We start from the raw sequence: 72,089 nt of genomic DNA, 5'->3' as shown, positions 1-72,089 counted from the left end.
TAAAATGTGGTAGTTCCAAATTATGATGGTCGCTAAAAATATAGCTTTTTTCAAATCTCTTGAAAATCTGAGAACTGGCTACTAAAAATATAAACCTTGTAACATGAAAAAAATGACCAAACATGAAAAAATTCTGGAAATAGAAAGAAGACAAATCGCCAAAGTTTTCTACAAAAAAAAATTGTGGTATGACTTTTTGTCTAAAAAGTAAAAAAAATTAAACTTTGTACATTTTTAAAAAATGTTTTCCTAAATTGTTGAATTTTTACCCCCCCAAAACCAAACCGGTCAACAAAATTATACTACTAACTGAAAACAGTTTCAAAATCAGTTAGATATGCCAAAAACTTATTACTACAGGAAGAGACACTGGTCAGATTTAAAAAAAAAAACAACTTGGAGCCTTAGCGTAAAAACTGGCTGGGTCCTAAAAGGGTTAAAGAAGTTTTTTATATTGTTGTATGGTCTTTAGACCAAATGGTCCTGATCCCTAAGAAAGTTGTATGTTTCCAACAGTTCCATCAGTTTAAATAGTTAGATGATGGAGACGGGGCTTGCTAATGGCCGTCTGAGGCAATATTGCAGCGCAGGCCGTATCTGCATCAAAGATGGCGCCGACGCACGAGGAGCCAGGAAGCGCAGACAGGAGGGAGCTCCGTAGATGCACAGCGACTCCCTCCATCGCAACCAGCAGTGGACACAGGCAGCAATCCCCCGCAGCAGGGGGACTCCAGCCACCATCCTTGGAGCTTGAAGGTGAGGGGGAGGATGATTTCCCACCACTGCAGGCCCCGGCATCACACATGAGGGTGCCAGCAGAGTCCCCGCCGGAAGGCTTAGTTAGCCTGGAAGGCCCACACTCACTAGCGTGGCCTAAGATAGCTCATATGCTGGGGACCCACAACGTTCGCCATCCAGACTCACCCCACCTAAGCTGCTCCCCCCAGCTTGCTTTTAGCCCTGAGGCACCCCAGGGGCCTTCCCCTGCTTGGTCTACAAACTCTCCATCGCCTGACAGCCCACCTGTGACCCCAGTCCTTACATCCCAGGACACAACATGGGACTGGCAATCCCATCTCCGCTCCATACCAACTACAGGAGATCTAGAGACTTTACTGGCTAAACTTGAAGCTTCACATAAACGAAATATGGATACTTTACGGCAAGATATACATCATATAGGCTTCAGAGTCGTGGAGATTGAAGAGTCCGAAGAACATACTCTAAAATTACTAGCTGAACACCATCAAGTACTACAAGCCCACTCTGCTCAAATTTCTGATATTCTAACACATGTTGACGATATTGAAAACCATCACAGGCGGAATAACATTCGCATTAGAGGCCTGAGCGAAGACGTCGTACCTAATCATTTTGAAAAATGGGCACGAGGATTCTTTGCTTCTATTCTCCCGGATACCAAAGAACATCCAATCGAAATTGATCGCATCCATAGGGCACTGGGCTCTAAACCTACAGATGGCTCCAGGCACCACAACATCATCTGCCGTATACATTTCTACAAAGATAAAGAGGCCATATTGCGAGCAGCAAGAAACGCAGAACCATTATCATTTAAAGGCCGCCCGCTGGCGGTACTGCCTGACTTAGCCAGACACACTCTACAATTATGAAAAGCACTCAAGCCACTACTAACTCGAAAAGGAGGGAAATCTGCAACTTTCCGTACACTTGGAGATCTCCCACAATTTTTGGGAGCACTAGAATTGCCTAAGCCTAACCTTCCATTTTGGCCCACCATTCCCAATCTCCCTCCTACACCACCGAAAATGGCTTGGCAGAAAATCGAGCCAAAACCAAGGAGGGTTCCAAAGAAACCAAGACAACTATCATCAGGACACTCACATGGGTAACATGCAGAACTTGTGCCCCACAACTGTCCTCTTTGTTGCCACATTGTGAGTTATATCTTACTTTCGTGCTGCCTGTTTATTGCCATTCCCTTTAAGAATATTTCATTAGGTGTGGAATACCCCGGATGACTCCACGAGCCACAGCTTCCTTTTCCTCCACATAGGGTTAGTAGTCCTCGAGACTACCTTTAGATAGATTTAGAAACTAGAATTAGGTCTGCCTAGACCTCGGGGCGACACTAGGTCGCTACCACTGTAAAATTTAGAGACCTTTTGTTACTAAAGTTAGGTTAGATTATAACCTTTTTGCCTACACTGCACATACTTTGTTAACCCCTGTCTAGTTTTCAACCTTTAGTTGTTAATACACGTATTCTAGAAACCCCTGTTTGTTGTGTCTTACCCCTGCCTTCTCCTTATTGTATTAATCCTAGCGTTCCAGCCCCACCGTAATTCCCACATTTCTATCACATATAACATTTCAATTCACCATGTCTCATATCTCCTTTTGCACATTTAATGTAAGAGGCCTAAACGCTCCGAACAAAAGAGGCCAAATCCTTTACCGCCTACACCGCAAACGCATAATGATAGCTATGCTACAAGAGACCCACTTCTGTGCTTTGCACATGCTCAAATGTCCCACCAACTACTACTCTATTAGGTTCCATAGCCCCCATCCGGACCGCAAGGCTGGAGGGGTTTCAATAGGTATACATAAATCCCTACAACATACAATTCTAGCATCAAACTCGGACCCGAACGGCAGATATCTCTTTCTAACAAAGCGTATACCTTTGCTAATATTTATTTCCCTAACCAGGGATAAGTCCACTTTGGCATCTCCACGCTACAGAGAGTGGCGGAGTTCGCTGATGGTTCACAGATCATCCTGGGCGGTGACTTCAAACTCTCCTTTGACCCCACACTAGACTCAACAAATACCAAGTCCGCCACTTCACTGGGCTAGTTGAATAGGCTAGGGAGATCGCTAAAAGACATGCACCTGATTCATGTCTGGAGAATCCTGCAACCACACGATAGTTACCACAGGATAGATCATATATCCCTCTCCCATCACCTCCTTGACCTATCACCTAAGTGCTCCATAGACAGTTTCTTGTGGTCGGACCATGCGCCAGTAATGGGCTCCATAACGATATTGACACCTACACAACGCATCAACACATGGAAACTTAATGAAAATCTATTAAATGATGCCCTATGCATTGCAGACATCAAAAATACTATACACACGTTTCTTTCAGATAACGATATCCAAAATTCCAATGTCCCTCTGATGTGGGAGACATTAAAAGGTAACATAAGGTGTGTTCTGATGTCGCACGGCTCACGCCTCAAAAAAACCTGCACACACAAACTCTAATCGGCTTTAACTGAATTAGAGCAACTTGAAACCAACAACAAATTCTCCCCGTCACATCGAATTAAGGCACAATTATTGGCCATAAGACAAAAAATATTAGCGATCATAGATCAGAAAACCCTATGCGAGTGCAATCGCCTACAGAAGAGTTGCTATGAGTATGGGGACAAATGTGGCTCATGGTTCGCCAGGGCTCTACACCCGAAACGGCCACCAGGCCCCCACGCAAACACGTCCTTTCTATCACCTCCGCAGACAAAGACATAATTCACTCACCGCAAGGCATAATTGATGAATTCCGACACTTTTACAATCTCCTATACAATTTAGATCAAAATAAACAACAACTACCACAACCCAAAAACACGAACATCGAGGAATATCTGTCAATGCACGGACTGAAACCCATATCACAAGAGAGCTCTGAGTCTCTGGATCGGGACTTTACGGAACATGAGATAAAAAGGGTCATAAAGGATCTGAAATCTGGAAAGAGTCCCGGCCCAGATGGCTTCATGGCACGGTTTTTTAAAATGTTCGGAGAAGAGATCACACCAATACTCCTGCAGGTATTCAATGCAGTAGCAAATGGCACCCCCTTTCTGGCTCAATCCCTACAAGCAATTATCAAAGTCTTATCCAAACCGGGAAAAACACTGTCCAGGTGTGGGGACTTTAGACCCATATCCTTACTAAATGTGGACATAAAACTGCTCGCAAAAATGATGGCCTTCCGCCTTCAGACCCACATCCCAAAACTCATACATCAAGACCAAGTGGGCTTTGTACCAGGAAGGGAGGGCAAAGACAATACTGTGAAAACCATTTCCTTAATGGCGAGAGCGCGTGCGAACGGTAACAAACTATGTCTTCTTAAGATAGACGTGAACAAGGCGTTTGACAGGGTGAGGTGGGAGTTCTTCGTAGCGGTGCTCAGACAAATTGGCTTAGGCCCTAAATTTTTATAAGCCATATTAGCTCTTTACCGAAACCCAACAGCTCTTGTCCAAGTCAATGGCACGCTATCATACCCTCTTAATATCATGAACGGGACGCCGCGGGGTTGACCCGTGTCCCCTTTTCTCTATTTACTAGCAATGGAACCCCTGGAAAATGCCTTAAGATCTAATCCGGACATCTGCGGTCTCATAATGGGTGAGAAACACTGCAAACTGTCCTTATTTGCAGATGATCTATTGTTATTGCGTATTATTGAAGGAGACCTGGAGAAATGGGCACAACTTCCCCTGTCATGGTTTGGGAGGATTAATGTTCTCAAAATGGATGTGCTTCCTCGCCTCCTATATCTCTTCCAAACCATCCCTATCCCTCTCCCCAGGTCATACTTCAATAAACTCCGACGCATGACGCGTGGCTCCAGACCTCGCATCAGACATGCGACACTAACGCTACACAAACTTGATGGAGGTGCAGGGCTCCCAGATTTCTTCGGCTTTTATAAGGCGACCATAGCCACATGTCCTAAATATCATCCATAAGTGATCCTCTGGGTGGAGATGGAACTGGACTATAACCCCGCACAGGCACTCGGAGCATTCTGGTGGCCTGCAGGACATCCTCACAAAGGTCTCTCACCGTTACTAACACTCTTTCGAACCTCATGGCGCAAATTCGCACACACTTCAGGATTAATAAAGTCTCTGGGCCCACTCACCCCGCTACTTGGCAATTCTGCCATTGCAGGACTCATTGCCATACACTGGCTCCTCACATTTTCCCAGACTAAAGGACATCATAACGGAAACGGGAATTAGACCTCAGATTGAGGTGACGGCCCTACTTGGCGCTCCATCGAACAGATGGTTCCTTTACTTTCAAATCCGTAATTATGTCTCTTCACTGGGAGAGTTGGGAAGTCTGCTGACTAACTCTCCATTCGAAGACCTCTGTCTCTCCTCCTCTGCACCTCCTCATACGATCTCCTTGGTCTATTCTACGCTGACCCGTGTGTACCTGACGGACTCCTGTCTGGAATGTGCAGGTGCCTGGGAACTGGCACTTAACACCTCATTTACCCCTGCACAGTGGCAGAAGGCACTAACCTTGACACACAAGTCATCAGTCTCTTGTCGCATGCAGGAACTAAATTATAAAGTTCTGAACCAGTGGTATGGGACTCCAGTAAGGTAACATAAAATATCCCCAACTGTCCCGACACCTGCTGGCGCTGTGGCACTAGGGTGGGTTCAATTAGGCACTTGGAGGAATTTAAGGCTAGCAACGAGGGCAGATATGAACACTTCAATAATATCTGGTCCATCTGGATTGACTACAGATCCACCCCTGCTCTACATGATTGGTTGACCGCAGGCGGAAACCCTCATGGATCTCCTCTCGTATTCTGTCTTGTCCTTTATCTGTAAACTACCTACAAGTTTTTGTCTCCCTTAGGTAGGTTGCACTACCATTTTGCTATGTTTCATGTGAAAATGCGTTTATTTGTGGATTTTGGTGCCATGTGCACTTTCCTCTTAAATACAAATGATCTGTTGATTTGAATGTAAGCACACAGTCTAAAGCTCACAAAATACGCAAGATTCTATTGTATGTTATAACATGACAATATAATCAATAAAGTTTGTTGTTGAACCATAAATAGTTAGATGATTTTCCAAGATGCCTCATGTGGATCCATAGTTATAGGGTTAACCTGCCTCTCTGAAAAAAAATTAATTTTGTCCCTGCAGACTAGAAGTATGAAACTAATGCAATAGAATTATAAGGTTCCCATTTGAACTTTATTTTTTATGTGTCTTTTACATTTCCTGTTGTCAGGCAGAGACTCCATGTAGGATGGCAAGCAAGACAGGAATATGATTTTATTATAATGGAAGCAATAATTCAAAAGTTACATTAAAAGTTACTTCATGACGCAGGATTCCTGAAGTTATGTGTTCAGAAGCCAAAGTAAACAGACGATTTTATTTCCTGATGAGAAAACTAAAGTCAAGTATTTTGGAGTTAAAAGTATTTATTTGTGAAAAACAAAACACATAAATCATCTGTGATATTTTTCACACTTACAGAATGTTGTAATGAAAAAGGAAAGGATAACCAAAAAGGCTGAAGATTTGTGGTAAGACAGGACATTGCCTCTGCATCTTGCATGGGAAAAGCCCATTTTAGATGTTCTGAGTCAGCAAGTTACTAAAGTGACTGGAAGAATCTGAAATCCAAGGGAGGGATGTTCCAGTGTGCAGTCTTTCAAACCCACATTGTGCACCCAAAAATCTTGAACTCAATCCAAGTCTCTATCTGCTGTCTGTGTCTCCTTGCGTAATTGGATAACATTAGAATGTATAAAGAGATTTAAATTTTGTGGAGCAATTAACTCTCTCTCAGCAATAGAATATTAAAGCACAAACTACACAAATAAAATGTTTAGATGCCTGGCGAATCAAGCTGCTATTTTATTCGTATTCACTAGTTTGTATGGAGCATTGCAAGAAAATTTTAAATATTACATAAATCTGATATGGATAATAAAGTAACAACCAGGGCAGTTTCTAGGTAAATTGCCCAAAAGGGCTAATCTTAAAAGAGTGTCTCCCATAAGTCATTATAATACATGCAATACCCCCAAACATAAACAGTGCCCTTCAAATTAATTGTATTAAATAGAGTGGTTTCAGATAATTCCTAGTAAATGCAGCTCAATCCCCCTGAATTAATATATACAGCACTTCCACCAAACACATTTTAGCAGATACAGTGGCCGCCCTTTTAATTAACCACTTTTTTTCGCTCATCTCTCGCTCTCCACCTTCAAAAATCCATACATTTTTCATTTTTATGTGTACAGACCTGTGTAAGGGCTTATTTTGTGTGTAACAAATATTACTTTCACATGATGTTATTTATTTTAACATGCCGTGTTCTGCGAAGCTGGAAAAAAAATCCAAATGTGGAAAAGTTGAAAAAAAAAAACGCATTCTTTGGTTTAAAACCTGTATAAATTTGGTATCGCCACCATCGCACCGATGGTGGTAATACCAAATTTATACAGGTTTTAAGGCGTTTTAATACATTTTCAAAAATTAAACGTGTTAAATGTGTAAAAAAAGAAAAAAAAAATTTGTCATCTTCTGATGCTAATAACTTTTTAATATGTTGTGGTACAGAGCTGTGTTAGGTGAAATTAACCAACGTTTTCATTACTGTCATTTTGAGGTCTGTGCGACATTTTGATCACTTTTTATTCCATTTTTATATGTGATGTAAAAGGTGTAAAGTCGCATTTCCGACATTTGGGCGCCATTTCCCGCCTTGGAGGTCACCGCCTGTTATAACCGCTAAAATTTTTTTTTTTTATTAACTTAACCACGAAGAACAATGAAAAACAATTTACAATCTTTTGTATGAGTCAACAATTAATCTATACAAAAATACAATTGTTATCTATACAGATGCAGATGTTATAATCTTCCTTTATTATGTTATGCCCTTATCCCTCCTGTCTCCCGTCCTCCCCCTAGTTTTTGTTCCTACATTCTGTTTCTTTATATGTACGGTATCAATTCTGACTTTGACTCACTGTATTCATATCCATATATCCCAACCCGAAAAAAAATGTTTTTTGCTTGTGACCCCCCGTCGTACATAAATAATTCATAATTTCTTAGCTTGTTCATCCCCAAAACTACTCTATCTCTGGTGAACGATTTGTTTTCCAGTTATTTTGAATCTCTAGCCTGGCTATAGAGCATAGCCTAAAAAGGATACCCTTAACATCACTAGCCAAAGACACGTTTTTCTCTATTATATTTTCTCTATTATTATATCTCAGGGGAGGCAGGAATTTTAATCTTACACCGTCTCTGAAACAGCCTAATCACCTGTGCCCAAAAATCTGTAACAAATGGGCAATGCCACCAGAGATGGAGAAGATTTGCTTGCTCCCCACAACCTCTCCAGCATTCGTTTGATGTGTTATTGTAAATATTTGCTAATCTGTTGGGTGCTAGATGCCATCTTAAAAAATTTTTGAGATAGCATTCACTGTGATTTAAGCACATCAAACTATTTTGGACTCTTTTTAATGATGAGAGCCAGTCACTCAATAAAAACGTTTTCCCCAATTCTGTTTCCCATTTTTGCATGTATGTTAGTTTAGTATTTGAAAGGCTGGGGGAGTTCAAATCCCCATTTGCGATTGAGATGCCACCTTTCCATTTATTTTTACCCTCCAGAAATTTTATGAAGGGTGTCCTACCTACATTGTTAGTGTACAATTTCCTTTGTATTCGTTGCAGAAACGACATCATTTTCTTATAGTTGAGGAATTCACCCTTGGGGATGCTATGTGTGTTACAGACATCCTCAAAAGACATGATTGTATCTCCTTTGAAAAGATCGGCCAAGGAAAAAACGCCTGCAACTTTCCATTTTTCTGCTGGGAAGTCTGTAAGGCACAGGCTGAGAGCATCCATATCAACTTCATGCCTAGCCAGATATATATCCGACCTACTGGAGTGATAATCGTGCCATGCTGTTATCATTGCCTTAGTGCTGTCAAGCATCAGCCCAGCCATATTATAACCAAGCCAGTCGGCTACAATTACATTTTTCAGTGATGTCTGTTTTGCAAATGCTTCCTCTATGGTCGTCTATTTTTCCCTCTCTACATTTTGCCATAGGCTTTTTATTGTTTCCATCAAGGTGGCTTCTTGGAATTTTGATGTATTTGGATGTCCCACCCCACCTAGGCTTTTCGGAGCGTTTAGAGTTTTTTTAGGCAACCGTGGGGGTTTACTTTTCCAAATGTATCTATCGATATATTTTTGAATCTTATTTATCTCTTCTTTTCTCTTCATGTATCATAATACAGTTGGTAAAATATTCCTTTTTACAGCGGCGATTTTATTTAACCAAGTTAGGTGGCATTTTGTCAGATATTTAATTATATTAATTATCTTATTGTTTAATTCCGTCAAATTTTTCCCAATAATTTCTTTAAGGGAGCCAGCCAGCTGTATCCCCAGGTACTGAAAACCTTCTGGGGACCATAGATATGGAAAATTTTCTTTAATTTTTTTTTCTGATGCCGTAGTTCTGTTGATTAATAGCAATTTGCTTTTGCTTTCATTGATTTTATAATATGATACAAGGGAATATAAATTGACTACCTTTTTAAAAGCGGCCAGGGAAGCGGCTGGTTCCTCGCATGAAATAATTATATCGTCGGCCCATTGTGTACTTATCTCCTTTGATATTTACTCCCATGATGTCTTTATTTGTTTTAACCCTTATTATATTTTGATAGATCGGGCATTTTAGGACTCGGCTATGCCTAATGTGTCTGTGAAATTTCCTTTCTTTTCTTTTATCTAACACTGCAGTAGGTGCATATCAAATTCAAACTGCCAAATAGCACAGTAACTGGATTAAAAATTGAAATTGTCAAATTCCACAGTAGCTGCATTTCCAATTCAAACCTGTCAAATACCACAGTATCTGCATTTCAAATTGAAAACCATCAAATAATGAAGTAACTGTATTTTAATCATAGTGTGAGGAAGGGTACATAGTTTGTACATTGCTTCTTTTATGCTGCAGAGAGTATAACTGGGTCTGAACACCCATAGCATGCAGTGAGAGGAAGGGTATGTGGCTTCCCCATTGGTTCTTTTATCGCACAAAGAAAAACTGCGTCTGGCTATCCATACCACCTTATTCAGTATTTTTAGGGGTTTTAAATTATACATTTTTACCCCCATTTTGCGGCCCTCTAGCCCTTACTACCCCCATTTTACAGACTTTTTGGGTATTAAAATTAACTTCAATGGAGTTAATGTTCATGGTCAAGTTTGGGATGAAGTCCAGGTACTGAACTAACTTTTATTCAACATTAAGCCAAACTCATCAAACCCAATTTTCTACAAACCTGCTCACTAATCAAAACATTCAGAACATAGGAAGTGACATGAGTTTGAACCATAGATCTAACTAGGAATCATAAGTGAAAATAAATCAAAGAAGAAAGATGAAAAAATTAATCAGGGAGCAAAGCTATCCAAAGGCGAAAAGCACAGTTCAGGAAAATTGAAATATTTTGCTTTTCAGAGATATTTCTGTGCTTGCATCCAGAGCCTGATCCATCAAAGGATCATTTACTATGTTCAGTTCATTTTCTATGCAATACAAAGTCTTCATCGTCTATGCCATGCTTACTTCATGAACCTTTTTTCAGGTTAATCTGTTGCAAAACAAAAACATGCTACAAATAAACACACTCTTATAAATGTATTATTTTATTTATAGAGCACCATTATTTTGATGATTCTGCACATTAAATTAGGGGTTCACATACATTACAACTAAGAACAAATTATTACAAAACACACAAAATTACATTGAACTGGTGCAATTGGTAGGAGGAACCTGCCTTTAAGGATGCAGACACTAGGTGAGGGAACAAAGCAGTGGGGTTTATTGTGTATTGTAGGCAGTTCTAAACAAATGGGTTTTCAAGTAACATTGAAAGGTTTTTATAGTCTGAGCATGAAGATAAATGGTAGAAATCCTGCAGACAGTTGTGCAAAGAATAGATGGTAGGAGAGTAAAGCAGAAGGTCTTGTGAGAATTGAATATTACTTGTAGGATGGTGTAGGTGCCATCTAAAAGCCTGCAGCAGAAGCATAGCTACCTAAGAGGGCAGGTGGAAAGGTAGTTCTGGGGCCTAGGGACTAGGGCCCAAATAGGAGCTTTTAGATCTGTCTGTGCCAGCTCCCAAGACACATGTATTACTGTTGACCTTTCAGGATCTGTGAGTCATGTTTGTAGAGCACTGCTGAGGGGAGATAGAGCACATGTGTGAGGTAAGTGTTTTCTGTGTGGCCCCCCTTCATCAAAATTATGTGCAGTTTGCCTGTGGAGTGTGCAGAGTGTGCCAGATTAAAGTATTCATTCCATTATTGCATTTGCTTTTCTTATACATTAATGTATTAATCTTTCAGATGTGGGAATTTATTTATTGTTAACCCCACCAGTACCATGATTTAAGTGAGTGTGCACGTGAGTAATAAATGTGGCAGAAACTCAAACTAATCACCAACATTTTTTCTGTCTTGTCGGACACAGTGCAGCCGCGACACAAAACTGGCACAGACACTTTATAAATACACGTGCAAGTGGTTTGTTTGTTCTTTTCAGTGCAAAGTCTGACAAGATACTGGTACAAATTGTGGCCCTGTCTGTGTTTGCCTGTCTGTGTCTTTGCAACTCACTTACTTTTTGGGCACAGATCACTACTACTACTTCTATTCTGTATATATGGTAACAGATAAGCACTATTATCCCTATCCTGCATATATGGGCACAGCTCAGTACTACTATCCCTGTCCTGTACATATGGTCACAGTTCAGTACTACATCCCCTATGCTGTATTTACTGGCACTGTTCAGTACTACTACCTTTATCCTAATTAAATGGGCACTGCTTGGTAGTACTACTACTTTCCTGTTTATATGGGCACAGCTTAGTTCTTCGATTCATCCCCTGTATACATGGCCGGCGTCAGCACCCGGCGTACCCGGGCAAGTGCCGGGGCCCCGGAGCTCCCAGTGGGGCCCACGGCACACGCTGGCCCGATCACAAAACTCAATTACATCGGCATCCTTGTTTTGCCGATGTAATTGGAGCCGGTGTGCTGGCGCAGGTCACGGGGAGCGGCGCTGCAAGGTGATCGCAGGGGCACTGACAAGCAGAGCGTCTCTGCTCACTGTGCAGGACGCCGGCCGGCGACGTGATGACCTCACGCCACCAGCGTCCCTGCTGCCGCACAGTAGAAGCTGCGCTGAAGACGGTGGCCCCAGAAGAGGTGAAGTGGAGCGCGGGATGGAGCCCTGGACCTGTGCGCATGAGGTGAGTTAATGTTTATTATTTTTCTACCGCTAATAATATGGTACTTTATGTGCATTTAATTAATTCATGGAGCAGGGGGATGTATATTCTTAATTAACGGAGCCTGGCTGTCACAGTTGACACAAGTTTGTGGGGCTGTATATTAATTCATGGAGCAACTTATGAAAAAATGCATTTGTGTCACTTTATTGTGTGTTCAGTTTTTATAGGTTTTATTGTATTTTAATACATTGTCAAAAATGAAAACTTTTTCATACTATGGTGTAGGAGCTGTGTGTGGTGTCATCTTTTACGAGATGAGCTGACGTTTTCATCGCTACCATTTTGAGGACTGTGCCACTTTTTGATCACTTTTTATAAAAATTTTTATGTGATGTAAAATGGTGTAAAAGTGGCGTTTTGGATAATTAGGCCTATCTTCCATTATGGGGTTTACTGCCAGGAATAACCGTTTTTATATTTCGATCAGACATTTTGAGACGCAGTGATGCCTGTTTTTAGGATTTTTACTGTTTACTTAATTTATCTACAACCGATATATAACTAACCCTAGATGGCTTGATCACTCTACTGTATTGCAGTATATGGCATTTTTACATAGGATTCGTTACAATGTGTACATGTACAGTGTAGAGCGCTAAGAGGTTCATTCTTGGACCAGCGGACTATTTATTCATGAAATTGTGTGTTTTTAATGCCGCCACATGAGTTTACTGCTAAGGGGCCCACTGAGGCTCTGTCGCCCAAGGGCCCACTGATTCCTGGAGCCGGCCCTGCCTGTATATATTGGCACAGATCAGTACTACTACCTCTATCCTGTATATACGGGTAAGGATCAGTAATACTACCCCTATCCTGAGTATATGGGCACTGCCTAAAATTACTACCCCTATTCTGTATATAGGCACACTCAGTACTGCTATCCATGTCCTGTACATATGGACACATCTTAGTACTACTATAACTATCCTATATTTACACTCACTGGCCACTTTATTAGGTACACCTGTCCAACTGCTCATTAACACTTAATTTCTAATCAGCCAATCACATGGCGGCAACTCAGTGCATTTAGGCATGTAGACATGGTCAAGACAATCTCCTGCAGTTCAAACCGAGCATCAGTATGGGGAAGAAAGGTGATTTGAGTGCCTTTGAACGTGGCATGGTTGTTGGTGCCAGAAGGGCTGGTCTGAGTATTTCAGAAACTGCAGATCTACTGGGATTTTCACGCACAACCATGTCTAGGGTTTACAGAGAATGGCCCGAAAAAGAAAAAACATCCAGTGAGCGGCAGTTCTGTGGGCGGAAATGCCTTGTTGATGCCAGAGGTCAGAGGAGAATGGGCAGACTGGTTCAAGCTGATAGAAAGGCAACAGTGACTCAAATCGCCACCCGTTACAACCAAGGTAGGCAGAAGAGCATCTCTGAATGCACAGTACGTCGAACTTTGAGGCAGATGGGCTACAGCAGCAGAAGACCACACCGGGTGCCACTCCTTTCAGCTAAGAACAGGAAACTGAGGCTACAATTTGCACAAGCTCATCAAAATTGGACAGTAGAAGATTGGAAAAACGTTGCCTGGTGTGATGAGTCTTGATTTCTGCTGCGACATTCGGATGGTAGGGTCAGAATTTGGCGTCAACAACATGAAATCATGGATCCATCCTGCCTTGTATCAACGGTTCAGTCTGGTGGTGGTGGTGTCATGGTGTGGGGAATATTTTCTTGGCACTCTTTGGGCCCCTTGGTACCAATTGAGCATCGTTGCAACGCCACAGCCTACCTGAGTATTGTTGCTGACCATGTCCATCCCTTTATGATCACAATGTACCCAACATCTGATGGCCACTTTCAGCAGGATAATGCGCCTTGTCATAAAGCTGGAATCATTTCAGACTGATTTCTTGAACATGACAATGAGTTCACTGTACTCAAATGGCCTCCACAGTCACCAGATCTCAATCCAAGAGAGCATCTTTGGGATGTGGTGGAACGGGAGATTCGCATCATGGATGTGCAGCCGACAAATCTGCGGCAACTGTGTGATGCCATCATGTCAATATGGACCAAAATATCTGAGGAATGCTTCCAGCACCTTGTTGAATCTATGCCACGAAGAATTGAGGCAGTTCTGAAGGCAAAAGGGGGTCCAACCCGTTACTAGCATGGTGTACCTAATAAAGTGGCCGGTGAGTGTATATATATATATATATTAACATTTGAGTATACATATCACATATTCTGGAAACAACGCCACAAAAAGAAATATATATATATCTCCAAGTAAAATCTTGCAAAGCAAATAAAATTACCTTTCAAGGGCTAGTCCTTAAAAAGTAAAGGTATCAGACGTGTAAAACCATTGTACATGAAAATGACTGACTAAATTTTGGATTACTCTCATGGGAAGTGACGTGTTTAGTATTTTCATTGTGTAAGCAGTTACTTGGCACCCGCAATGACATTCATACTTGTTGATACTTGTGTTTTGTTTTTGTTTGAAGACTCTTGTGCAGATTTATCCCTATTCTTATGGAGAATTTGTTCGTAACTCTATGGCAATTAAACATATTTGTTTCTTTTTATTATGGGTACATAATATAAGTTTTATGAAGATATCTATAAATAGTTTTTATTTTAGCCAAATCTGATAGATGAGGTTTAATTTTTTACTCATATAAATGATATAAATATGATCTGTTTATGTTGCGCTCAAATGAGAGTCCTGTATTTATGATAATAAGAATAAAGCAGTAGGCTTATAGGAAACAATAAACAGGAAGCAATAAAACAGGTGTCAAGTACATAAAGAAATAAATAGGTATATAAAATCAATACAATGATTCAATGTTAATAGATGGTCGAGACAAAAGACCATAAGCTAAGTCATCACACTTTACTTTTACTTTTAATAAAATTAAAAGATTGTGTAATTGGATGATGTTAATCTTATTCATACAGGCTATATCATCTCATTTAATCCATCTGGAAGAAGAGTTTTAAGTTTGTATATCCAGAAGGACTCGCGTTCATCCAGAATGACTCGCGTTCTTGTCGATTGGTGGCATCGTTGTTCAATTCCTTTGATTTTTATATTATGAAAACGTTTTTATGTTCTAAAGTTAGATGTTACGATAGGCTTTGTTTCAGGAAGCCTGTTTTTGTTTTGAAACGATGTTCATTTACTCTCATTCTCATTGATTGAATGGTACTATAAACCATGTGGAAAGAGTCACAGGATATCGTATATTTGCAATTGAAAGTCTCTCCTGTACTGGATGTTGTGAAAAGGTGTTTTTAATGTTAAATTATATTGCAGCAGAGACATTTCTTTTTTAGACATTTAACCCCTTCCCGACATTTGACGTAATAGTACTGCATGGCGGGAGGTGCGTTCCCGCAAAATGCAGTACTATTACGTCAAGCTTCTGGCGCAGCATGCTCAGTGTGTTACATTACACAGTGTAATACATCTGTATTACACTGTGTAAGGTGAAGAATAGCTTGAACAAGTGATCAGTGGATCACTTGTTCAAGCTAACCTGTAAAAGTGAAAAAACACAGTTAAAAACATTTAATAAAAGCATTTTTTAATAAAAAGAATTAATTAAATAAAGTTAAAGTCCCCTAAACACAAACATTCCCTATATTCATGCAATAAAGTGAAAAAAACACAAAATCGCCAAAAACCCCACATATTTGGTATTGTCGCGTCCGTAATAATCCGTACAATAACTCAGAAAAATTATTGGGCCCGCTCGGTGAACTCCGTAAAAAAAACCCGAAAAACTCGCCAAAAATGTAACATTTTCATAAAATCTCTTCACAAAAATGTTCTAAAAAGTGATCAAAAAAAGTTATGTGCGCCAAAATGGTATCAATTGAAAGGACAACTCAACACGTAAAAAATAAGCCCTAAACCAGCTCTGTCAACAAATAAATATTACAGTTATGTCCCCGAAAAGATGGCGATGCAAAAACAAATGAGATTTCCTCTATATTCCTTTTTTTCCAGTAAAATTGTAAAAATAAATGAAAAACTATATAAATGAAGTATCACCGTAATCGTAGTGACCTATAGAATAAAGATAATATAGTATTTTTAGTGTACGGTGTACGACCCCCCAAAAAAACAAAAAGAAAGGAAACCAAAATTGACAATTTTCTTTTCACCCATACATTCAAGAGTTAATAAAATCTCATCAATAAGCTAATGACCCACTAAAATGAAGTATTTGTAAAGTGCATCTCATGTCGCAAAAAATAAGCCCTTATATGTCCAAATTGCCAAAAAAATTAAGATTGTATAGCCAATAAAAAGTGATAATGCATAATCTTCTCTGAATGGCGCAGCTTCCCTTCGATGCTCTGGCGTATGCCCATACAACAGGTTACCACCACATATGGGGTATTGTTATACACGGGAGGGATTGGGTATCAAATTTTGTGGAGCGTTTTGGTATTTTATCCACTGAGAATTTGTACATTGTTTGAAAAACACATTAATTTAGCCAAAAAAAATGTACTTTCAAAATTGTATCCGATTTTGTTTTAACCCCTGTAAAACAATTAAAGGGTTAATAAACTTCATAAACGTTGTTTTATGTACGTTGAGGGGTGTAGTATCTATAATGGGGTAATTTAAGGGGTTTTACTTTTATTTAGGCCTCTCAAAGTGATTTGAAACCTGAGCAGGTCCCTCAATAGCAGGATTTTGCGTTTTTTATGAAAATGTGAAAAATCGCACCTAACGTTCAAAGGCCCATAACATCCTACAAAAATAAGAGTATGCATAAAAAACCATGTCCACATAAAGTAGACATTTGGTTAATGTTAGTTATTAAGTTTTTTTGCTGTTATGACTATGTGTGGAAAAAGTAGAACATTTTGAAGTTTGAAAATCGAGAATTTTTCCAAATTTTCACCAAATATCTGATTTTCTCATAAATAAATGCAAAATATACCACCAAAATTTTTCAACTAACATGAAGTACAAAGTGTCACGAGAAAACAATTTTAAAATCACTTGGCTATGTTAAAGCGTTTCAAAGTTATAACCATTTATAGTCACACAGGGCAGATTTGAAAAAATGGGCCGTGTCAGGAAGGTGAAAAGTGGCTTCAGCGTTAAGGGGTTAAAGGACCTTTTATTCTGCTGGGAGCTAATATATTTTTGATTAATTTGGCTTTTCTATATGTCATTTTTGGATGTTTGGGTATTATTTTCTTAAGTATAAGGTTTTAATATATGCCAGTGGTTTTGGATTGCTTTTCAAAGTGCTGAGTTACCTTTGTCAAAGGTAGTAATAAAGTTATAAGCAAAGTGTGCAATTTTTTCAGATTTTTTAACCATTAGCTTTGATGTGAGCTTTTATAATCCAAGTGCCCATTGTTGTCTACTTTCTTGAAGTGATTTTTTTTGTGACAATTTTGTTGTTTGTGTAGGATATTTCATGGTCTAAAAAGACCATTTTTTGTTGATCAATAATACCCCAATTGTTGTTGTTTAAAAAAACCTACCTAGGATTCTGCCTCTTTCTAGCATCCCTTGAAAATCATGAATATATCATCGACGTAACATTAATAATATATAATGTGAGATTTCCAAAAAAGGGAATTGTACACCAATGAGGACTCGAAGTGGCCCTAAATTTGTATAACTTGTAGCTGGCCAAGTCGCCATGCTTGTTCCCAAAACGTGAAAAAATGTTGTATTCCAATATAAACTTAATGATGCTTATGAAAAAATGCATTTGTCCTGGTTACATTTTGTTATCCAAATTCAAAAGATGTTTCACTGCCCTCAGACCCAATGTGTAGGTAATATTATAATGAAGTGATGTGACATCAATAGATAAAAACAAATACTCTCATTTTCAGTCTATGGTTTCTAGATCTTGAATTAAATGTGCAGAGACTCTCAAGTATGACAATAATTCTCTTACTATTGGTTGTAAGTATACATCTATAATATGAAATATCTGGATTGTAAAACATCCTATTCTCGATATAACTGAACTTCCTGGGGGGTTTTCCTCATTTTTAAGTATTTTCAGGCGGTGATAAAAAATGATAATTTAGGGTGGTCAATTAAAAGAAATTTTTTTCTTTTTTATTAAGAATCTTTTTTTCAGCTGTATCTGTAATCATGTTGTCATATTCAATGTTCCAGTTAGTATTCCATTTTTCAGTTAGTACTTTTTGTAATATCTTGTAATATCTGGTGTCTGTAAAAATATTTTTGGCTTCTTGTATATATTTGTCATGGTCTTGAATGACAATTCCTCCTCCTTTGTCTACTGCATGGATTATCACAATGTCGTCATCTTGAAAAATTTTGAGAGCAGTTTTGTCTTCCTTTATTAGATTATGTCCTTTATGATTTACCAGATTGAAATTAGATTTTTATCTTTTGGTGAATGTATGAGTCCATTGTATAATCGTGAATAGCAAATATTGTATCATTGAAGTCTATGGTTGTTTCAATGGAGGGGGGATTGTCTACATCATAGGTGCAGTAAAAGTGAAATTTAGTGGATTTTGTTGTTTAGGTTTTTCTCTATATATTTGTTTTATATATTTACGGTTGTTTTGCGTATTGGAATCACCTCTGTTTATATTCTCAAATATTCTCTCAGAGTAAAGATTTTTTTCAGACCGAGAGTTATTTGGGTGCAATTGAATACGTTTTGGTTATTAATCCTTCATTATTAGGGTATTTCTCTTTTGCTACATTTTATAGCTGTTTGAATGGTTTTTTCTTGAGTGTTATTTTTAATTCTAAATTGTTGGTTAGTCAATTTGTTAGACTTCTTTTTTGCTAATTCTTGTTCAAACTTTTCTAGTCTTTTATGTGTATTTTCATTCACAATTTTATATGCTGTAAGATCTATTTATAACTCTAATTTATCTCATATTTCAGCAGCCTGAGAAATCAATTTTATTTTCAACTAATAAACATCTTTTGTTCATTACACAGTGGATTAAAAATTTTGAACGATCATGTAAAAAATTGTTCCATTCAGTTAGACTGTACGTATATCTGGTGTCAAAGAGTAAAGTAATCCAAGCACTCCTTAAGGTAATTTTGTATGCCAGAAAGTGATATTTATTTACAGATTGGTGATCAAATAGTGACGTTTCGGCCTAACATAGGCCTTTGTCAAACACTGTAAGACACAATATGAAAAGGTATATTTACAAAAGAACATGTGAAACTCGGATAATATAAAGACCATAATGAAACCTGGTACAAATGGAAGTACAGAGATGGGCAATATTGATAATAATCGCAAGCTGGGCTAATAGTAGTACAAGTCAAACACTATAATGCAAGCTGGGCTAATAGTAATACAAGATGGGCTAATAGTAATACAAGTCAAACACTATAATGCAAGCTGGGCTAATAGTAATACAAGATGGGCTAATAGTAATACAAGTCAAACACAATAATGCAAGATGGGCTAATAGTAATACAAGTCAAACACAATAATGCAAGATGGGCTAATAGTAATACAAGTCAAATACAATAATGCAAGATGGGCTAATAGTAATACAAGTCAAACACAATAATGCAAGATGGGCTAATAGTAATACAAGTCAAACATAATAATGCAAGATGGGCTAATAGTAATGCAAGTCAAACACAATAATGCAAGATGGGCTAATAGTAATACAAGTCAAACACAATAATGCAAGTGCAAAGTTACTAGGATGTATGTCGGAAGTCAAATAACAGAAGTCACAACTGATGGCTAACACTCGGCGGGCGATGAGCTAAAATGCCTGTAATGTAAAAAAAGGATAGTTACCGATCACAGAGGAGGTTAGTGGAAAAGGCTGGCTGGTACATCAGGCAATAAGTATTGACACTGTGTGTCTGGTAGGAAGTGTGCTGTGTGTCATGGCGGTGCCTGTGTTTAAATGTATCCTGGACCGCCTCCGGATCCTCCCACATCGTGAGGTGGCGGTCATGTGACATGTGATGTCACGATCATGTGACTGCATATGTATTGGGAGGAGATCCTGACGTCATGCAGTGGGCGGAGGGCAACTCCAGTGGGTTTGGCAGGCGGGGTGGACACCGCCCCGTGAGAGATCTGGGCCAATAGCATTGTGCCCCCGTGCTGGCCTGCGTGTAGCTGTTGTCATGGTGACGCATCTCCATCGAGGTAAACGGTGTGGATGAGTAAAGGTAGTGTATGGGATCTGGTTATAGAGTATGCTTAATCTATGGTTATGTAGCCATAGTGTGTGACTGGAGTGGGGACATGGAGGAAAGATAGGAATATAATAAGGCAGAGAGGAGTATACTGGGAGAAGAGGGAAGGGGGGGGGAAGAGAGAGACACAGGAAGTATCAGGCGGGTGATCTTACCACCAGTGAAATCTGTTGATTTAAGGTCTCTAGGAAAAAAGGGGATAGAAAAACTGTAGTTAAATATTAATAGCAGACAACAAACAAGGTAAATCAACATTATGCTTAGATGAAACTGCAAATCTCGTAATCACGGTTCATTCCTCATGGTTCTAAACTCTGTAGGGTGTGAATCCAATAGGCTTCACGTTTCTTAAGGAGTTGGATTCGGTTATCTCCTCTCCTTGGTCTCGGTACGTGTTCCAATACCTGGAACCGTAACTGGGATACGTTGTGCCGTCTTGAATGGAAGTGAGCTGGTACCGGCAATAGTAGGTTAGCTGTCCTGATTGTTGATTTATGTTGACCTATGCGGTCCCCAACTCTCTGGGTGGTTTCTCCCACGTAGGTTAGTCCGCAAGGGCATTTAATCAGGTATACAACATAGTTTGTGTCGCAAGTAAAGTATCCATTGATGGGGTATGACTGACCCGTGTGAGGATGGGAAATTGTGCTGCCTTTGAGTACGTTGGTGCACTGAGAGCACGAAAGACATGGGAATGTGCCTTTCTTCGGTGTACGCAAAAATTGTTGGCGGGGGTTACGTGTGTTGGAGCCAATGTCGGCCTTGACAAGAGAATCTCGGAGGTTCTTGGGGCGTTTACGACATGGAAGGGGGGGTTGTTGAAACTCTGGGACATCTGGGAGGGCTCTGGTTAGAATCGACCAATGTCGTCTGAGGATATGGAGTATCTTATTAGAAACTGGATGATAGGTATGTACAAACGGTATTCTGGAATGGGAGGGAGTAGGGGTGTGCGAGGAATTGCGGACTGGTAGGCTGTCTTTGATAACGCGTTCGGGGTACCCCCGTTCTCTAAATCTACCTGCCATTTCGTCAATGCGGGTGGTTTGTGTATTGGGGTCACTGACCAGGCGCCTCACCCGAGTAAACTGAGATCGCGGTATAGCCTGGATTGTGGTCGGAGCGTGGCAGCTGGTGAAGTGTAAGAGGCTGTTACGGTCAGTGTCCTTGCAATAAAGGTCTGTGGAGAGAAGACCGGAGTCGTTGATGGTGACGGTAGTGTCCAGAAAATTAATGGTCTTGGAGTCGTAGTGTAGAGTAAATTGTAACTCAGGATATACCGAGTTCATGTGTTGGTGGAACTCTATAAGTGTCTCTGGTGGGCCATCCCATATACAGAAGATATCATCAATGTATCTTCTGTATGTGGTGGCATGCTGGGTGAATAGGGGGTGGTCGTAGAGGTAATGTTTTTCAAAGTAATCCATGAAGCAATTAGCATATGGAGGTGCTACGTTCGAGCCCATGGCCGTCCCTTGTAGTTGTAGGTAGAATTGGTCCTGGAACATGAAGTGGTTTTTCTCCAGGACTAATGTGAGTAAGTCAATGTACAAGGAAATGTGGGAAGTTTCAAATGCATTTTCTATCAGAAGTTCTCTGGCCGCCTGTGTGCCCTTGTCGTGTGGAATGGACGTATAGAGGCTGGTCACGTCCCATGTGACCAGTCTAGCTGTGGGGGGGATGGGGCCAAGTGAATGAATTAGTTGGAGAAATGTGGAGGTGTCTAGGAGAAAGGAACGAGTATTGCGGATGAGGGGAGTAAGTACCTTTTCCAAGAATATAGATAATGGGGATAGGATAGAATCAGTAGAGGCTACAAACGGTCTGCCCGGTGGTTTGTGGAGGCGTTTGTGTATTTTTGGTAGGATATAAAAAACTGGTATAACGGGGTGTCAATACTTATTGCCTGATGTACCAGCCAGCCTTTTCCACTAACCTCCTCTGTGATCGGTAACTATCCTTTTTTTACATTACAGGCATTTTAGCTCATCGCCCGCCGAGTATTAGCCATCAGTTGTGATTTGACTTCTGTTATTTGACTTCCGACATACATCCTAGTAACTTTGCACTTGCATTATTGTGTTTGACTTGCATTACTATTAGCCCATCTTGCATTATTATGTTTGACTTGTATTACTATTAGCCCATCTTGCATTATTGTGTTTGACTTTTATTACTATTAGCCCATCTTGCATTATTGTGTTTGACTTGTATTACTATTAGCCCATCTTGCATTATTGTGTTTGACTTGTATTACTATTAGCCCATCTTGCATTATTGTGTTTGACTTGTATTACTATTAGCCCATCTTGCATTATAGTGTTTGACTTGTATTACTATTAGCCCATCTTGTATTACTATTAGCCCAGCTTGCATTATAGTGTTTGACTTGTACTACTATTAGCCCAGCTTGCGATTATTATCAATATTGCCCATCTCTGTACTTCCATTTGTACCAGGTTTCATTATGGTCTTTATATTATCCGAGTTTCACATGTTCTTTTGTAAATATACCTTTTCATATTGTGTCTTAGTGTTTGACAAAGGCCTATGTTAGGCTGAAACGTCACTATTTGATCACCAATCTGTAAATAAATATCACTTTCTGGCATACAAAATTACCTTAAGGAGTGCTTGAATTACTTTACTCTTTAATACCATTGGGGTGGTATCCCTAATCCAGAATAGCACCCACCATCGAAGTGCGACCGCACGCATTAAAGTACCGTATTTTTCGGCCTATAAGGCGCACCAAAAATCCTTTAATTTTCTCAGAAATCAAAGGTGCGCCTTATAGGCCAGTGCGCCTTATATATGAACTTATACAGAAATGTACTACAGACAAGATGTCCTGTACATTTACCAGTGTTTAATAGCTCCATCCCCAGAAATTTCCTGCATCTTCCCACACTGTACACAGGGTCCCTGGCTCCTGAAGTGCCCTGGCACCACAACTAACATTGTGCCCATCCTGCCCTCCCCTAGCACGGAGAGACCGGAGCCGCCATAGTGCCGACCACAAGGCAATCATCATCATCATCAGTAAGAAATCCCCCATACCTGCCAGCCCTGTAACAGGGGAAAGAGAAGGAGCCACTGGGAACCCCACAGGAATAACACCCTGCCTGAGGAGGGAAGGAGAAGGGCATAGGGAGACCGCTTAACCCCTGCTGCATCACCCTGTATTAACCCCCAGCAGCCATACCTCTGAGATCGGAGCTCTCTGACACGCTGAAGACAAGTTTCCCGGGAAGTGTAGCTGGCTTGAACTGTGCACAGGTCTGCCACCTGCTGGTCATTTTTGGGTACTGCTTTTGATCCTGCGCCTTATACTCCAGTGCGCCTTATATATGAAACTAGATGTCTTAGCAGGCATTTATTAGAGGTGCGCCTTATACTCCGGTGCGCCTTATAGGCCGAAAAATACGGTATATCTGGTGTCATTAGGAAAAGCTGGAGGAGTATTTATAGTTAAACCTTTTGGTATTTAGTCCATTTTTAAATACATTTCCAAATACATAATATCCAGACTATGTGAAAGTCCTCAAATTAACATATTTTTTTTCCTTTCCGATGAGCAGAGGAGAGAATTGGGATTTATCTGTATGGTGGGTTGGTTCAATCATTGTCAGGTGTGTAATAAGGTCTCTCCAGAGTGTAGACGATTCTTGAAGTACTCCATGATCCTGGGACTCTGCTGCTGATGAACTGCGTCTCTGTCTCTTTATTGGAAATCCTCTTGTGTGGAGGGAACTACAATCTGAATATTGTGGATACTGGGAAGGAAACTATGGTTGCTGGATATTCTTCGCAACCATAAATAGTGAGAGGCAGAAGGGAACAAAAATAGCGCACAAGATTCCAGTATAGTAATAAAGCATACACTTATTAGTATAGAGAACTGACTCTCACCTTATAGTGATGGAATGTGGGTGTATTAGTCTTCCATGAGGCCATAAGTAAAGGTGTCGACAGTGCTGGCCATGAAATATAACCAAGTATGGCTTACATGCAAGATACTGCCATCACACAGGTCTTTATGGACTGGTGGTTTAGTGTTCATCACGGTCCTGGGCTCTTGATTCAGCAAGCGAAGCTGGAGTAGTACACCCTGGCTTCACTGCACAAGTTCTGTAGGTACGCATAGTGCACTATCAAACCCAGGGTATGACACCCTGGCTTAAGTGCACAAGTGATTACGCACCCAGATCCCTTCTCTTAGAGCCCTTAGTATAAATTTGCAAGTTTATTTAAGAAGGAAGGACACCTTGTTTAACAAATATAAGATTACCTCAGTCACAGTGCCTATATCTATGAGTAAGTTCCCCACATCCTGATCAAATGCTTCCTCAGGACTGCCTCTGTGTTAGATATTTATACATCCTGTGAGAAAAGAAATCCCAACACTATATCTTTTATATTTATGTTGAATCAGTTTATTAAAGGAAGAAAACAATTCATATAACAACAAATAGCATGACCACATCACATTGGAAGTAATATAGGACTAAACATTTAAGTGTTATTTGATGGTGTCAAGAGATAAAACCTGGCTACTTTTAGGAAAGATCATATAGATTCTAGAACTGCATTGAGGCAGTTCGGATGAAGAGTCCCCAATTTAAAAAATCCAATAGGACTCCCGTCTATTCAGGGGTTTCACCCTGTTGGTACATTCCTCTGGTATCTGTTCGATCAGAGTTAGGGTGAGATTTTTAAAATGACAGTTTTTCTCTAATGTAAGATGTTTTGAAAGACTAGGGTTGATAAGACTAGTTAATAAAAAACTGAAGAAATAAGACATTTGCCCTAAATTTTATCACCACCCTCGATAAAGGCAATAAAGGGATTAGAAGAATTCTCAATAAACATTGGGGGATTTTACTCAAAGACCCCCTCTTAGAGGGTATCATCCAAAAAAACCTCAAATCGCCTTTCGGAAGGCTACAACGCTTAAAAACATTCTTGCCCCCAGCAAATTCAGATCAGTTGACCCTCAGAAAAAGTCTTGGAACACAAAAATGGGCATTAAAAAAATGTGGCCATAAAAAATGCCTTTGTTGTAAGATGTTAAATTCTGGCATTTCATTGTTCAAATCACACAGGAGAAACGTTTCAAATTAAACGCGCCTCTGACTTTATTATTTATGTAATTAATTGTACATGTGGCCTACAATATGTTGGTCGCAGAATCCAAACCCTCTGAGTGAGGATGAATGGCCACAGACATAAAGCGAAAATAGGGTTTTTAAAACGGAGTCTTTCATAGTTTCATTGTTTATACGGTTGAAAAAAGACACCTGTCCATCAAGTTCAACCAAGGAAGGGAAGGAATTGGATGAGGAAGGGATTTAGGGGAAACAATTACCATAACCATCAATGTTATTTAGGTTTAAAAAGGCATCTAGACCCTTCTTGAAGCTCTCTACTGTCCCTGCTGTGACCAGCACCTGAGGCAGGCTTTTCCACAGATTGACCGTTCTCATAGTAAAAAAGCCCTGTCGTCCCCGGCGATTAAACCTTGATTTCTCCAAACGGAGACAGTGCCCCCTCGTCTTTTGATTTGATCTAATCTGAAACAACTTACCACCATATTTTTTGTATGGACCATTCATATATTTAAATAAATTAATCATGTCCCCTCGTAGTCGTCTCTTTTCCAGACTAAATAAATCTAGTTGTTTTAATCTTTCCTCATAACTAAGACCCTCCATACCCCTTATCATTTTTGTGGCTCTACGTTGAACCCTCTCCAGCTCCAGGGCATCCTTTATATGGACCGGTGCCCAGAACTGGACAGCATATTCCAGGTGAGGCCGAACCAATGCCTTGTATAGTGGTAATATTACATCCCTATCACGAGAGTCCATACCACTTTTGATACATGACAAGATCCTACTAGCTTTAGAGGCAGCTGCTTGACATTGCATGCTGTTACTCAATTTATGATCTACTAGTACCCCCAGGTCCTTCTCAACAAGGGACTCTCCCAGATTTACTCCCCCAAGTACATATTTTGCCTTTGGATTATTGGCCCCCAGGTGCATAACCTTACATTTATCCACATTAAACCTCATTTGCCAAGTGGATGACCAAACATTTGTTTGTCCAAGTCACCCTGCAGCCTATGAACATCCTCCATAGACTGTATTACACTACACAGTTTGGTGTCATCTGCAAGAATAGACACAGTGCTATTAATTCCTACCTCTATGTCATTAATAAATATATTAAATAGTAGTGGGCCAAGCACAGAACCCTGGGGTACACCACTCATAACTGGTGACCATTCCGAGTAGGAATCATTGACCACAACTCTAATTGCAAATGATTTCTGCCAAACCAGTAGCCCTAATTTTACCCATCAGGCGTCTATGAGGGACAGTGTCAAATGCCTTTGCAAAGTCCAAGAACACAATATCCACAGCTGCTCCTCCATCCAGGCACCTGCTCACCTCTTCATAGAAGCAGATAAGGTTAGTTTGACAACTTCTATTCTTAGTAAACCCATGCTGGCTGTCACTTAATATACTATTTGATGTCACATACTCCAGTATGTAGTCTTTTACTAACCCTTCCAGTATTTTCCCCACAATGGAAGTTAAGCTTACAGGCCTGTAATTGCCTGGCGAAGTTCTAGAGCCCTTTTTATATATTGGCACCACATTTGCCTTGCGCCAGTCACTTGGCACCACACCAGACATTACGGAATCCCTAAGGATGTTAGACAGCGGTACAGCAATAACAGAACTGAGTTCTTTAAGAACTCTGGGGTGTAACCCATCTGGTCCAGGAGCTTTGGACACATTGATTTTATTGAGCTTAGATTGGATCATGTCTACATTCAGCCAGTCTAGTATATCACAGGATCCATGACCCGCACTGGCACCACCCACGTCAGAAGTTCTTTCTTCTATCGCATAAACGGAGCTAAAAAACCTATTAAGTATCTCCGCCTTCTTTTGGTCTCCAGTCACCGATGCCCCATTTTCAGAATAAAGGGGTCCAACCTGTTCCGACCCATTTTTTTTTGCATTGATATACTTAAAAAATTTCTTGGGATTTGTTTTACTATCTTTAGCCACCTGTCTTTCATTTTGTATTTTGGCTGATTTGATTTCTTTTTTACAGATTTTGGTAAGTTTTTTGTAAGTATTGAAAGCCTCAGGTGACCCGTCAGATTTATATTTTTAAATGCCCTCTTTTTCTCTTTAATTGCCCTTTTAACTGTAGCTGTAAGCCACGCAGGGTGTAATCTAGCCCGTCTATACTTGTTACCTATTGGAATAAATTTAGAAGTATAAAAACCCAGGATAGATTTGAATTTCTCCCATTTAACATTAGTATCTTCATTTGACAGACTCTGATCCCAGTCTATATCCAGTAGTGCAGCCCTGCATTTCTGGAAATTAGCCCGCTTAAAATTCAAAGTTTTCGATTTTCCCTCCTGTTTCTGTTTTTTAAAGTTTAAGAGGAACATAATTATATTATGATCGCTGTTCCCAAGGGGTTCCCGGACACTGACATTTTGGATAATCTCCTCATTGTTAGAAATCACAAGGTCCAACAATGCGTCACCTCTTGTGGGATCTTCTACAAGCTGCAACGTAAAATTATCCAGCAGAAAGTTGATAAAATGTCTCCCCTTCACAGATGAAGAAGAGCCCTGACCCCAGTGAATATTTGGAAAGTTAAAGTCTCCCATTATCACAACGGTCCCCCCCTGTGCAGCCCGCTCCATCTGTTTATATAGGTGACCCTCTATTTCCTCAGAGATGTTAGGGGGTCTATATATTACACCAAAAATAATTTTCTCAAAGCTCTCTTGGTTTTGAATTTCAACCCACAAAGTTTCAGCCTCCTCACAATCTTCTGAGACCACTGACTCATTCACAATCGCTTTTAAGTCTCTTCTGACATACAGACATACACCACCTCCCTTCCTATTTGCCCTGTCTTTCCGAAAGAGTGTAAAATCTGGAATATTAACACCCCAAGCATGCGATGCATCGAGCCATGTCTCTGCTACACCAACAACATCTAACTGTTCCTCTAATATCAGAGCCTCAAGCTCACCCATTTTGCCTGTGATACTTCTGGCATTTGTGAACATACAATTTAATTTTCCACAGTTATTTGTCTGATTTAAAGTAAATTTACTGGTACATATATCCTCACAACCGTTCTGCAACTTGTGGATCTCCTTATCCACTGCCTTAGGCCCCCATACACCGCCCACCTCACCACCCACCAACATAACCTGCCCCCTCTCTGACCTGTCTACCTCTTTAGTGTCTTCCTTTCCCTCCTCCCCCGATCCTAGTTTAAATACTCCGCCACCCCTGCTAGGATCTTTTCCCCCAGCACAGCAGCCCCCCTTCCATTTAGGTGCAAGTTATCTGCGGAAAACAGCTTGTACCCCAATGAAAAGTCAGCCCAGTGCTCTAGGAACCCAAATCCTACAATCTGCTCTACACCAGGATCTGAGCCATGCATTTAACTCCCTGAGCTCCCGCTGTCTGCTCTGTGTAGCGCATGGCACAGGTAGAATTCCGGAGAATACTACCTTGGAGGTCCTTTCCTTAAGCTTTGAACCTAGTTCTTTAAAATTATTCTTCAGGCTCCTCCACCTACCATCTATTCTGTCATTGGTACCAACATGGACCACGACAGCTGGGTCATCCCCAGCCCCTCCCAGTAATTTATCCACCCTTTCCACCACATGCCGAACCCTGGCACCAGGGAGACAGCAAACCATTCGGTTGAGGCGGCCTTGGCGACAAATTATTCTATCCGTCTTCCTGATTATAGAGTCCCCTACAACCACTAGCTGCCTTGGCTTACCTGCACTCCCATCCACCCTACTACTAGCTTTCAAAACATCTTACATTAGAGAAAAATTGTCATTTTAAAAATCTCACCCTAACTCCGATCGAACAGATGCCAAAGGAATGTACCAACAGGGTGAAAACCCTGAATAGACGGGAGTCCTTTGGATTTTTAAATTGGGGACTCTTCATACGAACGGCCTCAATGCAGTTCTAGCATCTATATGATCTTTCTTAAAAGTAGCCAGGTTTTATCTCTTGACACCATCAAATAACACATAAATTTTTTTATCAATATTGAGATTCATTCTCATTTACTCACCTCTTTGTATAATTTTCGCCCCGCTCCCCACCTTTTCACATCCACCATGGTTTCCAACTTTGCTTCAACTCCGGAAGTACTTTGTCCCCTCCAGATTTCCGTAGATTTTTCACGCCAAGCTTCGAGTGTTGCTCAGCAACGCTCCTAGCGACCATTAGCCAAACAAACACATTCCTCCATAATTTCCTATTTCTCTGGTCTTTCCTGACTTCCAGTGATTTTATCCACCTTAGCTCAGACAATATTTGGGATACCACAGCCGTGTAGTTATAGTCCTCACTATGCAGGGACACCCGGGTTCTGGCATGCCAGTGGTAATACTTTATCACTGTTATTATAAGATACATGGTTCCCGGATCTATAATACCATCTGGAGGTGGGACGCCATAGATGATGTCCGGGTACTGGAGGAATTGCAGCCTCGGGATGTTCAGCAGGTCAGATACTTCCTTCCAGATTTTCCTCCCTCCCCAGAACTCAGAAATGAAATGCTCCATCGTCTCCTCCTGCTGACACCCCAGGGGACACTTCCTATCTGCCACACTCACAAACTTTAGGTTCCCTCTCACAAATAACCTCCCATGTAGTGACAACCAAGAGATATCAAACAACTTGGGGGGAAGTCGCTTCGCATTGAGGAACCTGAGACTCTTCTGTAAGGTGGTGGTCACACAGTCTCTGAGAGCAAGTGGGGAGTGGTAGAAAGCCCGACATATCCTAGTATAGAGATCTCTCCTGGTGTTACTGACAATGTAGGACTTCTACAGCTTCCACATCCTGACACACTTCAGACCATATACCAGATACTGGGGGAGGAAGCCAGGAGTCCATCGGCCCCTCTTGAGATTGCCACCTCGCACCCAAGACTCTGCAAAAGGCAATATCCAGTCACTGACACTACTTACCCACAGGAGACTGTTATTTGAGTCCAGGCAACCGAAATTGACTTTCAGAAACATGGAGTCAAAGAAAACCCTTGGATTTAACATATCCAGCCCACCGTCTCTCCTCCATAGGTAGGTTATCCCTCTTTTAACTGGGTTCAACCTGTTGCCTCATAAAAGCTGGAAGAACAGGCTAAAGAGCCTAGCGGAGAAAGATTCTGGCAAAGAAAATACGACAGAGACGTAGAGGAAGACAGGGACCAGGTAAGTCTTCATCAGAGTAACCCTTTCTCTATAGGTCAGCCTCCAGTTCTTCCATCGCTGAACCTTTGTATTTCCGGTATCCAACTTCTCTTCCCAATTTAGTTTGGCATTGTCTTCCCTCCCGAATTTAACCCCAAGGATCTTAATATGGGTGGAGGCCTTGGCGAATTGTGGCAGATCAAAGCCAGGAGCAGTATCCAATGTCCAGAAAGCCTGACTCTTCTCTAGGTTGACCAGAGACCCGGAGGCCTCTGAGTAACTTCTGATGGCTGCAGATAACATCTCCACCTCACGAGGCTCAGATATCACCACAGTCACATCATCCGCGTAGGCGACTACCTTCAAAGGCAAGCAATGGGGGACCGGCACCCCCTGAAAATCACACCGCTGCAGTGATCGCAGAAACAAGTCTATGGCAAACACATACAGCAGTGAACTCAGGGGGCAGCCCTGTCTCACCCCTGCCTCTACTTCAAAAGTGTCCCCCTGCCAACCATTGATCAGAGGAAAGCTCTTCGCCTCTCTGTACAAAGTTCTCAGCCAATCTATAAATTGTCCCGGAATACCGTACTTTGACAAAGTGGCCCATAGATAATCGTGATCAACCCTGTCAAAGGCTTTAGCCTGGTCCAGACCTACAACATATCTCCCACACCTCAGAGCTTTACATCTCTCAAACATCTCCCTTATCGAGATGACTGCTCCAGAGATGTTCCGCCCTTTTACTGTGCCGTACTGAGAGCCTGCCAACAGTGCCGGGGACAAACAGACTAACCTAGAAAACAGAATTTTTGCCAGAATTTTCCTGTCGACATTCAAGAGGGCGATCGGCCTCCAGTTCTTGATGTCACTAGGCTCCTTACCTTTGGACAGCAGAATAAGGGAGGACACTCATGGATGGAGGCATCAGGTGATTCTCTAGACAATTGGTAAAAACATCCACAAGGATCGGGGCTAAGAGGTCTCTGAACTTCTTATAGAATTCAGCTGTAATACCATCAGGACCTGGTGCCTTCTTCAGATGTAACTTATCAATGGCCTTTTTAACCTCCTCCTCTGCTATTCCTGCTGTCAAAGGAGAAAAGTCCAAATCTTTAGTGTCAGGACCTGGAGTTGCCTCCAAGAATTGAGCCATTTTGTCTTTGTCCAAAACCTTCTTCTGAAATAACTCAGCATAGTAGGATCTCACCACCCCCAGGATACCCTCCCGAGATTCCTGTAAAACTCCCTGGGAGTCAGTGAGACCTGTGATCGATTTCTTAGCCACACGTTCCCGGCAACTCTCATATGGATCAGGCGTGACTAAGTTTCCATAGTCACGCTCCACAACCAGGGACGTGTAGCGGCTGTACTGATACTGCTTTATTTCAGATTTCAGTCGGTCTATCTTTTGTTTTTCATCCCCACCCGCCGAATACAGTGACTCCAATTCTTTCTGCAGCTTGAGATACTGGCTGTACTTACTCTTCCCCTTCTTCACTGACAGTCTCTTTAAGAGGGACCGGATCTCCTCCTTGACATCCTCCCACCAGTCAGATGTATGATTATAGAAATACACTCTGTCCAATTCACCCTGTATAAGAGAGTGGACTTGTTCCTGGACAAAAACCTCTTCTAATAGGGCAGAATTTAGTCTCCACAAGCCTCTTCCTATATCTGGCCGTTCTGTATTACCCAAGTAGAAGTATAGGGCAAGGTGATCCGAGTATGGGACAGACTTCTCACTTCTATCCCCAATGACCTCTGTGGGACTCACCAGCGCCAGGTCTATTCTGCTATACCTCCCAGCACAGGAGTAGGTAAATTTGGGTTTTCTACCACCCTGCACAAAGACATCAGATAAACCTGACTGTGTTATAATATCATTTAAGACCTTAGAGTCCCTAGCAAGAGGTCTACCAGTGGGTCTGTCACTCAATGTCCTAGTGGCGTTGAAATCACCCGCCATGATGACTGGGAAAGATGTAAATAAATAGGGCTTCACGTCATTAAATAGATTGACTCTGTCAGTCACTGTCTGTGGACCATAGATATTTATAAGCCGGAGCCTCCTACCTCGGATAGTAACCTCCAGCACCAAACATCTTCCCATCGACACCTCGGTTAGTCTATGAATGGTGACATCGTGGGTATTAAACAGTATGGAGACCCCGGCACATGGCTCCACAGACAGTGACCAGATGGTTGGCCCGGAGCGCCATTCTCTCTCTGCTTCTTTTAACAAACTAAGACTATTAAGATGAGTCTCCTGTAGGAAAAAGACATCGGCATCGAGATAATGTAGATGTTCATACACCGCATGTCTTGTCCTTCTTGCCCTAATGCTGTTGATATTGCTAGATATTATTTTCAGATTAAAGTTCGCCATTAGAGCTATAACAAGAAGCAGAGAGAGTGTCCCCATCATCATAAATCTGGATCAGATCCCCCCTCTTCACCAACCGTCTCCATGTCTGATTCAGACTCTGGCCCCACCCTATGGGGTCTACGTTTTGAGGGGGGGTCACCATCGGGATCCTCATCATACTCTGCCACCATCCTCTGCAGTTCCTTCTCTAGCTCCTCCTCTGCATCTGACTCTGAGAGGACACTGAATCTATTCACTGTCATGGTCATATCTGTTCCACTGTCCACTCTGATCTTTGATGACTTGTGAACTGTGGTCCACTCACCCTCAGGCTTCCGGGTGGACTTATCTTTTTTCCTTCTCTTATTAGCAGATGTTGTGGCTGGAGAGGGAATGAGCACTGAGGGTGGTGCAACCTGCTGGACAACTTCCATATCTCCCTCCGTGGTTTGGATCTGAGGCTGGTCTGGTGTTGGCATAGCATCACTTGACTCTTGGACCTGCTGAGGTTCTGGCGTAGCCTGATCTGACCCTAATAACAATGCCTCCTCCTCCCCCAGGTCATCTGCCCCTGCCAATAGGTCTTCATCAGGGAAGCTCTTACATATGTTGTGCCAGGCATTGGGACAATCCCTGTGGGCATGCCCGATCTCACCCCACAGGTTACACCTGATGTTTTGGCAGTCCGCACTCACATGGCCGATATCCCCACACAGGCTGCACTTGACCACAGAGCAATTACTGGCGATGTGACCGACTCTACCACATTTAAAGCATCTACGGGGCTGACCTGGATAGAAGCATACTCCTTTCTCCCGGCCAATGAAGAAGGAGTTGGGCAGGTGCTGGGTTATGTTGTTGTACTGTGCTAATTTCACCAGGACCTTCCACCCTCCTGTCCAGATCCCATCCTCATCCCGGGTCTTGGTGAGCTCTGACATGAGGTCACAGTGCCTCTTGAGCCAGATGACAATATCCTGCTGGGGAACAGACTCATTCCAGAAGATGACTGTGACAGTGACAGTACCAAGTTTAGAGATGGGGATGAAGCTGAAATTATTCCACCCCTCTGCATCTCTAAACCTGGGGAAGATGGCCCAAAACCAGTCCAGGTTGCACATCAGCTTAAAGCTCACATCATATCCCTGGCGATCGGGGAGATTAATTACTGCCAAAATGTCACTTGGCGAGAAACCCATTTGTTCACACAATAGTGATCTGACCACAAACCGCCTGTCAGGTAGGTCCTCCTTGGCCCCTCTGTGCCTAAATCTCACCACATTCCTCCTCTTAAACGCCTGACCGGTGTAATGAGAGCCAGATGAAAATGATGGTGCACCCCGGCTCCAAGTGTTGCCAGAAGAAGACTGGTGAGGGCCCGTACCCTGCTGTGTCTGGGGGCGCTGCGGGGGCTGCTGGGCTCCTGCACTCTGAGAGTCTGCTACCTCAGCAACTAGAGGGGGGAAGTCCTGAGCATCAGACTGTACTACCCCCTCCCCACCATCAGCCTCCATAAACTGCTCTGCCTGCTCTATGGCAACATCCCACACAGACTGCGCTTCCTCTGTTGGAACATTATTACACACAATGGTATCAACATTGGTAACAGGAACAGACGCAGATAAATCGGCATTATCACCAACATTGGGGGCAGCAGTGTCACAGACATTAGGGGCGGCAGTATCACAGACAGTAGGGGCAAAGGCATTAGGCACTGATGTATGATCAGTATCAGGCACTGAAGTCCCATCAATGTCAGTACCATCAGTCCCAGCAGAGTCCTGATGATCCTGCTCAGATGACACAGTGTTGCCTTCAGGATCAGGTGCACAGTCCTGCTGCAGTGAGCCGTCATCTGGGACTTGTGGTGCTTTTACTCCACCACTAGCATCAGGCAGATATCCACGTTGCACCCTGAATGCTGGGACATGTGGTGTTTGCTCTGCTCTGGTAACTTCAGAGGGACGGCTGTGATCCTTCTGCAGATTGCAGGTTGCTGGGACTTGTGGTGCCTCTGCTGTGGGTGGTTGCTGATCCATGGCTTTATCTTTCTTGTAGAGATCCCTTTGCTGGTACGGGAAAGTCGCAGGCTGAAGTATAGGTTTCCCCTGGGTCTGCTGGACACCACCAGCGCAGGTCTCAGTTGCAGGATTAGATGCCCCTCCATGATGTCTCTGGGCCTGGAAGCGCTCCTGGTTCCTGTAGGTCTCTGCCAGGGGATCCATCTGCTCTAGGACAGCTTCTGTCTGGGCGACATTGTCAGCGAGCTGCTTGGCCAGGGTGGTGAGCTTTTTGTCTAATAGCTCAGGTCTCTCCGGATTTGCTGCTTTGAGCTTGTAGGCACAGTCAATGGTTTTTTGTAGCAGCAGTTTTTGTTCCTTCAGGTTTCCCAGTCTCTTTACCAGTGCTGGGATCTGATCAGCCAGGAGGAGCTCAGGTGCACACTCAGCCGCTGTACATGGAGGTGCTGCAGGTGCACGCTCAGCCGCTGCATAGGGAGTTGCTGCAGGTGCACGCTCAGCCGCTGTACATGGAGGTGCTGCAGGTTGCTTACAGGTGGTAGGTACTGGCACTCTGCTGGGTCCGGGTCTCTGCGCCACTGTTGGGTTCTGGCGCGCTGCGGCTCTTACTGCTGGGGGATGACACTGTCCAGTAGCAGCACTTGTGGCAGCCTGAGGCCTCCCTGCTAGTTTGGTCTCGGCCTTGCTGCCTCCACTCCCATACCTTGTGCGCTCAGATCGGATGAGCACAGGCTGCTGCAGGTTCTCCAGCAAGGTCTGCTTCTCCAGAGATGTCCTCCTCTGCCTGAATGATGGAGGTGTACACGGCACAGGTGAGGCCGGGGCTGGAGGCTTCCTCTGCTCCTGCACAACCTGCTTGCTCCTCTGTCCTGGATGATCCAACATTGTGTTCCCACTCACTGGCTTCTGCTGCACATTCACAATGGTAGGTGACTTCACCAAACTGGAACTTACTGCTGCTGCTTCTTTCTTTACAACATCTTCATTCTTTACTCCGCTGCTTCTGGCAGAACTGGAGCCGCTGACATGACTTACTGTACTGGAGACTTTAGGATTTTCATCCATTGGTTTGGGTGTCTGGGAGTTATTTCCCAGATTAGGCCTTGGAGCCTAGGCCTTGCATGGGGAAGATCCCTACCCAGGGTGCCCCCGCCCTGGGCTAGCTCCAGACATGAGGAGACCTCAGGAGCTCACACTGCACACAACCTCTCAGCAAGGGGGCAGTATTATAGTAGTTATATTCTTGTACATAGGCGGCAGTATTATAGTAGTTATATTCCTGTACATAAGGGGCAGTATTATAGTAGTTATATTCCTGTACATAAGGGGCAGTATTATAGTAGTTATATTCCTGTACATAGGGGTCAGTATTATAGTAGTTATATTCTTGTACATAGGAGGTAGTATTATAGTAGTTATATTCTTGTACATAGGGGCAGTTTATATATGTAAGTCAGTATTAAGTTGTGTTCTTTTAAAAAAGAAGCTTTATTCCTGACAGTATGTGTCTCTTTTGCTGCCCTGTACATGTCGATTTAGACCATCTATCAACAGTTTATGTGGAGTTTAGGAACTGCACCCACATCACATGACCACGCCTACTTGTTTTGACTCTGCCCACATATTGAGGCCACTTTTAACGTTTTTTTCCAGGGCCACTTTAAATTCCCTATCCGCCCCTGGTCATGGATGGAAATTGCTATGGGGGCTAGAGGGGCACCTGCAAGACATATCTTTTATACCGTATATACTCGTGTATAAGCCGAGTTTTTCAGCACAAAAAATGTGCTGAAAAACGTCCCCTCGGCTTATACACGAGTCTATTACCAAAAAAAAATTACCCACTTAAAAAAATAAACTTAAATACTCACCCTCCGATGTCAGCGCGGCTCCCCGATGTCGGCACGGCTTACCGATGTCCCTGATGTCAGCGTGTCCCGTCTTCTTTCTTCTCCGCAGCTCCTCTTCTCTCTTCTTTCTTCTGTCATCGACGCGGCCATGTTTTCTTCGTGGCCGCGCATACTATGACGTCAGCAGCGGCCGCGTCATAGTATGCGCCTGCTAGAAGAAAACATGGGCACGTCCATGCCGGAAGAGTGAAGAGGAGCCGCGGAGAAGAAAGAAGATGGGACGTGCTGACATCGGGGACATTGGTAAGCTGCGCTGACATCGGAGGGTGAGTATTTAACTTTATTTTTTTAAGGGCCGTGGGGGCAGGCTGCTGTATACTACTAGGGGCAGGCTGTATACTACTAGGGGCTTGCTGTATACTACTAGGGGCTTGCTGTATACTACTAGGGGCTTGCTGTATACTACTAGGGGGCTGCTGTATACTACTAGGGGCTGGCTGTATACTACTAGGGGCTTGCTGTATACTACATGGGGGCTGCTGTATACTACTAGGGGCTTGCTGTATACTACATGGGGGCTGCTGTATACTACAGGGGGGCTGCTGTATACTACTGGGGGCTGCTGTATAATCCTAGGGGCTGCTGTATACTACTAGGGGCTGCTGTATACTACTAGGGGCTTGCTGTATACTACTAGGGGGCTGCTGTATACTACATGGGGGCTTGCTGTATACTACATGGGGGCTGCTGTATACTACTGGGGGCTGCGGTATACTACTAGGGTCTGCTGTATACTACTAGGGGGCTGCTGTATACTACTAGGGGCTTGCTGTATACTACTAGGGGCTTGCTGTATACTACATGGGAGCTTGCTGTATACTACTAGGGGCTGACAGGCTGTATACTACTGGGGGGGTTTGACCAATGCATTTCCCACCCTCGGCTTATACTCGAGTCAGTAGTTTTTCCCAGTTTTGGTGGTAAAATTAGGGGTCTCGGCTTATACTCGGGTCGGCTTATACTCAAGTATATACAGTATTTATGTTTACATATACCTTACCATACACTTCACACATTTAATCCTAATCCTAGATGGATTAAACTGATTACTAAATCTATCGCGCCTGCAAAGTCCAAAAAGCAATTTTTCATGGTTCACCTTGGATAGTGTGCATGCACACATATTGGAATGCATTTGTATGTTCTATGTAAAATATCTAATTGCTACCCATCTCTAGATGTGTACTCTTGTGTTGCTCTTTTGGATCAAGGCCACCTACAGTCCATCATCATCAAACCCTTTGCGGCACAATGTTTTTTTAGTTCATTTTTCACTGCCCACCTTCATAGATCTATAATATTTTAATTTTTCCATGTACAGAGCTGTGTGAGGGCTTATTTTCTGCATAACAAATTTTAATTCTCAATGACGTTATTTACTATTCCCTGTCATTTTATTGATTTCATTTTGAGGATAAATTTTTATTACATTTTCTATCTTATGTAAAATGGTGTAAAAATGGCGTTTCGGCATTTGAGTGCTATTTTCCATTATGGGGTTCACCGCTGGGAATAACCGTGGTGATAAGAATGTTTTCGTTTATTTTTTTACTATTTTTTATGCCTTCTAGGATACTTTAACCCTAGATAGTCTGATCATTCCTTCTATATACTGCAATACTACTGTATATGTTTTTACACAGGATTCATTACAATGTGTGCTTAGAGGCTAAATAAAGGTATCTACACTCACCGGCCCCTTTATTATGTACACCATGCTAGTAACGGGTTGGACCCCCTTTTGCCTTCAGAACTGCCTCAATTCTTCGTGGCATAGATTCAACAAGGTGCTGGAAGCATTCCTCAGAGATTTTGGTCCGCAGATTTGTCGGCTGCACATCCATGATGGGAATCTCCCGTTCCACCACATCCTACAGATGCTCTATTGCATTGAGATCTGGTGACTGTGGAGGCCATTTGAGTACAGTGAACTCATTGTCATGTTCAAGAAACCAGTCTGAGATGATTCCAGCTTTATGACATGGCGCATTATCCTGCTGAAAGTAGCCATCAGATGTTGGGTACATTGTGGTCATAAAGGGATGGACATGGTCAGCAACAATACTCAGGTAGGCTGTGGCGTTACAACGATGCTCAGTTGGTACCAAGGGGCCCAAAGAGTGCCAAGAAAATATTCCCCACACCATGACACCACCACCACCAGCCTGAACCGTTGATACAAGGCAGGATGGATCCATGCTATCATGTTGTTGACGCCAAATTCTGACCCTACCATCCGAATGTTGCAGCAGAAATCGAGACTCATCAGACCAGGTAACGTTTTTCCAATCTTCTACTGTCCAATTTCGATGAGCTTGTGCAAATTGTAGCCTCAGTTTCCTGTTCTTAGCTGAAAGGAGTGGCACCCGGTGTGGTCTTCTGCTGCTGTAGCCCATCTGCCTCAAATTTCGACATACTGTGTGTTTAGAGATGCTCTTCTGCCTACCTTGGTTGTAACAGGTGGCGATTTGAGTCACTGTTACCTTTCTATCAGCTCAAACCAGTCTGCCCATTCTCCTCTGACCTCTGGCATCAACAAGGCATTTCCGCCCACAGAGCTGCCGCTCTCTGAATGTTTTTTCTTTTTCGGACCATTCTCTGTAAACCCTAGAGATGGTTGTGTGTGAAAATCCCAGTAGATCAGCAGTTTCTGAGATACTCAGACCAGCCCTTCTGGCACCAACAACCATGCCACGTTCGAAGGCACTCAAATCACCTTTCTTCCCCATACTGATGCTCGGTTTGAATTGCAGGAGATTGACTTGACCATGTCTACATGCCTGAATGCACTGAGTTGCCGCCATGTGATTGGCTGATTAGAAATTAAGTGTTAACGAGCAGTTGGACAGGTGTACCTAATAAAGTGGCCGGTAGGTGTATATAGTCACCCTAAGATTGAGAGCGAATGGTTGGTGTTGTTTTAACTGCCATATTTGGAAAGAGGAATACTATGCACCAATTAGCATCAGCATTGTAACATTTTTGCCTTCCTCTGGATTATAGGTTAGACTTGATGGACCAATGCCAACCTTTCAACATTCTCAATGTTACTATCAATTCAACAGAATTTTTGGGGATATTTTGCCTTCCTCTGTACAAACACAAAAAGTACAAAAAGTAAAATTATAGGCTGTACTTGATGGACTTGTATCTTTATTCAACCTTTATTATAAAATGGCATATAGAGGTTCATTACATCCCCTAAGACTTGAAAGGGTGTTGTATAAGAGATTTTATTGAGTAAAAATAGTGATAATAATATTCCTTCTAGTCAATTTTATTTCAAGCATCCATAATTCAGTAAACATAGTCATTGTGAGCAAAGCACTGAAACTGTTGAAGATATCTATAGCAAGGTACAAAGCATAAAAAGATAGAATTCCCATTCAACCATATTCAAGGCATTTTAGATGTAATTTCTATGATTTATGTATGCCCCGTCCTAAATCCCACTCTGCCAGTCTACAGAATGCGACAGCTGCAATATCACTTGAAGGAGAAATGGGTGCGAGTCTGTGCAAAGTGTATGTGGGAGTTTTCATTTCAATGGACATAAACTGCTCCTTTAAAGCAGCTTGGCGGCTCAGGCAGCACAGCGATTAAATTCTCTTGATGGACTACTTAATGGTAAAAGCATAAAAATAACCACACAAAAATTAAGCTCATCTGAAAATGAAATTGTATCTTTAACAAATAAAAACCCTTAGTAATATTTTTTATTTGTGCTGTAATATGAAGGAGTCCACCCCCTAGCAGATGTTCTCAGTCCAATAGTTTAGTGTTTTTGGAGGATTGCCAATGATTTTCACCTATCTCTGGCCATTTACAAGAGTTTTTATTTCTTCAGCTGAGTTTTCCTTGAAAATGTATACATTCTCAGACCAGTTTCTAAATTGGGGCTTAGTTATGTTAAAAGTTATTTTTGCTGAAATGAGAAGCGTTTAACACAGCAACGAAAGGATCAGTCAGAGAGATGTTAAATGAAGGGTGGGGTTAATCCTGAAATTAGCCATAATATTTTTGGAATGTATTTTTAAAGGGGGCAGAATACATTTACCATCACCACCTTCTCCCTTTGTACTGGCAAAAATAAAATTTAAACTAGTACTGAGAATTCCTCCAGATGCAAAAGCAGGGACAACATATTTTTAGTGGGATATCTTCAAGTGATGATGTCACATTAAAGGGTTTATCTCATACTAGCTGTAGCCCCCGGCATTTTTTCATTCAGCAGCACTTCATGAAGTGAATGAAAAAAACTAGTGGATTTATTCCAAACACATTGTTTGTTTCTACATGAAGCCTTTGTCAATCTCTATCTATCTATGGACATTTTTTGAGTGCTGTTTTTTCTCTACTATCTATCTATCTATCTATCTATTAATATTACCTTACATATTATTTCACATATTACCTCACAAATAAGCTGTCTTATACCCATTGCCCATAGTAAACAATCAAAACTCAGAGATCATATCAATAACCTGTGGCAAAATAGAAACTGAGCAGTGATTGGTTGCTAAAAGCTGAGCTTTGATTGGTTGCTGAAAACGGCTCCCGTAGATGATGGTTAATAAGCGTAGGGTGAAAATTTCAAGAGCCACAGAGAGCGCCTGGGCAAAATTTGGTGATTGTAAATGCAATAGAGCAGATTCCTTTAGCAGATTCCTTATTCTCTGTGGTGCTGACGATAATCTGTGCCTGATGGCATCCCTCTGCACAATCAATCTCAATTTCATTCTATACTGTCAACAGAAAATCTAGTTCTATTCTTTTTTTTGACAGGCAGGACAAAAATATGTTTTTCTAGTTTCTATTGACTGCTTCAAATGAATATAAAATTTACTGGTAGTTCCTTCTACTCCATAATGTGATGCATGCTGATCAGGATGCATTTCATGGTTGTTCCGTTTTTCATTATAATAGATTACTAGCTGTACATCCCAGTGTTCCCAGTGATTGGAAATAACTGACTGTCTCCGACTGTCTCTAACAGTCTCTGTCACTGACCATCTCTGACCTTCTATTTTAGTGACTGTCTCTGACCTTCTCTTTCAGTGACTGTCACTGACCACCTCTGTCTCTGACATTCTGTCTCTGACCATCTCTTTCAGTGACTCTCTCTGACTGTCACTTTGTCAATGGGGAGATTTATGGGAAGTGTCTGAGAGCAGAACTGCTTTAGTTGCCCATGACAACCAATCAGAGCTCAAGTTTCATTTTCCAACAGCTGTTTATAATATTACAGCTGATCTTTGATTGGTTTCCATGGGAAACTGGAACAGTTTTACCTCAGACATTTCTGATAAATCTCCCTCAACCTCTGTATCCCAATCCAGCTTACCTCACACATAAGTGTCTTATACTCATTGCCTATAATAACATCAGAGCTTTTATTAATGACCTAAGACATCTGATCACGAATATTGTGCATAATCCAAATCTGAAAAATGCTGAGTGCTAATAAATGAAAGTCCTACCTAAATACATGCACAATCATCTCCTTACATCCCTATTGTGGCAGGCATTAAACACACTGAATTGTTTGGGTGAAAGCGCATTGGTCATGCGTGGAACATATCCCTGAAACACAAACATCGGAAGTGACGTGTGGACACATGATCGGACCAAGCATGTCACAATGAGTTGCTATAGCGATTGTATACAGAAATGGTAACGGAGGTAGACTTTAGAAAAGGAAAAGATCACGATTAGCGCTCTGCACATGGTATATGTTGTAAGACAACGATCTCAGCCACTCACGTATATATGCATGAGTAGTGGACATAAATAGCTTTGTATAAAAGCATATATAAATGTACTGAATGTCAATCCTTCTATACTGTACATTAGGGATATGTTAATAAGGATAAACCCTACTTAAAGGAATTTACCCTGTTTGTGCCAGAAAAATAAATGGCAATCCCTATCACACTATACCTGTGACAAGGGACTCCGTGTAGAGTTTTATGTGGTCACAACTGGGCATAATAATGCCAAAACCACGGGAGAACAAACATCAAAAGAAGCAGCAAGTCCACAACAATAGAATATATTGCACAAGATCCGTTCGTCTTCATTAGTCAAAATCTCCATATGACCAAAAAATATTTCACATAAAAAAAGTCAATGGAAAAAACTCTATAGAGAAGACAAAAAACAAAAAACAGCCGCCATGGATAAAGTTGATAAAGGGACGATCATGCAGTATAACTTCAATCATGATATATTCAATCTATAAAAAATACAAACATCAACAAGTACATTATAATAGTAGCTTGTAACACAGCCTGCCTGTACCATATTATATGAGGAAAAAACAGATGTTATTTAACATAAACCCAATGTCATATTTATAATACATTCATTTTGTAATCTACATTTAGAGAAGTCGGTTTTAAGGTACGTCATGTAAAAATCCAATACAGTTCTTTCTTTTTTTAATACTTTATGGATAGGAATATCACAATTTGTGAGATTGTGAACATGGTGCAATTTCAAAGAGCTGAAGATACAAGCAGTTAAATAAAATGTAGAAATTTTAAAATTCTACTAACCTCCTCTGATGCTCCTGTTGAGCCAATGTATAGTCTGTCACTACTGTATTCCATTTACGAAGGATGGCAGTGCCATCCTGACCACTGCAGCTACTGGGTGGGAGCACTAGAGTAGATATTTTACAATCCCCGCAGCCATATAACTATATATTCTTTAATTCCCGGTCAACTCCTTTAACATAACTTTTTCTTCTATAACTTATTTATAGTGCTGCACCTTCCCAGATATCAGAGCTACTTAAACAATCTTGGATGGATCCAAAAACCATCCAACGTTAAAATCCCATAAACAAAACAACTTGACTGGAGCTTCTTAACATTTCAAAATGTTCAAAAATTCTTTCACTGTTGTAACACATAGACTTAGAATTTTCTTTGAGAATAAGACACCATTCAGATCGAAACCACTGCTAGTTATCCTCTTAAAACATCCAGTATAGCTCTTTTCACATTCGCTTTATTGAGGAAATATATAGACATAGTGTAGACGGTTTCCACTTGAAATGCCTTTCCGGTGCATCTGGAGAATCTTCTCCCGGATCATAGATGTGTTTAGCCTTAAATACCTGTGTTCGGTAAGGAGTAACATGCTTTGTTGCCACTTACCCAATGCAAGTATATAAGTCTAAACACATCTGGGTTCTAGGAGAAGTCTGCATTCAGGAAAGAGATTCTCCAGACACACCTAAAATGTAATTCAATCTTGTGTGTGGCCCCTCTCATCTCCTCCTCATATTGTGGCTCCTCATCTACCCCTCATATTATGGACTCTCATCTCCTCATATTATGGTCCCTCTCATCTCCCCCCTCATTTTGTGGTCTCTCATCTCCTCCTCATATTGTGGTCTCTCCTATCTCCCCCTTATGTTGTGGCTTCTCTCATCTCCTCCTCATATTGTAGCCTCTCATGTCATCCTCATGTTGCAGCCCCTCTCATCTCATTATCTTATTGTGGCCCCTCTTATCTTACCCTCATATTGTAGCGCCTCTCATCTCCCCCTCACATTGTGGCTCCTCATCTCCTCATATTGTGGCCTATATCATCCCCTCCTCATATCGTTGCTTTTCTCATTTTCCCCTCGTATTGTGGCTTCACTCATCTCCCCCTTTGTGGCCTTTCATCTCTCTCTCTGATTGTTGCCTTTCATCTCTCATTCATATTGTGACCCCCATTCATACCCTCCATTTTGTGGATCCCCTCTCATGCACCCATATTGTGAGCCCCTTCTCATATACCCCATATTATAGCCCCCCTCTCTTAACCACCCCATATTGTTGGCCCTTCCCTTATCCCCCCCTGTAATGTCGGCCCCTCTTATACCCCCATATTGTGCCCCCCACTTATCCTCTTTCTGTTGTTTCAAATGAATTAAAAAACTAAACACCACATACTTAACTGCCCCAATTCCCTAGCATCTCCCCTCTTCCCATGTTGCACTGTGTACATGGGGCACAGCCTCAGCGGGGGGAACAATGATGATGCAGAGAGCTAATATTTCTTTGCACCATCTGGTTACTAAGCTCTATCTGTATTCCCTCCAGACACAAATATATTTGCAGCTCCGAAACTAACGTTGGGGGCGTTGTCAGTGTCAATGGGGCAGCACTGCCTCTACGACACTGCACATAGATACATAAACTGGACAACAGAGGCATAGTTTAAGCCCATAGTCTGCACAGTATACCCTTGTGCTCATTTGCAACTTATTTTTACGCCTAAAGAAGCCTCTTTTCAATTATCACCTGAATCAAGATGTGAAAGTTGTGACTTTTTGGTTAGAAATTTTGGCGCAAATCTATAAATGCCCCTGAGCAGGCATAGAAAATAGCTTGGAACTAATTGCAAATTTTGGAAAAAATGTATGCGACTTTTGTTTTAAAAAGCTTTACCAAACATCACATGTATCAATAAGGAAAAACTGCTAAGATACATCTGACCAGCAGAAAAGCCCAGAAAAGTCCCAAAGAAACTGATGGACAAAGCTGGACCTGTGCCCCCTTAAATGTTACTGTCTGGTTGCAATGATCACCTGTGATGGTTATAAAAGGTGTCTGCAATTAAGTTTTGTTGTTAATTCTTGTTTGTAGGATAATTTAAAATTTTCAAAATACAATTGTTACAAGGCCTGGATGTTATACTTTCAAAATAAATCTGTCTTTACTTACATAAAAATTCTGAAATTAAGTACAAACCTACAGAACATATCTTGCTCATGACTCATGGACTACCAACTATTCAGGGGAATGGGGGTTATTTATCAATGGTTTTGCCAGGCTATTTGGAATTAAAAAAAAGTCTCAAAAAAGTTGCATTGAGGTTTTGACTAACACAGGGTCACATAGCACTATTTTCTATACTTCACTATTCTGACCTAAACATTGAACTACTGCTAATGCAACACTGTGCAAAGATATACTAAAGTATTATGAGAAAAATGGTTTAAAACACAAGACTTAAAATTGTTATCATACAGTCTCTCCTTTTGGTTATCTTGTACTTGCATTAGCCCTATGAATTTGCAACCCTACCATAGTTAGTGGTTGTAGAAACAGCTCAAAACTCAATGGGGTTTATTTATCATTAGCCAGGTTGCTTGCAACAGTTCTATGGCTGGCTTTGGAGCTCTGCTACCCATCAGAAGTGACTTTGGCCCTTTAAAAAATCTGTAAGCAGTGTCAGTGACATAAAAAAATCACAAAGTCAGTACACAGCACATGCACCAGCAGAGGGTGGAGTCACCATTCTTGAGGGAAGAATGTCAATATAAAAATTAAGAATGCAGTTAGCAAATCCCCTTTCAGGAATTTAGGAATCCTGGAAGGACTGTTGAAGTACTGACACTGTTTACTATATACAACCATACTGTCTGGATTGAGAATGTTAGCAAGATAATATTTCAGGGGCTTACAAAGAGCAGAGATATAAAGTGAAGCTGGCATGTTTAGATTGGTAATAAAAATTAAATATTAGGGTCTGAATTTTAATTAAAATTTGGAAGCACAGCTCCCCTCACAGGTGCCAGCATCTGTTCACAGCATTCCTGTCCTTGAAGTAGCTGTAAGATCCATGATTGATGATTGTCTGCACTCACGGATTAAGTTGTAGACGTCTATATGTGTGTAGAAGTGTTTAGGGTTAATGGACGAAGAGGAGATAAGTCTTGTGATATGACATTTTGGCATGGCTATATCTATAGGGGAAAGGAATGAATTAGTAAAGCATCTACTGTGAAGCAGAGACGGGGCCAATCTATCACGGCACGTAAGATAAATGTTAAATATAAAAATAAACCTTTCCTCTATTAACACTGATGAAATAATACACAAATATCATTTTAAACCTCTTAATAGGTTGAAAGACTGGCTTCTACACTATTAACCTTTTCTACCCAATGTAAATGAATTCAGTATTTGCATTGAGCAAAGATTTGTTTAAAAACGGTCCATCATATGTTGCTGCCATGAATCCAGTAATGAATTACAGCGATATGTGTACGCTAGTGATGGACACACAACAGTAGATGGCACCTGGACACGTACATGTGACACTTTTTTTTTCCAGTATTTTACCATACAACATACTCCTTTTGTGTTTTTAATATTATTATGTTAGTGATCTTTATCTAGGGCTCCAACAACCCTAAATCTTTTCTGGATCTTTGTTCCCTCCGCTGGGGTAACGGGCGAAGAATAGTACCAGAAAAACGGTCACAAACTGTACTCAAAACAGTTCGCTTAATTCCAAGCAGGCAGTCGTGTATATCAGAACAGAAAAAACCTTGCAGAGGGTGTGAAAAGGTGCTAAAATACTGAAATGCTATAGATTAGCTTGAATATACCAGAACCTCCCCTTTAAGACATTTTCCCTAATTAACTTTATTATTGGAAAAATACTAGACTAGAAGGAAACAGAATGTTTATACTAATTGTCCTTGTGTTGGCTCTCTACTTGGTCAAAGTTTGGCCTTCAAGCAGAGAAGCTACAGAAAAGACACGGTAAACAATAGCAAGGACAACGGAATTTGTAAACAGTTCACACAAAATGGTGTTTGATTCATGACAGGGTTGGACCCTGGACAACATGACCCATAGCTAAGACAAGATGGCGTTTGGAGAAAAATATGATATCTTTAAATCTCTGTCTGCCTGCAAAGCTTATTAAATGATCATTTGATTCACTCAGAGCTGCTTAGTGGTGGATTGGGGAGCTGACCTCAACCATATTCTCAATTTATGTGACGCCTAAAACTAATTTACTGTATATCTAACATCAACCTGTTAAAACCAGTTCTTCTGTAGGGATATCTGGGTTGATACCATACAATTGTTTTAGGCATACAAAGTTTACTATGGGATTATATCACTTAGGTTTAAGTAGGCATTCTCTTGAGGATAAGGACAACTCGTAAGTGCCATACTTGCTGCATAAGGACACCTTCCTGTTTACAATGGTGTGTTTGGCAACTCACAGATAAGAACCTACTTCAGCTCTATGTGGCCTATCTTGTCCAAAATCTTGAGGTATGGTCTTGGTCATTCATGTTCTGTAATTTCCTTAATTTGGTTATGGCTCTCCCAAGATCCAGGAGATGAAGGTTTATATGGATTTGGGGTGTGGTGACTTTGGTTAAGTCTGTACAGACCAATACATCTCACATTTCATCCAGAGATTGCATGTAACTTACAATATGTATTCATAGCGTTACTATATTTATTTAGTAATCCAAGGACTAGTTGATGAGAATAGGTTGTCTGATGTATATCAGACTTTAAGCAGATATTGAGTCACAGTTTCTTCAGATGTTTCTCATAAACTTCCCTGAAATCTTTTCTCCATATCTAGGTGATGCCTTATCCCTGACAGATTTATTTAATTACAACCTGACCCATCATTTGACATCATGGATTTTCTTTAGGGTATTATGATATTTAACGCAATTTTTATTGTAGAAAGTCCCAGGCGCACTGTATAGAAACTGCTTTCCTGACTGTCTGTGTGTGATCCCTCATTCTCTTTATCATATTAGGTTACACTTGGCATTAACTTTGTGCGGACACTGAGATGTAAAGAATTCCATTTATTTTTGCCAGTCATTGTAGATATTTTCTTATCAGACTACAGTATGTCATTATACCCCCCAGAGTGCTGAACTGGCTAGCATTGTATTACTTTCCAATGTCTTGTAGGTCTTCAATCAAAAAGCTCTGTTTAATGTGAAGTGACATGTTATGGTTTTCCTGGGTACTTAATATGATGTGTTTTTACTTGGGGGAGGATAAGATGTGCGTGAAAACATATTGCCTGCTGCAGAACACATTTCTTTTGAAATTATGATACTGAGACCTATCCCCTGTTGTTTCTGGGAATCACGTTCAGACAGGGAACTTTTCCATGCTCTCATGTTCAACTATATGTATGGACAGGCTATATATATCCACAGGGTCAAAGCCAACTGAATATTTTCAGGAATTATAAACAGTCACAGTCCTGTTATGGTTTAATTAGTTTATTGCTATCCAGTTGTTTACCCGTGACTCAATTGTACTCACCACCACCTAAACTCTATATAAAGGCACATAAAGGCACACACATATATTTGGATGGTACTGAGCAGAAGGTTTAGGCAGAAGTTTAAAAACATGGAGCAAAGTTAGAATGCTTAAAAATAGAAATATTTTTATGAATTAACAAAATGGAAAGTGAATGCAAAAATGAATAATCTAAATTCAATCCATATTTGGAGTTCCCACCCTTTGCCTTCCAAACTGCATCAATTCTTTTGGTTATATAGTTTTAAAAAAAGACATTTCACTACCCCCCCAAATGCAGTCATGAACATGTCATAATATAGGGGCTGCTTCACAGATTCAGGGGCACTTTGATATTTTTGGCCCCTACAGTTCATTAGATATAGGTCCCAGTATATGAGCATTAGAATCGTCTACAGTGTCAGAGAGGAGGTGCGTAGAGATTCTTACCATGATCTAATACCATATATATGTATAATAATTAATACTGGTACCTTTTTATGTGGCTAAGACTGCATCATAACTAGAGATGAGCGAACATACTCGTCCGAGCTTGATGCTCGTTCGAGCATTAGCGTACTCGAAACTGCTCGTTGCTCGGACGAATACTTCGCCCGCTCGAGAAAATGGCAGCTCCCGCCGTTTTGCTTTTTGGCGGCCAGAAACAGAGCCAATCACAAGCCAGGAGACTCTGCACTCCACCCAGCATGACGTGGTACCCTTACACGTCGATAGCAGTGGTTGGCTGGCCAGATCAGGTGACCCTGGAATAGACTAGCCCCTGCCTGCGCTGCTCGGATCATTCTGTGTCTGGATGCCGCTAGGGAGAGAGATGCTGCTGGTCAGGGAAAGCGTTAGGCTGTTCAATTAGAATAGTGTTAGGCAGGAGTGATTCTACAAGAACCCAACAGCCCTTCTTAGGGCTACAATAACGTTATACTTTTTTTTTTTTTTTATTTGCAGCTAGTACCATATTGTGAGGAATTTGCAGGGGGACTTGCTACCGTTGTGTTTAGCTCTTAGTGACACACATATCCACCTCAAACACCAAAGTGGGAAAATTTATTAGGGGTTTGATTTCAATTAGGCACAGTCTGGCAGTTTCTTTTTATTTTACGTTTATTTTTTTAATAACTCAGCGTCATCTCATCTGGCATAGCAGTGTGCTTTCATACTTGGCTAGAAAATAGCCATAGGAGAATCCAAACGGCTTACTTACGCCTACAATAGCGTTATATATATTTTATTTCTGGTTGATCTGCTGGTGGCTGTCCTTGCTGCAGTGCATCTACTACCAAATTGTGAGGAATTTGTAGTGAGACTTGCGACCTTTGTGTTTAGCGCTTAGTGACGCACATATCCATCGCAAAGACCGAAGTGGGAAAATTTATTAGGGGTTGGATTTCAATTAGGCACAGTCTGCCATTTCCTTTTTATTTTACTTTTATTTTTTCATAACTCAGCGTCATCTCATCTGGCATAGCAGTGTGCTTTCATACTTGGCTAGAAAATAGCCATAGGAGAATCCAAACGGCTTACTTACGCCTACAATAGCGTTATATATATTTTATTTCTGGTTGATCTGCTGGTGGCTGTCCTTGCTGCAGTGCATCTACTACCAAATTGTGAGGAATTTGTAGTGAGACTTGCGAGTGAGAACCGGCATACTCTGAGGAACTGTTTTCTGGACCCTTCCCACAGTCACAAACCACTTGTCCGGTTGCTGCTGAGCAATTTTCCGATTGGTGATGATGACCTTCTTGACGTAGTGGAAGAAGTGTGTAAAGAGGTGTCCGACGATGAGGAGACACGGTTGTCAGACAGTGGTGAAGTTGTTGTCAGGGCAGGAAGTCCGAGGGGGGAGCAGACTGAGGGATCGGAGGATGATGAGGTGACAGACCCAAGCTGGGTTGAGAGGCCGGGTGAACACAGTGCTTCTGAGACGGAGGAGAGTCCTCGACCAGAACAGGTTGGAAGAGGCAGTGGTGGGGCCAGACGGAGAGGCAGGGCCAGAGCAGGTGCATCAGCGCCAAATGTTGCCCGTAGTCAAGCTCCCGTGGCGAGGGCTAGATTTTCAGAAGTCTGGAGGTTCTTTAAAGAAACACCGGATGACCGACGGACTGTGGTGTGCAACCTTTGCCAAACCAGGATCAGCAGGGGTTCCACCACTACTAGCTTAACTACCACCAGTATGCGCAGGCATATGAATGCTAAACACCCCACTCAGTGGCACCAAGCCCGTTCACCTCCGGCCGTGCACACCACTGCTCCTTCCCCTGTGTCAGCTGATAGTCAGCCCCCTGCCCAGGACCCTGCCACAAAAACCCCATCGTCGCCTCCACGATCCTCCACAGCATCCACCAGCGTTCAGCTCTCCATACCCCAGACGCTGGAGCGGAAACGGAAATATAGTGCAACCCACCCGCACGCCCAAGCCCTTAATGTCCACACTCCAGATTGCTTAGCCTGGAGATGCTGCCCTATAGGCTAGTAGAGACCGAGGCCTTTCGCAACCTCATGGCGGCGGCCGCCCCTCGGTATTCGGTCCCCAGCCGCCAATACTTTTCCCGATGTGCCGTCCAAGCCCTGCACCAGCACGTGTCAGACAACATCATCCGTGCCCTGACCAACGCCGTTTCTGACAAGGTCCACCTGACCACGGACACGTGGACGAGTGCTGCCGGGCAGGGCCACTATATATCGCTGACGGCACATTGGGTTAACTTGGTGGAGGCTGGGACCGAGTCTGACCCTGGGGCTGGTCATATACTGCCGACGCCGAGGATTGCGGGGCCTACCTCGGTCCAGGTCTTTCAGGCATACTATGCCTCATCCTCCTCCCACCCCTCCTCCACCTCCTCCTCCGAACTACCATCCGTGGGCATGGCGCCATCAGTCGCTAGCTCTAGGCACAGCAGCAGTGCCGTCGCTAAGCGACAGCAGGCGGTGCTCAAACTGCTGAGCCTAGGCGATAAAAGGCACACCGCCCAAGAACTATTACAGGGCATCACGACGCAGACTGATCTGTGGCTGGCACCGCTGAACCTGAAGCCAGGCATGGTTGTGTGTGACAACGGGCGTAACCTGGTGGCGGCTCTGCAACTCGGCAGACTGACACATGAGCCATGCCTGGCCCATGTGTTAAATCTCATAGTTCAGCGTTTCCTCAAGACATACCCCAATCTGATTTGCTCACGAAGGTGCGCCGCATCTGTGCGCATTTCAGGAAGTCCAGCACAGATGCTGCCACTCTCAGGGCAGCGCAGCGCCGCCTCCAACTGCCCGCTCACCGACTGTTGTGCGACGTGCCCACAAGGTGGAATTCAACATTAACCATGTTATCCAGAGTTTACCAGCAGCGCAGAGCGATTGTAGACTGCCAGATGTCAACTTCCACCAGAACTGGTAGTCAGGTCAGTCAGCTTCCTCAAGTCTACAATGAGGAGTGGACGTGGATGTCTGATATCTGTCAGGTGCTGAGTAACTTCGAGGAGTCAACACAGATGGTCAGTGGCGATGCCGCCATCATCAGCCTCACCATCCCGCTGCTTGGCCTGTTGAAAAACTCTCTGATCAGCATGAAGTCGGAAGCTTTGCGCTCGTCACAAGAGACGGGGGAAGAAGATTCCCTTGTTGATAGCCAAAGCACCCTTAGGTCTGTTTCTCAGCGCATATCGGAGGAGGTGGAGGTGGAGGAGGATGAGGAGGAAGAGGAGGAGAATGTTGGCGAGACACAAGAGGGGACCATTGTTGAGTCCTTCACTGTTCAGCGTGTATGGGCAGAAGAAGAGGAGTTGGAGGAGTTGGAGGAGGAGGAAATGGACAGTCAGGCCAGTGAGGGGAGTGAATTCTTACGCGTTGGTACTCTGGCGCATATGGCAGATTTCATGCTAGGCTGCCTATCCCGTGACCCTCGCGTTCAAAGAATTTATTCCAGCACCGATTACTAGGTATTCACTCTCCTGGACCCACGGTACAAGCAAAATCTTTCCACTCTCATCCCTGGAGAGGAAAGGAGTGTGAGAATGCATGAATACCAGCAGGCCCTGGTGCACAAGCTGAAACAGTATTTCCCTTCTGACAGCGCTAGCGGCAGAGTGCGTAGTTCTGCGGGACAAGTAGCGAGGGAGAGTAGGCGAGCTGGCAGCTTGTCCAGCACTGGCAAGGGTACGCTTTACAAGGCTTTTGCCAGCTTTATGTCACCCCAGCAAGACACTGTCACCTGTCCCCAGTCTCGGCAGAGTAGGGCTGATCTTTACAGAAAGATGGTGAGGGAGTACGTAGCTGACCATACCATCGTCCTAAATGATCACACAGCTCCCTACAACTACTGGGTTTCAAAGCTGGACATGTGGCACGAACTGGTGCTGTACGCCTTGGAGGTTCTTGCCTGCCCTGCCGCTAGCGTGTTGTCCGAGCGGGTTTTCAGTGCAGCTGGTGGCATCATCACCGATAAGCGTACACGCCTGTCGACTGACAGCGCTGACAGGCTGACGCTTATTAAGATGAATAAAGCCTGGATTTCTCATAATTTCCAATTTCCACCAGGTGAAGGAAGCTCAACCTGAATAATTTATGCACTCCTCCTCCTCCTCATTTTCCTCCTTCTCCTCCTCTTTGTACACTAAAGCAGAGGAAACTGGCTATTTTTTGACAGGGCCCACTGGCTCTAGCTATAGTACTTTATGCATTTAATTTTTCTGGAGGGCCACCTACCCGGTCCTCTGGTTTGAAAACTTTTTTGGACTGCCACATACAGGCACTCAATCTATTTCATTTTTCTGGAGGGCCACCTACCTGCTCCTCTGGTTTGAAAACTTTTTTGGACTGCCACATACAGGCACTCAATCTATTCAATTTTTCTGGAGAGCCACCTACCTGCTCCTCTGGTTTGAAAACTTTTTTGGACTGCCACATACAGGCACTCAATCTATTTCATTTTTCTGGAGGGCCACCTACCTGCTCCTCTGGTTTGAAAACTTTTTTGGACTGCCACATACAGGCACTCAATCTATTCAATTTTTCTGGAGGGCCACCTACCTGCTCCTCTGGTTTGAAAACTTTTTTGGACTGCCACATACAGGCACTCAATCTATTCAATTTTTTCTGGAGGGCCACCTACCTGCTCCTCTGGTTTGAAAACTTTTTTGGACTGCCACATACAGGCACTCAATCTATTTCATTTTTCTGGAGGGCCACCTACCTGCTCCTCTGGTTTGAAAACTTTTTTGGACTGCCACATACAGGCACTCAATCTATTTCATTTTTCTGGAGGGCCACCTACCTGCTCCTCTGGTTTGAAAACTTTTTTGGACTGCCACATACAGGCACTATCCAAATTAAATTGTCTCCATAGCAGCCTCCACACGTTGTCTCCATTGCTACCTCCAAAAGTCGTCCATATAGCTGCCTCCATACATTGTTACCTTATCAAACGAGGTGTGTCAGGCAGAAATTTGGGTTGTTTTCATGGATTCCACATCAAAGTTGTTAACTTTGTCGCCACCCTGCTGTGTTATCCACAAAATATACTGGCAAACTTTTACCATTTACGGATATTATTTCAGCGCTTCTTGCGCATCTGTTTACATTCCCCTCACCCGCCATATCCCAAACTTATAAGAACGCTACTACACTTAACTTGGTGCAGGCTGGGACCGAGTCTGACCCTGGGGCTGGTCATATACTGCCGACGCAGAGGATTGCGGGGCCTACCTCGGTCCAGGTCTCAAAGGCCTACTATACCTCCTCCTCCTCCCACCCCTCCTCCACCTCCTCCTCCTCCGAATTACCATCCGTGGGCATGGCGCCATCAGTCGGTAGCTCTAGGCACAGCAGCAGTGCCGTCGCTAAGCGACAGCAGGCGGTGCTCAAACTGCTGAGCCTAGGCGATAAAAGGCACACCGCCCAAGAGCTATTACAGGGCATTCCACATCAAACTTGTTAACTTTGTCGCCACCCTGCTGTGTAATCCACAAAATATACTGGCAAACTTTTATCATTTACCGATATTATTTCAGCGCTTCTTGCGCATCTGTTTACATTCCCCTCACCCGCCATATCCTAAACTTATAAGAACGCTACTACACTTGATCTTATACAAAAGGTTCTTAGAAGTGCTGTTTGGGGAGTAGCCTAGAGACAGGGGCTTGGATTGGCGAAAGCTCGCCTGGAAGCGGAGCACCAGCTCCATGCCAAGATCCAACTAACATAGTTTTAACTGCAGCACCTTTAATCTACTACTAGTTCACTGCCTCCATAATAATAATAATAATAATAATAATAATAATCTGTATTTATATAGCGCCATCATATTCCGTAGCGCTTTACAAATCATAGGAAACAAACACAAATGTAATGTAACAGAGCACAACATTTGTATGGAACAACAGGAGTGAGGTCCCTGCTCGCCAGAGCTTACGGTTTATGAAGATGATGGGGTAACACAAGGTAAAAGAATATTTAATGGTCAAGCCATTCTTCTTAGGGAATAGAACAAAATATAATAAATGGAATTGCTGTCGCTTGAACCACTCAGCCGTCATCTTATATACCAGGTCCAGGGTGAATGGGACTGCAGAGAAGTCTGGTGCCTGTTGGTTGCTGGATAACAGATGGGAGGACGACACAGGACGGGTTAGTAGAAGAGTTAAAACTTCATGCAGTTAATGAGTGTTATAGGCTTGCCTAAAGAAATGGGTTTTAAGAGCACGTTTGAAACTTTGGAGGTTAGGTATTAGTCTGATAGTCCGGGGCAGAGCATTCCATAGAATTGGTGCAGCTCTAGAGAAGTCTTGGAGACGCGAGTGGGAGGTCCGCACTAGGGTAGAGGTTAATCTAAGATCACTGGCGGATCTAAGAGCACGGGTTGGGCGATAGCCTGAGATAAGAGAGGAGAGGTAGGGGGGTGCAGCATTATACAGAGCTTTATGGATGAGGGTTATTATTTTAAACTGTATTCGAAAGGAGACTGGCAGCCAGTGCAGCGACTGGCATGAACTGTAGGCATACATGGTCCCCTTATCAAACGAGCTGTGTCAGGCAGAATTTTGGGTTGTTTTCATGGCTTCCACAACAAACTTGTTAACTTTGTCACCACCCTGCTGTGTAATCCACAAAATATACTGGCAAACTTTTATCATTTACCAATATTATTTCAGCGCTTCTTGCGCATCTGTTTACATTCCCCTCACCCGCCATATCCCAAACTTATAAGAATGCTACTACACTTGATCTTATACAAAAGGTTCTTAGAAGTGCTGTTTGGGGAGTAGCCTAGAGACAGGGGCTTGGATTGGCGAAAGCTCGCCTGGCAGCGGAGCGCCAGCTCCATGCCAAGATCCAACTAACATAGTTTTAACTGCAGCACCTTTAATCTACTACTAGTTCACTGCCTCCATACATGGTCCCCTTATCAAACGAGCTGTGTCAGGCAGAATTTTGGGTTGTTTTCATGGCTTCCATGTTAACTTTGTCACCACCCTGCTGTGTAATCCACAAAATATACTGGCAAACTTTTATCATGTACCGATATTATTTGAGCGCTTCTTGCTCACCTCCTTTGGTTCCTCTCTGCCACCCATTGGTTTGAAGCCTGAGTCCATTTAGGGTATGTCGCCATGCCACTCTCTAGCCTGCCGCTGCCTCTGCATGCCGTCCCCTATAGTGTCAGGGTCAATTATTGGATGTTTTAGATGCTATCTTGCTTCATTCTGTCACTCTGTCATGGCCATGCTGTTGCCCATAATTTTGGCATAATGGTGCATTTAAGCAGCCTCAGAGGCATCCATGCATGCTGCCCCTGCTGTTTCCTGTCCATTTCCGTGGTGTTTCCATCCTTTTCTGAGGTTCCCAGGTGTTTGGCCAAGCCTGTGCAGAGCCTTGGTCCCCTTGAAAAATGCTCGAGTCTCCCATTGACTTCAATGGGGCTCGTTATTCGAGACTGTGCAGAGCCTTGGTCCCCTTGAAAAATGCTCGAGTCTCCCATTGACTTCAATGGGGCTCGTTATTCGAGACGAGCACTCGAGCATCGGGAAAAGTTTGTCTCGAATAACGAGTACCCGAGCATTTTAGTGCTCGCTCATCTCTAATCATAACCCCTTGGCGACTTTTCCGTTTTTGTGTTTCCATTTTATTGGGAAAAAAATTCCAAATATCTTGAAATTTGTTTTAGCGTGTTTCACGATGCGCTCCAAATTACCTCTCTTTTATTCCTTCTGTACAAAAAAAAAATCTTAATTTCCTCATCTTCTAGCACTAATAACTTATTCATATCTTGGGATATGGAGCTGGGTGAGGTGTCTTTTTTGTGGGAATTTGCTACCATTTTGGAGAAACTACAACCACTTTTTATTACTTTTTTAATTTGTTTCAAAATGACATAAAGGTGGCGTTTCAGACATTTTGCTGCCATTTTCCGTTACAAGGTTCAACTCCAGGAGTCAATGCAGGGATACCTAAAATGCTTATGATTTTTACAGTTTATTTTTATATTAGTTCTATGGAAAGGGGGTGATTTGAATTATTAGTTGTTTTTAATTCATTTATTTTTTTACTAATTTTAGACCCCTTAGGGTACTTAAACTCTAGTTTGTCTGATTGATCCTACAATATACTGCCATTCTACAGTATATGGGGATTATATGGCACTGGTACATTGTAACAGATTCTGCGAAACTGCACAGCCTCGGGTCTTACAAAGACAACAGATTGACACAGGGTGCGACGTTCTCAGCTTTTGACTGGCGCCTGTAGCTTTTGTTGAACAAGAGTGTTACCAGTGGGTAACACCATGGAGCAAATGCTGTGTGACTGTTATTCCCACATGGAATCCCCATGTTGCATACCCAGAGTAGTCATCATTAGCAAAGATGCAACAGATGAATGAGTGAAAAAGTCGCCAGCTGCGTCTATTTCTACACCAGGCCCTACCTGCGTAGAATAAACTCTGTGCAGCAGCCTGCCCAAAACAGAAACCTTTGATGTATCCCACTGCGAAAAATGCAGAGGCGGAGCTATCATATGCCGGCGCACGATAAATATCCCCCATAGCCGACAGTAAATTAATCTCTGCTACCACTGCTGGGCCTCCATTTTAGAGTGTCAGGGATCAACCTGGCCTGCATGTAGTGAGCACAAAGCCCCTATGTATGTGGCCATGCAATGCCAGCCATGCCTAAAAGCCCTATATGGAACCTGTCAGTTCGTTTTGGAGTACCCCTACCACCCACAGTTTCTTATGGATCAGTGGTTTGTTGTCCAAGATTACCTGTTTTTCATCCCCTGTGTGACTGATGGTGCCTGGATGTCCAGGTCAATTTTTGACACTCTGCTGTGCGCTTCTTTATCTCTGGAAAATCTTTATATATCATAACAATTTATACTTTGTTCTTTTCATTACATGTGACACTTGATAGGGTACTTTTAGTAATTAAATTTTTTTTCTTTAAAAAATTTGCCAATAATTAACTGAAAATGTGAAAAAAAAGTTTTTTGTCATTTTTCCAATTAAAGTTTTTTTTTAATAAGTAGTAACTTTTACCAATATATGTTATAACTATGTACAACATTATTCCATCACACTTTCCCATGTTCAGCTACAGATGCAGAGGGTGCATGTAGTTCTCCACAGAGAAAGTAAAAGTCTTTCCTGCAGCTTCTTCTATATTCTGCCTTTAGCTGAAAGGCTGTAGGGGGGAAAACTTCAAACGCCTATATCTCATGGACCCTGCCGGTGTTTTTTTTTTTTCCTCTCCATGCCTCTTGCACCTGACTTTAGGAAGTGTTGGTGCCATAATATTAGTGTTTTTCCGACAACCTCGACTTTTTTTTGGCACAATATTTTGGCGCCGTTTGTGAATGCACCAGTTTTCTGGTGCTTCAATTTTTCCAACACATTTTTTGGCACAAAACCTTCAGTCCATGCGCCAATTCATTAATCCCTTGCGCCACAAACTTACATCCCACTGAAAAATAGAGCACGGTTGTAGCACCCCCGTACGCCAAAATTATTAAATACCTCTCAATATGTTTCTGTGTGCCACAGTGCACAAGATATAGCCTTTTGAATTTGGCCACTTTCATTACTTTTATAAACGTCCTTTCTGCACAGGGCAGAAATAAAACGTACATAGCCGTAAGACAGTCGTAAAGGGGTTAATGAGGACTGGAGCTCTCTTTGTCTGTGTGGTTATTTAATTAAGTCGATATAATACACCCTGGCTTCACTTGCGCATGCACAATGAAGATGGGGTGCCCTATGCTGTCTTCATTGAATAACTACACAGGCACTGACAGCATCAGAGATGCTAGTATTTTGTATGGTGGCCACTGAACTTTATGTTACATTCTGATGACACTTGCAATCACTTGTAATGACATTTTCGATAGTAAAGAGGGTATGTGCCTAACAGTATATGGTTTGGTTAATGAAGATTGATGAAATATGAGGTACATTGGCTTTGCTGTGTGTTCACTGTACTTGACACAGTTATTGTGGCTGTTTGACTGTGACTGTTGTGTTGGCTCTGTGTCTGGTACAGTTATATTTCTCCTATAATGGACATTATCGTGAAGGGCTCTGCTACTGGCAAAGTTTTGATGTTCTTTGATGCAATTTTAATTGGTTACTAATAGTGATGAGAGAATTTGTCGAAATTTCAGTTCAATGAGTTCAGAGAACACCAGGAAAAAAAATTTGGTTTGATAGTTGGACTTGACCCTGACCCTTGACCCTTGATGCAAACCCTACTGAAAATTAGGAACCAAATTGTAACAGTCAAAATAGCTGTAAAATGGGGGTTGTAAGTGCTAGAGGGCAGAAAAATGGGGGTAATAACAGGGCAGTTGTCCTGACAAAAATGGGCTAGGAAAAGTACTTAAAATAATAGCATAATAAAATAAATTAAATAAACTAAATGATAATAATAAAAATAATTAATTTTTAAAAATGATGTTTATGTCACTGCATTATTTTATGGTATGGGTGTATGGGTATCAAAATAGTAATTCATGTTAGAAAAAGATATCAGTCCAACCATTAAATTGTACCGTGTTGATCCAGAAGAAGGCAAGCCGTGCAAGGCTGATGCCAATTGGCCCAAATCAGGGAAAAATTCCTTGCTGATCCTCTAATGTGTCAGTCCAGATAACTCCCTTATTAACATCTTGCGGTTCCGTAGTGTCACTGTTCGCACAGTAAAGAACCTTTTTCGATGGTGGAACCACCTCTCCTCTAGAGGATGCCCCCTTGTCCTGGCTGTAGGCCTAGGTATAAAAAGAACTTGGAGAGATACCCGTACTGTCAGATATTTTTACATTGTAATGAGGTCTCTGCTTAATCTTTTTTTTTTCTAAGTTGAATAACTCCAAGTTAAATAATCTATCATTGTCTTGTAGTCCACCCATTTCCCTAATAATGTTGATTGCTCTCCACTGCACGCTTTCCACTTTTACTATGTCCTTCAAATACACTGCAAAAACTGTACACGATATCCATTGTGCCATTTGACCAGTGATTTGTTTAAGGGCAAAACTATATCCTCATGCTGAGAATCTATGCCTCTCCTGACACCTCCCCTAATTTTATTTGCTTTAGCAGCAGATGTCTTTCACTGATCACTAAAATTAAGTTTACTATTCACCAATACCACCAAGTCTTTTTCTCCATCAGTTTTACCAAGAAGTTAAAGTTTAATTTATTTTAAATATGATAATATTGATTAATTTTCATTTCCTAGATCAAAGTGCATAACCTTACATTTATCGATATTAAACCTCATCTGCCATTTGTTAGCCCAGGACTCCAGTTTACACAACTTCCTCTGTAATATCATACTATCCTCCTCTATCTTAAAGGGGTATTCCCATCAGGGCATTTACATTTCATTTAATTGATTTGCCATATGTAAACATTTTCTGAATTGGATGTTATTAAAAAAAATGTTCCCTTGTGAAAATAATTTCTCATAAATGTAGCCATGTTGTCTCTTAGAAACGAGATAGCTTCCTCGGATACAACCACCTCACATTTTGGTAGCCGTCTCCAGACATGCGCTATTTAGTCCTGTCTGGCCTCCTGGCTTAAGCAATCATTACCACAGGACTGCTGTGGGACCTGCAGTAACTCCCGGACATTTTATATACAAAAAACTGTGCAATCCCTCCAGCAGAGGTGGTCGTATCCAGGGAGTCAGTCATGTTTCTAAGGGACCATATGACTATATTTTTTTAATATTATCTAATTGAAGACATGTTTATAAATGGCAGATTAATGAAACTGAATGTGAATGTCCAGACGAGAATACCCCTTTAAATACTTTACAGAGTTTAGTATTATCTGCAAATATTGAAATTCTACTGTGCAAACCCTCTGAGTTAATTAATAAGCATATTAAAAGGAAGTGTCCCCAACACTGAGCCCAGTGGCACTCCCCTGGTAACGTCAACCCAATCTGAGAATGTGCCAGTAATGACAACCCTCTGTTTTCTGTCACTAAGCTATTGGCTATTGATTCAGTCTCATTTTATGTACAAACCATTTATGTGGCACTGTTTCAAATACCTTGGAAAACTCCAGATAAACATCCACAGCCTCCCCCTGGAACAGGCTACAGCTAACCCCCTTATAGAAGCAGATCAGCTTAGTCTAACAGAACCAATTCCTCATATTTACAATGAGAGACTCTCAGATAGCAGTGAAAGGAAGGGACATTACATTTTTTAATGGAAGTGAGAGGAAAGGCATGATATTTCCCATTAGCTATTCTATGGCAATGAGAGGAAGGGTCAGGTTTTTCACATTGAGTCTTTCATGGTAGTTAGAGGAAGGGCCTGTTTTTCCCGGGGTAATCACCCTGTTGTATACATGTTATAAAGGTTTAGCAAACAGTAGTACTGCTATTTTTAAATAAACAAATGCAGTGATTACAGTCTCAACAATCTAGGAATATAGACCAGCACTATATATGTAGCATAACAGCTCCTCTATTAGTTAATTTAGTTAATACACTGTTCAAGCAGCCCCCAGTTATAAATATTCTGTCTAGGAGCCTCCTATTGTCTACTAGTCTTCTATTATTATATGGTTCTGGAGCCCCCCTTATAGCATTCAGGAGGCCCCCATCCTTTGTGGGGTTTGGGGGTAACTTAACATCAGAGGTAGAAGCTTCTGGACCTTACAGGCGACTTTTGTGGTGCTGAGTGCCAAAACAATACTGTAGGAGCTTGTAGCAATCCAAAAGAAAACTGCTTTATTCAGCTTAAAAACTATTACAGCAACAAAAATAACAAACATCTTAGCCTTTGCTTAGGCACTAACTCACTTCTTGAACTCTAGCTACCTTCTTGGTTCAAGGAACACTGCTGGGGTTCCTCCTCTGCTCTCTGGCTCTTGATGAGCTCAACCAAACAATGTCCTTACTGGATTCCAGTCCTCTTGGGACAGACCACCTGTCCAACTGGTCCAAAGTCCTCCTGCCGACTGCAGGACACACAGTGCTGGCTTGCTGTGGCCAGGGATGGGAGTGATCAACGTCCTTTTCAACCCTGGTTGTGGGTCGCTCTCCAGTGCCCCCTAGGTTTACACTCTTGCACCTTATAATTTACAGTCCAGGAGCTTCGTCCTACCTTATAATATACTGTCCAGAAGCACCCACATTTTAATATACTGCCTGGGAGCTTGCTTCCCTCCCCCCTTTTAAAATACTTTCCGGGAGCCCCCATTCCTATAATTTACTGTTAAGGTGCCTCCGATTAATAAACCATTCAGAAGTGCCCATCTCCCTCTTATAATATACTGTCCAGGAGCCATTATTCCCACCCTCAACACCCCTTATTAAATACTAGTAGCCATTATCCCCCCCCCTCATTACATACCAGTAGCCATCAATAGTCATTATCTCTCTGCCATACCCCTCATTAGACACAAGGAGACATTTTCCCCCCACCCTAACTATATACCGGGAGCAGGACAACAGAAAAAATATCTTCCTCTTCATACCTCATCTTCTCTGTTGGAGCCAGCTATGGTCTTCAGTGCAGGGAGTCATGTGCCAGCCATCCCACACGCTTCTGCTGCAAAGAGTGACAGAGCTCGGATACAGCTGAAAGCTGCAATAGGGAACCCAGCGGCTGCACAGATTTTAATTGCTCCCGCTCCCCCACTCTTACAGCTATTGTCAGCAGCATATTCATTACTCGAGGACTCATTACAGGCCGCGGCTGTCACAAGTCGATATACTTTTCCAGAGGCCTGGTAGCGGTTGCACCCCCTGCAACCACAACCAGGGCCACATCTGCCATGAGGCAAAATTAAAGTCTTGCCTCAGGTGGCATATGTGGCAGGTGGAAAAATTTGTAGCCGTAATGTGGGCTATTTGGGTGACCATCGCAGCCCGATTCGCCCATGTGAAAAATCAATTGCTCTTTAAGAGACAGGCGTGAATGATGTACAGAGCGGCACAGATCCTTCTGTCTGTGCACTCTGTTTCTCTGGAGGACTCAGGCAGCATGCAATGATATCACGCTGCCTGCGTCCTTTCACAGAGCAGCAGAAGGCAGCCGAAGAGCCAGGAAGATGCAGTGAACATGAGCGGTGGCAGGGCTGGAGTTGAGGTGAGTAATTGCTTTATTATTTTATAAAAAGGGTGCTGTATTTAATAGAAAAAAGGGATTTATGTAATGAAAAAGGGGGGGCTATATATATAGAAAGAGGAGCTGTATATAATGAAAAAGGGGAGCTATATATATTGAAAGATTGAAAGATTATTGCATTACTCCAGCACAACAAGCCTAGACCTGAGGAAGCACTCGTTGTAGTGCGAAAAAAAAAGCGTTGTCCAAAATATCTCTGAATAAAAAGAAACCTTTTACCCCTGAGGACCAGTGCCTTCCAAACGTCCCATTTTTACACATAGGGTGGTACAACCAGTGACCTACCCTCCAGCCCATTTGCTAAACGCCCTTGTTACCCAACCTTGGGACGAGGGTGGGGACGCGGCAGCGGTTACTCATCACATATGCCTGACCCAGCGTTGTGCCTGTCTCTAGCACAACCAGCAAAGGTGAGTACCCAATCTCACCCAAGAGCACCTCTTACTCAAGAACCCCCCGGAACTAACCAAGGATAATCTCACACTAGGTAGCGCTGTTTCTCTCTGTCCCCCTCCCTTTTTCTCTGCATATCCACAGTGATATATCTTGGGATATAGTCCTGGGCGGGAGAAGATGTAATGATGTTGTCTTCCTGATGGAGCAGTTTGTCACCTGTGAGGTACTAGATGCCACTATTGTTTGTGTCACTGACCAGCTAGTGGCTGGTGTCAAGAGGGCCAGGAACAAATTTTAAAGAGGACCTGTCACACATAAAAAAGCACTAGGAGTACTAAAGTAAGCAGCTCCTAGCACTATCTCAGATTCAGCCGTGTCACACTGCTAGCATTATCGGAACCCTCCAATAAAACTAGCAGACACTGTCATGCTGTACAATAAAAACGGCAGATAAGCCAATAAGTCAATGCCTTTTTGTCCCGCCCCCTTATGAATACGCCGAACAGATTCCAGCACAGTCCGATTTTTCAATTGTACAGTGCGGCAGTGTCTGCTAGCGTTATCGATGGTTACAATAAAGCTAGCAGTGTAACACTGCTGCATCTGAGATCCTCCTAGTGCTAGTGCTCCGGTGGCAGCCATAGCAGCCGCTATGGGGCCCACAGTGTCAGGGGGCCCCATCAACCGACCTGACACTAAAGAATGAAGAATGTGCACCATTATATACATATTACGCTGCACATTGTGGTATATATATATTGTTTATGTGTGTGTATCTGTGACGTGTATATGCTGTATATGTATACGGTGTATGGTGTGTATAAATACAGTACGTTATGTGTGTATGTAAGCTGTATGTCTGTATATGGCACTGTATGTGTGTATCTGTGACGTGTATATGCTGTATATGTATACGGTGTATGGTGTGTATAAATACAGTACGTTATGTGTGTATGTAAGCTGTATGTCTGTATATGGCACTGTATGTGTGTATATGTGATGTGTATATGCTCTATATGTGTGTAACCGTGTATAAATATGTATGTATGAGTGATGAACTGTATGTTTATATGTTTATGTATATAGGAATGTAATAAATGTATATATTTAAGCCAGCAGGGTGTCCCCTTCAGAAGTCTGCTATGGGGCCCTGCCTCTCCTAGTTACGCCACTGGTGACAGGTCTTCTTTAAGTAATGTCATCAGCAATTTTTTAGGTCATAAATGCTTTTTAAATATTTGGAAATTCAGTGGGCTGAACATATCCTGGAAGAAGGGAAGGACCGGTGTTGGGGTGGGGGACTCAGGGAACAGTAAATAACCTAGAATTGGCCCTGGACCCTATGAATCTATCCCTCTGGTAGGCCCAAGGCACTCCTGTCCAAAACTACACATGACATGAACTATGACCATGAAACTTGATAAGAAAGGAGACAAGTGGTCAACAGAACATCTGACAACCAGGAACATAATCTATGATTTGTTACCAGCCTCAATTTATGTGGCAAGAAAATGGGAAATGGGTAAATGATTCTAAGAAGTGGAATTCGTTTAGAATTTTAGGAAAACTACAGTTCTGCAAGAATCCGTAGTTTACGTTGATTCGTGGCAACAAAATTTTTTCCCCCCTTTATTAGCAAAATGCTCGCAAGCACAACGTGTTACATGGGCCAGAGAACTCTGGGAAGAAGAAAGGAACACCCTTGATCACATGTGCAGACATGTAATCCAATTACCGACCGACAGGCTTATGTGATGTCACAGCCCTATAAAAACAGACGGCCATTTGCAATCCTGTCATTTCACACTGCATGTGCTGTCTCTAGCATCTAGCTGCTAGTACTCACTAGCTGATGGAGTGATTTTTGCTCAAAGTCCAGGGTGTCCATTTTGGGGGATCTGAATACCCCAAATTTAAATTCTTTTTTGTTGCTAAAGTAGATATCAAGACATCTGTAATGCCAAATCCACTCTGTCATTGTCCCACACTGTTGCCTACCATGTTGCTGCCACCACCAGAATTTGTCATTGTGCCACTCTCTGGCCTCATGCTGCTGCTACTGCTGCCGCCCACTTACACACACTGTGATTGTGCCACTCTCTGATCTCCTGCTGCTCCCGCTACCTCCACGATTTGTCATTGTGTAAATCTGTTGCCTACCATGTTGCTGCCACCACCAGAATTTGTCATTGTGCCACTCTCTGGCCTCATGCTGCTGCTACTGCTGCCGCCCACCTACACACACTGTGATTGTGCCACTCTTTGATCTCCTGCTGCTCCCGCTACCTCCACGATTTGTCATTGTGTAAATCTGTTGCCTACCATGTTGCTGCCACCACTAGAATTTGTCATTGTGCCACTCTCTGGCCTCATGCTGCTGCTACTGCTGCCACCCACCTACACACACTGTGATTGTGCCACTCTCCGATCTCCTGCTGCTCCCGCTACTAGCACGATTAGTCATTGTGTAACTCTGTGGCCTACCATATTGCTGCCACCTCCAGAATTTGTCATTGTGCCACTCTCTTACCTCCTGCTGCTGCTGCATGTATCAGCGTTTAACCCCTTAAGGACGCAGCCATTTTACAGCTTAAGGCTCAGCCCCATTTTTTGAATTCTGACTTGGGTCGCTTTATATGGTTATCATTTTTGAACACTGTTACTTATCAAAGCGATTCTGATACAGTTTTTTCCCCACATGTTGTGCTTCGAAATTCAAAATCACCGTGTTTTCAGGCAGAAAGATTTACCTCCTAAATAAGTTGCTAAATAACATTTCCATATGTTTACTTTACATTTTCATAATTTTTGAAATGTCTGGATAATTTATTTTGATGTCACGCGGCTTACAAATTGAATATCGATTTTCCTTATTTTCAGAATTGACCATTTTGGGGATAAATACCGTTTTGAATGAAATTTTACATACCGGTACTTAAAATCTAAAACCCCCTATATAATGAAGCCATTTTCAAGTCTGCACCCCTCAAACTATCAGAAACAGCTTTTAGGAAGATTGTTAACCCCTTGAGATCTTCATAGTAATTGAATCAAAATGGAGATGAAATTTAGAATGGTCAAATTGTGCCGGTTATACTTTCATTTAGCCCTAAAATTTACACATTTCAAAAGATAAAAAGAGAAAACCCACCATACAATTTGTTCTGCAATTTCTCCCAAGTACAGAGACCCCCACATGTGGCCGTTACTTGTTTTATGGGCGCACGGCGAGGCGCAGAATGGAAGGAGCGACCTGCAACTGCCAGGATTTTAGTTTTCTCATTGCCTCCTTTTGTAGGCTATAAAATTTTTACTTTTTCGTTATTGGGGCCATGTGACGGCATTTTTTTTTTTTTTTGCGGGTTTGAGATGCTTTTTTTTTGAGGGCAGGAGTAGAAAAGTATCAATTTTGTACTGGATTTTTGACTTTTATTTTTCGTGTTCACCGTTTACCCTAATAATCATGTTATCTTTATTCTATGGTTCGATACAATTACGGGGATACCAGACTTGAATATATTTTCTTACGTTTTACTAAATTTGTCAAATAAAACCCTATTATGGGGAAAAATCTATCACATTTGCATTGCCGTCTTCCAAGTGGCATAAAATGTTTACTTTTTTGGCTACATGCGGGACATATTGTACTTTACAACAGTATCATTCAGGAGTATATATGTTTTTTGATCGCTTTTATTGCATTTTTGGTAAGATTGAATAAGTAAAAATGATAATTTTTGGCAGGTTTTTAACAGCTATTTTTAACGGCACTCATCGTGCGGGTTCAATAATGATTTACTTTTATTCTACGGGTTGTTACGGACACGGTGATACTATATATGTGGGGTTTGTGTTATGATTTAGACTTTTTTGGGGCTTATATGTCTCTTTATATGTTATAGGGTTTATGGACATTTTTATTGATTTATTACTTAATTTTTTGTTAATTAACTTTTTTTTTTTTACTTTTTCACAGTTTCCACAATAGAACATTAACAAGCAATCAACTACAATCAACAATGCAGGGTATTAGCAGTGTCAGCTTATGCACATGCATAGGCTGACACTGTGCCTAAAAGATAATGTCACTGACGCACCCCGTGTTTGCCGGTTCAGCTCTCATCTAGAGCCAAGCCGGCATCACCTCAGTGGCGGATGTATCCCGCAGAGCGGGAAGGAGTTAAAAGGACGGGCTCTGTCATAATCTATGGAATCATCTGATGTCAGTGTAAAAAGAGTGCACTCTTTGAGGATATAGTGGGATCTTAGCCCTCATCTCGGTCCTTTTGAGCTGGCACAGATGTTACCTTGCCAGGCTGCGTTCCCGCTTCACTTATTTGGTGAAGTTGGCCACTGTAAGTTCCCATGGAATTGAAGAGTGAAGCGATTCTAAAAGAGGCAGCTGTGCACAGCATTGTTTGAATACCAAACCATGCTTCCTATGCATATTTGAGCATGGCACAACATTCTACAACACCCTACAGTCTCTCTGCAGCCAGGAAATACCTGTTTTTTAACATGATCCGACAAGATTGAATTTGGGTCGAATAGAATTTTCTCTGAAAATTCGGTGAACCTGGTTGAATCGAATTTAGAAAAATTCACCCATCTCTAGTGATGACTAAAGATCCCTTTATTAGTTTAGTATGAGGCACTTTTCCAGTACAGTTTCTAAAGACCTTGTGCATCCACTGAAATTAATCGAATACACAGACAGATCTGTACAAGGGCCCCCCACCTACTAGGTCTCATTTATTATATTGCTGGAAGATAGAACAGCGGTGTCCATGTTTCTCCAAACTCTTGTTTTTTGGGCAAAGAAAAAACATTATTTCAGACAATGTTAAAAATTTTTGATTTGCATTTGATGGCTTTATCTTCTTTTGTACTACATGTTACACATGTAGTGAAATATTTCTTTATAATTTTTTGCCTCATTTTACAATACACTAATAAATAAAGAACGCCTATAAAGAATGAAGTTTCTATAAGTTGTTTCCTACAGACACACCTTCAAATCAGACTCAGAAATGAACCCTCCTGAAATTCAGATATGAGTGGCTAGTGTTTCCCAGCTAATTTTCACACCAGCAGATGGTGCTGTGAAGTGCACTTTTTTTTTTTTTTTTTTTTAGAAAACATCTCAAATTTCCTTAAAATCATAAACTGTCAGGGAAAGATAAATTGAGATACTTTAGCTAATTGTGGTGGAAAGTTCAAGCTGGGGTGATGCTAGTGATCATTTTATTTAGACTAGGTAGAACTTTTTTTTTCTACTTTTAAGACAGATTGGTTTTCCCCAAGTTGGATATCTACCTTTAGTTAGGTACTGCGAAGCATCTAAAGAATTCCACCCTATGTTCAACATTTCTAGATAAAAATGTCAGGTTGTTCACTGGAAGCCTGATACTCTCTATTTGTTTTCTCTCTGCAGTCACCCAATCTTCTGGAGGAAATGCCTCAAACATTACTCCTCACCTTGACATTCTTCCACAGGTTTTCATAGAATTCTCAGCATGTTACTGAGTGCCAGATTTCCTCTCTTTGCCCTTTGCACGCCATCCTAAAGCAGAAATGAGGGAGTATTGGAAAAAACACATAAGATGGTACCCATGACAAGAATTCTGGTTCAACATAAGACTTTTCACCTAGTAGATGTTAGAAAGTTATGTAATGCTGTGGTGCAAGTGAAGGCCTTTCTGTAAACCTATCTATAATGTATTTCTGGGTACATTGAAAAGAAAATGGAAAATTATACTTGGCATGTAATTTAATTGCCCTTGAATAGCTAGAAGTTTATGCATATTTTAATCCTACAATGACTGAACCTTGAAACTTTTGTATCCCCAAATGAATATTATTATATTTATGAGCAGATTAGTTGATATTATCTAAGATTTAGTACTTGTTTAGAGATTGGAGTTTCACCACCTCGCTCCAGATGTAGTATGATATATCTATTATATCTAGTAATACGATAGGAAAATACAAGCAGCACACAAGACGTCTTGAACAGGTGGGTGCAGGCAACACAGGACTGGGCCTTAAAGGAAACCTACCACTTGAAGTGGCAGGTTTCCGATGGCAATACCGGGCACCAGCTCAGGCTGAGCTGGTGCCGGAGCTTATTTTAGTTAGTGTTTTAAACCGCGGTATCGCGGTTTAAAACACTTTTTAAACTTTATAGCCGGCGCAGGCAGGTACGCGCTCGGCGCTTACCGTGCACACGGCTCTCATTCACTTCCTATGTAGCCGCGTGCACGGTAAGCGCCGAGCGCGTACCTCCATGCGCCGGCTATAAAGTTTAAAAAGTGTTTTAAACCGCGATACCGCGGTTTAAAACACTAACTAAAATAAGCTCCGGCACCAGCTCAGCCTGAGCTGGTGCCCGGTATTGCCATCGGAAACCTGCCACTTCAAGTGGTAGGTTTCCTTTAAGGCCCAGTCCTGTGTTGCCTGCACCCACCTGTTCAAGACGTCTTGTGTGCTGCTTGTATTTTCCTATCGCGATACCGCGGTTTAAAACACTAACTAAAATAAGCTCCGGCACCAGCTCACCCTGAGCTGGTGCCCGGTATTGCCATCGGAAACCTGCCACTTCAAGTGGTAGGTTTCCTTTAAGTCCTCCAAATAGGGATATGAAGAAAACGTGCAGCACTTTGTTTGTGGTGGAAAAAGGCTCTCTTGAGCCGAAACTTCGCTATTGTTATATGTGATGGAATAAAAGGACCACTTTATATTTTTCCACCACAAACTGAGTGCTGCACGTTTTCTTCATATCCCTATTATATCTAGTGCAATATTGGCCCATTTTTTAAAAGCCATTGACCTTTCATAGTGATCATAGCAAAATTTCAGTGTTATGCATTTATAGTGATACAAAAAAGAAAACTATGATTATATGGTAAAACAGTGGCAAAACCACAACAAAGTTGCATTGTGGTAACCCAGCCTAGGGCTAAGAACACATGGCACCACAACTGTCTACTGTTTTTGTATCTGAGGGGTGTCATTAATATTGACACCCCACTAGGTGTCATTCCAGTAGGGATTTACTTAGATGTAAGAACAAAATACAAATTTCACAGGAATGAGGACCTATGTATTACTAGTAACTCTGCATCCATAAATTCTAGATAATACGATAGGAACTGTTTATTCTGCAAGATAAGTTTATTCTGCAAAATATTCTGCATAGGTAATAAAATAATAAATAATTCCTTTATTTATATAGCTCACACAGATTATGCAGCGTTGCACAGAGCTTGCACAAATCAGTCCATGTCCCCAAAGCGGCTCACAATCAAATCAACCTCACTACTACTAAAAATCAATTGCAAGCTATTTTCATAGTGTATTATATAGTGTACAGCAGTATAGGTGGTCCCGACTTACAGACACCTCTAGTTGCAGATCGACTTCTGTATGATTTGTGAAAGGTATATTCAATAAAGCTATGCCACTGTCATATATATATATATATATATATATATATATAATGGTTTCCTGAATAGGAATCAAAATGTTGCCTTTTTCACTCTGGGTGAATAAAGTCTATTTTTGTATTTTTTGCACTGAGTTGTTGGTGTGCTGCTGCCATTTTTGCATTCTATTTATTGGTGGATTGATAAAGTCCATGGAGTGTACCCACTATGGTGCTGTGGGATACATTTTGACATGTATATATGTATCTATATAAATTGTATACATCTGTGTCTCATATATCAATATATATCAATATATGTAATATTTTTCTAATTTATCTACTGTATACACATCTATCTCATATACAGTGGCGTAACTTGAAGCTGATGGGCCCTAGTGCAAAGTCTGTGCCAGGGCCCCGACTATAATCTATGTTTTATAGTACTAATCTTCTCATATGGGAAAGTGAGACCTTATGGGCCCCCAAAGCCTCTTGGGCCCGGTTGGGGATGCACCCTCTGCAACCCCTCAAGTTACGCCCCTACTCATATATCTATGTATCTGCAAAAAAAATGTATTTAAATT

The sequence above is a fragment of the Engystomops pustulosus genome, chromosome 9 (genome assembly GCF_040894005.1).
Source record: "Engystomops pustulosus chromosome 9, aEngPut4.maternal, whole genome shotgun sequence".
Classification (NCBI taxonomy): domain Eukaryota; kingdom Metazoa; phylum Chordata; class Amphibia; order Anura; family Leptodactylidae; genus Engystomops; species Engystomops pustulosus.
Note: the sequence above shows the minus strand (reverse complement) of the source record.